Here is a 72,089-nt window from a genome sequence, read left to right as displayed (position 1 = left end):
CATTCCTTTTCTCCAGCTATAATGCATGGCCATTTCCACAGAATCTCATTCTCATTTATTGAACTGAACTCATGATAATCACCACAGCTATAACTAAGAAAGGAAACTGGCATAGCCTTCCTGCCTCCCTTCAATTCTCCCTCAGCCTGTCCCATTGCACACTTCTACTTCTGCACATGCTGCCTCTGATATCAAGGCTATTCCAGAGTTCTGACTGGAAAATACATTGTTAGAATTCTTTCAGCTACATGGAGTTTCAGGGTTCTAGGAAATGAGAGGCCAGAATGCTAAGGAATCCCTGTGCTTTTTACCTCAAAAATTGTTTCAACATTCAAGTCATAATGAAATCCTTAGTAGCTCTATATCAGCTGTATGAATGTATACATAATTTTCTATGCCTTTTGTAATTGTAATGAGTCTGGGGTTGAATATAAAAGTTGCCAGTCATAATGACCTGGTAATTTGTGGTTATAAAACAAAGTATTTTGGTTCAGACTAGACATAAAATTTTTATTTCCACCTAGTTTATAGTATTTTCTCTCCCTCTCCTCAACTCTTAGGGGGAAAAACATATGAATCAAAGGTGGTAATGTTCTTCTTAAGCAAATAATATGTCAAATAACTCAATAAATTTTGGTGCTTAAGTCATAAATGCTCACACATATATTATGCTATTGTTGCCAATATCCTTCTTCCAGACTAGCTTACTGGGGAGAGCTGCCCTTTTCTTCCCTAGGAAACTTCCAGTAGGTTCTCTAGTTTATGTGAGATATGAAAAGGGATAGTTGAAACCTATATTTTCTTTTCTTTGGAAACCATTTCACTATTAAGTCACTGGTTACTCATTGATTATTCGCTCCTGAATTATAGATTTTTACTGGCATTAAGAAACCATGATCTTTGGGAAACTCATCATTTTACCTTCTGTGAGAGAACAGTAGGCCAAAATGCTAAAATTCACACAGACACCTCTTGATAAATCTTAAACTAGTACTGAGAATATGATCCTAACAAATCCTTTTCCTTTTCACTCCTACATGTGATTGGATAAAATACCTTGTTCTTCTCCTCTCAAAACATAAGTTCTTTCTCAACTAAGATAGCAAACTTGCCAATTGTTCTAACACATCTCAATCCTGATTGCAGAAGCTCTGAAAATCATCAAACCACAGAAATCTGGGGAAATAGCCAGAATAAGACCAGGAAGAAATAAAATAAATGAAAAAGAGCAAACCCATGAGGAAAGTATGAAAGAAAGTTAAGGCTATTTAGAATAGGGTGAAGTCCTGTGAAAGTTTGCTAACTCTTATAAATATTTGAAATATTATCTATCACAAGGTCCTTAACCCCCTGTATTCCATCTTCATTGAAAACTAAATGGAAAAACATGTGTTTAAATTAGCCAGAGAAGAATTCTGTTAGGCAAAGGGCTTCATCCTGCTCTATAAGTAATTAACAAGTGAATGGCACTCAGAGTTGTCCAAGGTCTGTAGACGATACTACAAGAGTTTGCAGAAAATTTTTGTCAGAGCTCCTTAGACAAATGGCATCCCAGGTGCCTATAATGGTTGTCTTAGAAATAGTCACTGAACTGCCTCTCAAAAATCTTTTCTACGGTGTAATTTTATTATGACTTACAGAGGATAACATGTTTAAAAGAAAATTCACTAACACCTGCTGAGGCTCAAACTGTAAAGCTGAGAGGAAATGGGCACGAGGTAAGGATAAAAGTAGAGAAAGTAAGAAAAGGGGAAAAAACATTAAGGAAAAAGTGACAAGAGAAGGAGAGAATCACATCTAAATCATCAGAATCTCTAAATATTCTATTTCAAGCACTGATAGATACGAAGCAAAGATAGATATGGCAATAAAGTGGATAGTTATTGCCCTGTGCAATGGACATATAAACCTCACAGGAATTTTTCTTTTTTGATCAAAACACTCTTTGATGTTTTTGCAGGCAAAAACTTCTTGTGATAAATTAAGGAAAAGTATGGCAAGTCACTGGCATTTCCTTAACTAAAAAGCATGACAAGTTAAATTTCCACCACCAGTCATAGATTGATGAAATCAACTTATTGTAATCAATGATGGCAATAGACAGAACCTTTTTGCAATGACTCTCTTAGGCTCTTCATCAGAACACATTGTTGTTCTGTTTAAAAAGAGAGAGAGCATTTAAGAATATGTGCTTTAACTCTAATGAAGATAAGGAAGATCATTAAAAAGATGAAACATTCCTAGCCCAGGGTAATATGTCTAAACTAAAAAGCATGGGCAAGAGATCAAACCACGGAAGTGCTGTGCCTGCCTCAAAAGTGAGAAATGATGGATGATGGTAAGAGAAATCAGAAGAAAAATAAAGAGTTTATACCACTCTGGAAAGCACCACAGGGCAAAGCAGCTAGATCATGTTCTCTGATCAATACAATAAAATGCCATCAATAAACTAAATGAGCACCAGCCCTCACAAGGCATACTACATCTGTAAGTTTCTTCAGCTTCCATAAAGAGTGATTTCCTCAAAAAGCTCCCTGTGCATGGGCATTCATTGCAGGCATAAGCCTATTTTTGCAGAAAAATTTTGTCAAATTTTTGACAAAATTTTCCCCCGTTTGGCCAAATATATTTTTGTCACTTATTTTAAATATAGAAAAAAAATTTAATAAGTACCAAAAAATTTAAGGAATTCAACGAAGCACTCTTGACAGAAACTTAGGGTAACCTGCAGGATAAATTAAATGCAGAATAATTAAAAAAAAAAAAAACTCTGATATAATCTTAAAGGGAGGTGGCCTATGCATAGTATTTCTGTTCACTTAGGTAAAAAGATATTTTTATTGGATTAAGGGCCAAGGCTCATTTGAGGAAAGGTAGTTTGAAAGGAAAATGTATAGACTCTATTGTGACAGGTTTCTATGAACCCTAAGTAAAATGTATGCAGACTGAATAAAAAGACTTTAATAAAGCCCATATTCAGTGAGAAAGGTGACTTGATTGAGAGTTAGCAAACTGGGAATCTAGTGCTACTTTGCAGCTACTTATAAGTGTGACCTAAATTAAATCATGTCACCATTCTGAGCTTTAGTCTTCATATAGAAATTGAGAGGGTTGTGTTGAATTTCTTCCAGTTAAAGTTTAAAATCACATTTAAATCCATGACTTTAATAAAACAGCAGATTATGCATGTTTAATTCACCATTACACATCTTGTGCTGTTAAAATCTTAGGAGAGAGTCAAGGAGGCAGCACAGCAACTACAAAAGACTTGAGAATTTCAAATGCAGGATCATCCTATCATTCCATAAGTTTTTGCTATCACTCTTCTATATCGATAGTTAAAATATTCTATTATAGATAATATATATTATATGTTTCTTATTATATATAATATTCTTCTATATATAATTATATTAACTCCAATTTTTTTTTTCTTTCTTACCACCACGTCATGGTTAATTTTATGGATCAACTTGACTGGGCTAACAGATGCACACATAGCTGATAAAACATTATTTCTGGGTGCAACCATGAGGTTGTTTTCAGAAGGGATTAATATTTCAATTAGCAGACTGAATTAAGAAGATCTATTCTCACCAATGTGGGTGAGCATCATCCAATTTGCTAAGGGCCCAATAGAACAAAAGGTCAGAAGAAGGCTGAATTTTCTCTCTTCATGAACTGGGACACCATCTTCTTTTGCATAGGACATTGGAGCTTTTGGTGCTCAAGCCTCTAGACTGCAGGATTTACATGAGTGATCCCTTTGTTCTCAGGTCTTTGGTTTTGATCTGGAAGTTCCATCATCATCCCATATATTTCTCAGACCTTCTGACTCAGACTGAATTACCTCACTGGCTTTCTTGATTTTCTAGTTTACAGATATCATATCATGGGATATCTTGGCTTCCATAATTGTGTGAACCAATTCCCCAAATAAATATCCTCTTATATACAGCTTTATCTATTTATAGCTATATCTGTCTAACTATTCAACTGTATTCAATACATTCTACTTTTTTAGAGAACTCTTAACATGCATCATCAATACTATTTAAATGATTTATTTTCATTCTGTGTTTATTTTATGATTGCAACTGTGTAGTAAGAGTGCATCAGGACATATCCTCTAAGGCTATACTTATTTTTGCTTCTCTAAGACATATAGCTGAACTACAGGAAACTCACTGGATTCTTACAGAAAATTTTTACTGTAAAATTTACTGTACCCTACCTACTTCAGGATTTAAAAATCTACCTGAAATCTCTTAGAGTCAGATAACTGAATCAATCTGATTCACCCACATATTGGCTATGTGACAATGGGTTTAAAACTCTTTGAGTACTAGCTTTTTTATTTGTAAAACTGAAATAATATATCTACTTTATAAAATTTCTAAATTTAAATGAGGTATATTTAAGTTTAAATAAATTTTTTAAATATACTTGAAATTTATTAGTCCTAAATCAATAACAAATGTCTACATTTCATCTAAAGAATAACATTAAATAACCTAAGTTTATAATAGTTGAAGTTATAGCCCATTCCTAAGATGGCCTAATAGCTTCACAGTTTTCAGGGAATCATTCCATGAATGGTTAAATGGGACTTCAACTAAGGCACGAGGGGAGAGTCAGCAAAATCCATTCCTCATCCCGGAAATCAAGATAGAGGTAGGTCATGAGAGGTGTCCTTTAACTAAAGCACAGTCTGTTACATCGTACTTCTGTTACATTTTACAGAAACTATATACAAATCTAAGCCAAACTGAGAAGTATTACCCATTACCAATAAAAATTTTGGACTTGTAATGCAATCAATCCAATATACCACAAAACCCCTATTCCTCCACTTGATTTAACATCAGTTTGATGACTGGAATAACATATTGTCTTTCAATTTACAAATTAACTTTATTCAAAAGTATTTAAATTCAAAAAAGGATTTGAATTCTCCATTTGAAAAGCTATGAAAATCACATCAAAAGCCAATGTACCAACAGTTCGCTTCTATTAATGAAAAACTTTGTGCCACGAATTAGTACCTTCTTTTCTCAACCAGGGAATGCATTTATAACGCATGTTCCAACAAGTTGAAGCTAATAAAAGTATCCAAAGCTATCTGAAATTCCATCATGCAGATATGTATTTTGATGACTTGCAAAAAAAGTAATCTCCAAAATTTACTACTCTAATTGAAAGCCTATTACAGTGAATGTTTATGCATGCACCAGGGAAACATTTAAGTCACACAGGAGACCAAGGGAGAAAATGTTTAGCCGCAAATAGTCGTATCTCAGGTATTCTGATAGGATCACATCTTGTGCTTGTCTTGTTTAAATACACTATATATTAGGATGTGTTATCATCTTTTCTACATATTAATAAGTACGCCTTTTCTCTTGCCATCAAATGCCACTGAAGCAGCTCTTCTACTAGGAAGTGCCAATGTTAATTGCATTATTACTTACTTTTCATTGCTAAGAGTTATTTGAATTCATTATATAGCTTTAACATATTCATGTTTTACATCACACTTTATTCATTTCCATGTAGAAGAAAGAGAATTCACATCTATTATTGTTCAGTATTGCTGCATACTGCAAAGCTCAAATATGAGTTCATCAAATGTCACATAATTAGGTAATTGGTGTTTTGCATGCTTTATATTCTGGAGAAATCCTCAGTAGATGTTATACGTGTGTCTAAGCATATCTTAGTGATATTTAGAGAACTGTTCAAGATTATGTGGTGGACTAGGAATAAATTACTTTCACATTTAAAATATAAAAGATTCAGTGCATTTTCAGGAGCAGATTATATTCACATCTAATATTGGCCTTTATGATTAGCATTAGTCAAAAGATGTACATAAATATAATCAACAAATTGGTATCTTAACAATGCTGATTTATTTGAGGACTTCCAGTTTCTATTTATATAAGACTGATATAAACTCAGATGTTTAAAACTCATATTTAGGTTCAAATCTTGCCTCTAGCACTCACTAGCTGTTTGAACTTAGGCAATGCAAATAATGTGTCTGTTTCTGATTTCCCTCATTGATAAGTTAAGGATACTAGTATTATTTCATAGGCTTGTTATAACAATTAAATTAGTTAATATTTGAAAAGTGTTTAAATAGTGTCTGGAAAATAGTAATTGCTAAATTATAGTTATGAAGGAAACAAAGAGAGACCATTTTAATAATATGAAACATTTTTTTAAATAAAGAGTTGCTTAAATTATTCAAAAGAGATTTACCATTTCCTTTTCTAAGTGGAAGATAGAAGATACATAATGTCGGTTCAACAAACAAGAAAGGATCTGAGTTTATGAAAAACTTGGCTTGAGAACCTTATGGGGAAGCTACAAAATGCAGATATCCAAAATAATACAAGGAGGAATAAAAAAGATGTTGGCAGTGAGCTAATAGTTTGGTTACCAAGGTAACAGAGGTAAATTTAATTGAGCAGAAAATAATCATGGTACAAGTAGCCTAAAAGGATGCCATACACTTCTCCTTTGAGTTTAGTTTGAGTGAAGTTGAAGGTTGAATGGTATGACACAAAAATGTTCCATTGCATCAACTCAGCACAGGTGAAGAACAGACTTTCTTAAATGCAATAGCTAGTTATTAGAAATAAAAATATTGTATTTATTTAGCTAAATACAATGCAAACCTTGACACTGGTATTAGTAGAGTCAGAAAGAGTGGCACTAGTCAGCACTTCTTGCATAGAAACTAAACAGCACTTGAAGCCATGCATTCATTCAGCTAAAATGACGAGCATTCCTGGATGAGTTTAGGTTTGCCTTGATTTTTGTTTCAAATACAACACTACACTTAATGTATTTTAAGAATAGATCATGCAAACCATGTGATTATAATATTTTCATTCAAATAACCTCAAAATAACTATATTGAGTATATATGTTTTCAAATGTCTGCAGATTGCCTGGAAATCCTTGATCGGCAATACTTAGCTACTGAGTCTTGTGCTGAAACCACTTAACAGTCCACAAAACAAACTAGATGTCTAGAGATACACATTTCAGAGCATGTGTCCAATATAATGCACAGCCTAACAATAGGATTTTTGTGACAAAGTAATATATTCTATTTATTTTGGCTACCTATGAGAGACACTTACGATAGCCTTTTAATGCAATGGCTACCTCTAACAAAGAAGCTAAATATGTTGTAAACATATATGCCACAGGATTTGCTAATCTATAATGAAATACAGATTAGCAAATCAATCATATCATGAACAGCTAAGACTTACAAGTAATAACTTGGATAATAACTTCTAATTCTCTTGGATCAAGTAGGATTACTTTAGAAGAACATGGTACAAATAATTTCAAGTAATAAGAAAATGTATTGTCTTTGAATCTGCGGAAACATTTCCCAGAAGACTCACTTCATTGGCTACAACTGGTCACAGAGCTACCACTAAAATAGTGATTCTCAGATCATGGTCCCTACGAGCATTGTTACCTTCACTAGGAACTTGTGAATGCAAAATCTCCAACCTCATATGACACCTCCTGAATCAGAGGTAAGTGTGGGGTCCAGCAATCTGTATTTTAACAAGCTCTCCAAGTAATTTTGACACACACTGAAGTTTGGAAACCACTACCTACTCTAATCCAAGTACTAACAAAGGAAAAATTACTATGATGATTTAAACTATTATAATATACAGCCAGAGATGAGGATAGGGGCCTTTCCTGAGGAATTAATAGTTCAAACAGCAGTATTAAGTTGGCAAAGAATTTATCAGACAATGAGGATAAGGAGAAGTGAGTGGATAAATGTTGAGAAGGCAACAAAATGTTTCCAAATTCCTTTTTCATCAAATGGTATGATTCAGGAGAAAGGCCACAAGCTTTTGAATCCAAACAGATTGATTTTGGAGACCTAATTCCACCCCTCAGTAGAATAAATGGCAAATTATTTCATTTCCAGGCAGCTCTGCTTCCGCATCTCTGAAATTAGAATAATAATGCTTTTCTCAAAGAGATTTTGTGACTGGGACATAGAAGGCACTGAATAAGGTGTAATTTCCCATCAAAATTGCAATAGAGCTACCAATGGCCAAGACTAACACTTTTGTGCTTTCTTTTTTATGTCATATTTGATTACCCAGTTTGTATGTGTTATCAAATATATATCAAATTGTATCTTTTTATTCCTTTATATAGCAATGGTGCTATCTCAAAATTGACAGGTTATTTTTTCTGCGAATGAACTTAAAAAAAGAAGCTGATTCATCTAGTGGATGGAATATTGGATTTCAACAGACTTTTGTCTGAACTTTTGAAACAGAAACATTTTATTGTTTTGATTTAATATAGGCTATTTTCCAACATTCCACCAAGACAGCTTCTTCTATGGTCACCAGATTAAGCAGATAAAAGTTCAGGACACCCAGTTAATTTTGAATTAGATAAGCAAAGAATAGTTTTTTAGTATATATCAAATATTGTATAGAAAGTATGCATGCTAAAAAAAAATCATTGTTTATCCAAAATTCAAATTAACTGGTGTCCTGTATGTTGTCTTGCAACTCTACTAGCACTTCTGTTTTTATATTATATGGTCTTGTTTTTGAGATAAGCTACAGAAATCAGCAGAATTTATCAGTAAATTTAATCTTTCAACAATGATAAGGACAAATAGTGTCAATGTTTTGAGACTCGATTTCCTCGGGTGTGAAATTAAGCTACTGGATTAAAAAATATCTGAGGCTTCTTCTTATCCTAAAACTTTGATTTTGTGAGTGTGGAAAACACAGCATTTCTGGGATCATATGAAAAACTGAATGATGCACTATTTCAAAGCTATAAAGTACTACACAAATATTGGTAATGGTGATGCCAGAACACCACAATATTGTATGTCTGACTACAGAACTATTCAAAGCCTCTTTATATATTTACCCTTTGTTAAAGCATCTTCCTTAAAAATATTGCGACAGAGGTCATCCTACCTTTTCAGCCTGTAGACATTTATAAGTTCTTGAAAACACTTTCTACTTTAGATTACCTTTTAGTTCAATAGAGTAAGCTACATTTATCTGTTACCAACAAACCTATTAATAATCCGTAAGTAAAATACGTGTTGGCAAATTTGCTTCTAGTAAAACTGTTTCTAATGAATAACTAAAAACATAATATGTAGATAAATAAGCATAATGGACAATATATATAAATACTTTACCCAGAGGTATATTCTGATCATAAAATTTTGCTAACTATGTATTTTAGCTATTTTTAAAATAAAAATATTTAAATAAAATTATTTGTTTTCAATTTATTTATATTAAAACTTATTTTGGTTATATGAGTAAATTATAAATTGCATGTTTTCCACCTTTTTACTGCATTAATAATATATATGAATGTAATGAGGCAAAAATATTATAACAATAACTCTTAGATAGGCAAAACAAAATATTTATGTGTGTGTGTTTTCATATGGTACGATGATAATTAAGAATAGCTGCCTTAGTCAAAATAGGACATTTAAATTAAACAGAGTTAGGAGACACATTAGCATTTCTTATCTATTCTGGTCATAAAATTTTTTTTAAAGTTGATCCTATATCTTAATGTTCAAAAAATAGCCTCATTTTATCAATATTTTCAGTGTCGATTTTATTCCATATAATAAATTGGTTATGTTTCAAAGGTCACTCACATTTGCCAACCCGTGGCAAAACACTGTAGATGATATTATGTTTATGTATAGTAAAACTTGCTTAAAAAAAAATCTAAGGTTAAATACAAGTCAAACAAAATAGAAAAACAAACAAATTAGTTGACTTTATAATATTCATGCTTAAGAAAACAGACTTAATTAAAGACAGATAATCGTGAGATAAAATTAAGGCACAAGAAAATTCTAAAATACAGTCACAAATCCCCTAAGGATTGGGATATGTTCTGAGAAATGAGTCATTGGTGATTTCATTGTTATCTGAACAATGAGTGTACTTACACAACCTAGATGGTGTAGCCCACTGCACACCTAGGCAATATCATATAGTCCTTTGTTCATAGGCTACAAATCTGTACAAGATGTCTCTGTACTGAATATGGTAGTCAACTGCAGCACAATGGTAAATATTTGCATAACTAAATATATGTAAACACAGAAAAAGTACAGTAAAAATATTATATGAAAGATATAAAAAATGGTACAACTGTATAGAGAACTTGTCATGAATGGAGCTTGCAGGACTGGAAGTTGCTCTGGGTGAGTCAATGAATGAGTGGTGGGTAAATGTGAAGACCTACTATACTACTTTATACTCCTATAGATTTCATAAACACTACACATAGGCTACCCTGAATTTACAAAAAAGAAATTCTTTCTTCAATAATAAATTAACTTTGGCTCATGGTAATATTTTTACTTTATAAACTCTTTAATTTTTTTTTCAATTTTTGACTCTTTTATAATAATACTTAAAACTCAACATAAGAGAAAATGGTACAATCAAGAGACCAGGTAAACATTGAGATGAATGAGGCTGTTGATGGGGTAACACAGCATACTGTTATACAGTAAATTGTTTTTAATAAATAGAATACACACTTAAATAACAATAAAACTATAATAAATATATAAACCAGTAACAGAGCAGTTTATTATAATTGTCAAGTGTTATGTAGTGCACATTATTGTGCTATACTTTTATATGACTGGCAGTGCAGGAAATTTCTTTACACCAGTATCACCACAACACGTGAGTAATGCATTGCACATTATGATGGCTACAGGTTACTAGGTGACAGTGTTACAGAACCACAGGTTTGCATGCCCACTGCAGAGTAATATCCCAATACATTGAGGCAGCAGGATTTGCAGCAGAGACAGTTTAATAGTCACAGGACAGCTGAGCAAGGAGATGGGAGGAACCCATAAATCTGTCTTCTCAAGGAGTTCAAGGCTGGGGTCTTTAAGGTGATCATGGAGAATAAGGGGCTGGAAAATTTGGTGTCATTGATTAACTGGGATAATGGGGATGAAATCAATAGGATGTTTTCTTTAACATCAGTAGTTTTACCAGTAGGCAGTACCTGAAAAAAATAGCTTGAATGGAAAACTTAATGCTTCACAATACTTGTTATCTATAGAGCAGTTAAGGGGGACAATAATCTTGTGACAGGGTCCATGAGACTCTCGGGCAATAGGAAGCAAACAACTGTGAGAAGTGGGTGAGAGAGCAGTCTGTCCTGATGGTTAATGCTGAATATGATGCAGCTTGGTTTATTTTCATTTCTACCCTTCCTTTCTTCCCTGATTAATTTCATAAAATTTATAGTCATGGTTTCAACATGAATTTTTCACTCCATTATAATCTTATTAAACCACTGTTGTACATGTGATCCATTGTCAACTGAAATGTCATTATGTGGCATAAGAATGCACATTTATTTTGCTTGAGATACATGAAATTGCTGGTTTTGAAGGTCAATTGTCAAATATGAGTAATTCCATATAGTTCAACCTAGTAGATGAACTTTCAAATGCCTTGAAAGTTGAAACTGATTATTTAATTTTACTTCAGATCTATGATTTGTAGCTTCATGCATAAAGATGTTTATGCAAGGCTGAGCATAGTGACTTATGCCTATATTCCTGGCACTTTGGGAGGCCAAGGCAGGCAGATCGCTTGAGCTCAGGAGTTCCAGACCAGCCTGGGCAACATGGCAAAATCCTGTTTCTACTAAAAATACAAACATTAGCCAAGTGTGACAGAGCACACCTGTAGTCCCAGCTACTTGTGGGGCTGAGGTGAGAGGATAGCATGAGTCCAGGAGGTTGAAGCTGTGGTGAGCTGAGATCACATCACCACGCTCCAGCCCAGGTGACAGAGTAAGACCCTGCCTCAAAAAAAAAAAAAAAAAAAAATCTTTATTCAGCAAGATATAATTTAAAAATTAGAAGCAATTGCTTGTCCCCATGGACAAATAATTAGGAAAAGTATAGCTCATATTTACTATGGCCAAAAGGAAAAAAGGAAAACTACATGTGTAATATAATCCCATCTACTATACAAATGCACAAAAAATTTCCCAGAAAATACATCTAAGTATCATCAGTGGATTATTTATGTGATTTTTTTTCTGGCATGTGCCCAATTTTCTAATTGTTATGTGATTGGATATTTTGGAAAGCTTTTGGTTCTATTTTTGTCCAGTGGAACATGGAAGGAAGTAACCACATGTCAGATCCACAGGGAAGATTTGCGAGTTTCATCTATCTTGCTTGCACTCACCCTTCATCAGAAGGACAGCATGCCCAAGTTAGCAGCTGTCCCTTCAGCCTATATTAGGCCATTCTCACATTGCTATAAATAAATACCTGAGACTGGGTGGGTAATTTATAAAGAAAAGAGGTTTAATTGGCTCACAGTTCCGTAGGCTGTATAGAATCTTAGCACCAACATTGCTCACTTTCTGAGGGCCTCAGGGAGATTTTGCTCATGGTGGAAGCAGGAGCTTGCATCACAAAAGTAGGGGCAAGAGACAGAACATGGGGGACTTGGGGCAGGAGGTACCACACACTTTTAAATGACCAGATCTTGTGAGAACTCACTACCATGAAGACAGCTTCAAGCCATGAGGGTTCCACCCCCATGATCCAAACACCTCCCACCAGGCCCCACCTCCAACACTGAAAATTATATTTCAACATGAGATTTGGGCAGGGACAAATATCCAAACTATGTCAATAGTCCTTGCATGGAGAAAACATATCAAGCAAACCTGAACTTGACTAATAGCCTAGAAAAGACCCACCACAGCTGACCTGAAGATCCAATACTTTATTCAAATAAATAAGTATTTGAACACATAAATTCAAATCAATATTTATTCAAATTTCTTAGCTCTTCACTGCCTACTGACCTTTTATCCTTGCTTCTCTGCCAGCTGCTATATCCATGCTACACAAGGGTGGCAGGGGCACGCTTTTCTAGTGCCATTTTAGGTGAGACTTTGCTTAGAGATAGGTTCCTTGTGCTATGCCCCAAATACTGAGGCAGAAGCCCCTTGATCTCAATGGATGATTCTATCACAACAAATCCCCTGGGGTTGAACAAGTACAGTGCCTTTCATTCCTAAAATTCTTCATTCCATCTGCCAATTGGAATTTTGATTGGGGTAGAAAAAAGGTTTTTATAGTATCTAGTGCTTTTCTGTAGTCTAGAGGCCAAGGTATAAATTTTAATTTCTAAGTTGCCAGGTTCTGGATACTTACAATCAAATAGCATAGGACATGCATATCAAGCTTGTTTTGGATTCAAAACTATTGTGTGCTTTAAATTTCAAGAACTTATTTTGTAATTTAAATTACATAATTTGGCGTTCTCTTTCTTTCTCCACCCACCCCCTCTCTGAGTTGCATCTTCTTTCTGAGTGTTATGGTTACCTACAGAGACAGATATACCACCATCCAAAATGTGGTTCCAACATCAAGACTGATGATACCATATACACCAAGAGGGTATGAAAAGTTGCATTACCTACATGTTTGAGGTCTCTAGGGGAGATTAGAGCAAATCTCTTAAACATGTCCATAATGGCTTGAGAGGGAGAGGAAAGAGAATGAACTGTGGTGTGTGTATGTGTGTGTGTGTGTGTGTGTGTGCGCGTGCACCTAGGGAGTGAGGCTCGGGTGAGAGTTCCTGTGGGTGAGCAGAGGCTTACATGGTTTGGATCTCTCACAGATGCCAGAGGAGGAAACACCCAGGTTTTTTTATCAGCTCACCTAGATGTGGGAAAGGGAAAAGGGAAAAGTGGCAAAGGGAAGAGGAAAAAGTGAAAATTAAATCTGACAACAGTTAAACATCAAAAACAAGGCTTCAGACTCCTCATTCCACTGGGTTTTGCATGTAGCAAGGTCTCGAAATCTGATAGGAAAGAGTCAATGAAGACAAATAAAAGCCATCTTTTAACATTACCTTAATATGTTAATGTGCTATTTAACCTGGTCAGTATTAACACTAGCTAAACTAAGATTAGCCCCCATTTTTTGTCAGCTAAGATTAGCCTCCCCCTTTTTTGCCTTCAAGCTAATCAATGTAACAGTTTTGGGGAAAAGGGGGAAAAAAAGAATTGGAAGAAAGAAAATAACATTTCCTGAGCTTGTAATATATTCCAATTGCTATGACATATGTGTTGGGAAGTTTATGGAGATGTTTGTGTTTTGTTCTAAATTTTTCTGTTCTTTCTCCACTAAGCAATAGTCAAGGCTTTGTCAAGGGAGGGATTTGTGTAGAAAGTTCCAAAACAGAGTTGTCTGGAAACTTCTGTATCCATGGGGGATTGGTTCTGGACCTATTACAGATACCAAAATCCCAGGATGCTCAAGTCCTTGATGTAAAATCATATTTGCATATAACCTATGTACATTTTTTATATTTAAAAATCATCTCTAGATTACTTATAATTCCTATGATGATGCAAATACTACATAAATAGTTGTACTATATTGTGTAGGGAATAATGATAAGAAAACAGTCTGTACATGTTCAGTACAGATACAATTATTTTCCCAAATATTTTTGAGTCTCACTTGGTTGAATCCATGGATACAGACCCCAAAGATACGGAAAGCCAACTGCATTCTTTTTCTAGATTTTGCTTTTCAAGGTCTACATTATGGGGATCCCACTAAATCATATCCAAAGGAGTAGAGAAAGAGTTGGGTACCCTGAAGAGGTCCTTGAGATCAGGGAAAAAGAGACAGTCCTCTTGGGAACTAAAAGAGAATAAAGATGACTCTGAACCTCATACTCTTTGAACCCCCTAAGAGGATGTCAGGACTTACAGGGAGCAAGTTACAAGGCTGGTCTGTGCTCCCAGGACTCATCAAAGATTCCATTCACTGCATTTGATGTCAAAGCAGAATCATCAACTTGAAGGATCCTGCAGGTTCAGATAATTAAAATATTAGTAGTGACTAGTGCATATGGAAATTGGAAGGCCTTACCATAGTGTTATATTCTGTTTAAGATCCTGGGAACTGTTCCAGGGCAGAAAGAGGAAGAAGCAATAATTCCAATGACTAAAGTACTTAAACACCTGGTGTGATGGAAGCCCAGAATCATATTTCATCTGATTTTAGGTAAAAATAGGTCATGCAATATTTTTCTTCAACTAAATTTGAATTAAAAAATTTGTCTTCTCTAAGACATGTGACTAGGCTAGTCCACAAAGCACTGGTTTCTGTTCAGAAAATGGAAAGAATGATGTTTGGGACTTGGCTTAAAAGTGTTTCTACTATCAAACCAACAATGAGTGCAAAAACACACTCAAGAAAAAGGGAGTGGGCCGGGTGCGGTGGCTTAAGCCTGTAATCCCAGCACTTTGGGAGGCTGAGGTGGGTGGATCATGAGGTCAAGAGATCGAGACCATCCTGGTCAACATGGTGAAACCCCGTCTCTACTAAAAATACAAAAAAATTAGCTGGGCATAGTAGCGCGTGCCTGTAATCCCAGCTACTCAGGAGACTGAGGCAGGAGAATTGCCTGAACCCAGGAGGTGGAGGTTGCGGTGAGCCGAGATCGCGCCATTGCACTCCAACCTGGGTAACAAGAGTGAAACTCTGTCTCAAAAAAAAAAAAAAAAAAAAAGAAAGAAAAGAAAAGAAAAAGGGAGTGGACACTGTCCTCAGTGACTCCCCCTTCTCCTGGGGTACAGTTAAAATTTAGTAGCTGCTGCAACTAGTGCATAGTGAGAAGTTTACCAGCTCAGAGACTTGGCTGCATTGCCTTTTACATACCATAAGCTGGTGGAAAGGCTAAATCGCCTTGGGCTTCTATAACAACCTATCATAGACCAGGTGGCTTAAACAACAGAACTCTTGTTTTCTTCCAGTTCTGGAGGCTGAGGACCCCAAGATCAAGGTTCAGTTCAATTCCTCATGAGGGTCCTCTCCTTGGCTTGCTAATGGCTGCCTTCTCACTTGGTGCTCACATGATGGAGAGAGCACCCTGGTGTTTCTTCCTTTTCTTATAAGAACACCAGTCCTATCAAATTAAAGCCTCACCTTTATGACCTCATTCAGCATTCATCACCTTCTCATAGAACCTGTCTCTAAACACAGTCACATTGTGGTCTAGGGCTTCAACATACTCATTTTGAGAAGACATAGATATTCAGTTTATAACAGAGGCCATAGATGGTTGAGGATATACATATCTCTGTCAAGAAAATGTTGGTGGTGCCACAGCTAAATATTTGCATGTTTTTCACAAAGTCATAGCCTGCCATACATTTAGCAACCCAATAATAATAACCACTCCAATTTATAGATGAGAAAATTGAGTCACAGAGATATTACAAAAAATGCCCAAATTACCTGGATTAGCAATTAAAATTTAAGTCTGTCTGGCATCATAGAATTGCCTTTTGTCCTAAACTATGTTATCACACAGGTTTAAAAAAAATTAGGAAGAGGGGCCAAGACAGTCAACTGGAAGCAGCGGCATTTGAAGGATCCCATGGGAAAAAAACGTAAGTGTGTGAATCTTTCACCAGCAATCAAGGTATCCAGGTTCTCTCATTGAAATTGACTAAAAGGCTGGTATGAACCACAGAGAGAAGGAAGAGCAGTGTGGTATGGCAGCCCACCTGAGAACCACAGAGGCAGAGGAACCCCCTACCCCAGCCAAGGGAGGTGGTGAGTGAGCACACTACCCAGCCTGGGAAACTGCTTTTTTCATGGAACTGTGCAACCCATGGATCGGAAGATGTCACTCTTGAACCCACACCATCAGGGCCTAGCCTCCCAACCCCCAAACCCACAGATTCTTACAGCCACTCAGCTGGAATCTGCTTAAGCCCACCAAACTCCTGGAGGGAAGGGCAACTAGCATCACAGCTGTGGCTGTCTGCCGCCTAAGCCCTTTGGGCTCCTTGGGAAAGGAGCAGCAACCAACTATGAAACTTGCAACTGCCTAACACACTAAGCTCCCAGGGCAGGGGAAGGGTGGTACCCTTCTTTATAGTTTCAGGCTGCGCTTTTACCCTGCTGGAGCCAAAGAGGCTAGAGGGCTCTGTCCTAAGACTTGTCTCCACAGCCCAATACACCCACTGTGGCAGTCTGAGGCCAGAGCGCCTCTTCAGGTCTGACCCTGGCCCATCCTTCCTCATCAGGTGGGCTTCCCTGCAGGAACTCCAGTAACTCCAGCCAGAGGCTCAGGGACAGAATTCGGATCTCCCTGGGCCTAATCTCCTAAAGGGAGGGGTGGCCACGCTCTCTGTGGATCAGCAGACTTAGCCTCTCCTCCTCCAGATGTAGTTCTGAAGAATCCAGACAGCCAAGATGAGAAGGTTTTCCTCCACTTTAAGCACCAAGGCATAAAGTACTTCCTTAAAAGGGTCCTGCTCCCAGTGCCATCAACTGGGTGAGACACTCCAACAGGGGGTGTCAGACACCTTATACAGAAGCAATCCTATTGGCATCAGGTTGTGCTCCTCGAGGTCAGAGGTCCCAGGAGAAGGAGCAGGCACCCATCTTTGCTGCTCTCTAGCCTCCTTGAGTGACATCTCCACACATGGGAGCAAATCAGATGAACAGAGCCTGAAGTGAACCCCTAGCAAACTGCAGCAGCACTACAAAAGAGGGACCTGACTATTAAAAGAAAAACAAACAATCAGAAAGTAACAACAGCAGCATCAACAACAACAAAAAGGCCCCCACAAAAACCACATCCAAGGGTCAGAAACCTCAAAGACCAAAACTAAACAAACTCATGAAGAGGAGAATGGATCAATGAAAAAAATGCTGAAAACCCAAAAAGCCAGAGTGCCTCTTCTACTCCAAATGATCACAATGTCTCTCTATCAGAATTGGACCAGGGATTAGATGAACTAATTAACAGAAGAAGGCTTCAGAAGATGGGTAATAAAAAACTATGATAAGCTAAAGGGAGCATGTTCTAACCCAATGCAAAGAAGCTAAGAACCTTGATAAAATGTTAGAGGAATTACTAACTAGAATAAACAGTTTAGAGAGGAACATAAACAACGTGATGGAGCTGAAAAATGCAGCATGAGAACTTCATCATGGTGCTGAAAAACACAGCATGAGAACTTCATTATGAAGCTGAAAAACACAGCATACACAAATATCAATAGCTGAATCGACCAAGCAGAAGAAAGAATATCAGAGTTTGAAGACCACCTTATTGAAATAAGACATGCAGAGAAGAATGGAGACAAAAAGAATGAAAAGGAATGAACAAAGCCTCCAAGAAATATGGGACTTCATAAAAAGACTGAAACTATGACAGACTAGAGTAGCAGAAGGAGACAGGGAGAATGGAAACAAGGCTGGAAAACAAACTTCAGAATATTATCCAGAACTTTTCCAACCTAGCAGACAGGACAACATGCAAATTTAGGAAATACAGAGAACACTGTTAAGATACTCCATGAGAAGATCAACCCCAAGATACATAATCATCAGGTTCTCCAAGGTCAAAATAAGGGAAAAATTGTTATGGGCAGCTAGACAGAAAAGCCAGATCACCTACAAAGTGAAGCCCATCAGACTAATAGCAGACCTCTCAGCAGAAAATCTATAAGCCAGAAGAAATTGGGGGCTAATATTCAACATTCTTAAAGAAAAGAATTTTCAACCCACAATTTCATATCCAGCCAAACTAAGCTGCATAAGTAGAGAAATAAAATCCTTTCCAGACAAGCAAATGCTGGGAGATTTTGTTACCACCAGGCATGCCCTGCACAAGCTCCTGAAAGAAGCACTAAATATGGAAAGGAAAAACCAGCCACAGCAAAAACACACCAAAATATAAAGGCGAATGACACCACAAAGAAACTGCATCAACTAGTGTGCCAAAATACCAAAGAGCATCATGATTTTTGAGCTCCTGAAAGAATGACTAAATATGGAATGGAAAGTACCAGCCACTGCAAAAGTGCACCAAAATATAAAGGCAAATGACACTGAAGAAACTGCATCAACTAGTGTGCCAAAATACAAAATAGCATCATGATTACAGAATTAAATTCACACATAACAATACTAACCTTAAATGTAAAAGGACTAAATGACCCAATTAAAAGATACAGACTGGAAAATTGGATAAGGAGTCAAAACTCATTGGTGTGCTGTGTTTAGGAGACGCATTTTATGTGTAAAGACACACATAGACTCAAAATAAAGGGATGTAGGAAAATTTACCAAGCAAATGGAAAGGAAAAAAAAAAAAAAGCAGGGATTGCAATCCTAGTCTCTGACAAAACATACTTTAAACCAACAAAGATTTAAAAAGACAAAGAAATGCATTACATAATGGTTAAGGGAACAATTCAACAAGAAGAGTTAGCTATTCTAAATATATATACCCCCAATACAGGAGCACCCAGATTCATAAAACAAGTTCTTAGAGACCTACAGAGAGGCTTAGACTCCAACATAATAAACATAGGAGATTTTTGCCCCCCACTGTCAGTATTAAGCAGATGAACAAGACAAAATTAACAAAGATATTCAGGACTTGAACTCAGCTCTGGATCAACTGGATCTAGTAGACATCTACAGAACTCCCTACCCCAAATTAACAGAATACACATTCTTCTCAGTGCCACATGACACTTATTCTAAAATAGACCACGTAATCAGAAGTGAAACAGTCCACAGGAAATGCAAAATAACTGAAATCATAACAGTCTCTCAGACCACAGTGAAATCAAATTAGAACTCAAGATTAAGAAACTCACTCAAAACCACATAATTTCGTGAAAATTGAACAATCTGCTCCTGAATTACTCCCCAGGTAAATATTGAAGTTAAGGTAGAAATCAAGAAGTTCTTTGAAACCAGTGAGAACAGAGACAATGTACCAGAATCGCTGGGACACAGCTAAAGGAGTGTTAAGAGGAAAAGTTACAGCACTAAATACCCACATCAGAAAGCTAGAAAGATCTCAAGTTGACACCCTAACATCATAATTAAAAGAGCTAGAGAGGCAAGAGCAAACTTATCCAAAAGCTAGCAGAAGACAAGAAATAACTAAGAGGAGAGAAGAACTTAAAGGAGATACATGAAAAGCCCTCCAAAAATCAATGAATCCAGGAGCTGTTTTCTGAAAAAATTAACAAAATAGATAGATAACTACCTAGACTAATAAAGAAGAAAAAGAGAGAGGAATCAAATAGATATAATAAAAAATGATAAACGATATATCACCACTGTGACCCCATGAAAATACAAACCTCCATTAGAGAATACTATAAACACCTCTACACAAATAAACTAGAAAATTTAGAAAAACTGGATAAATTCCTGAACACAGACACTCACCAAGACTAAACCAGGAAAAAGGTAAATCCCTGAATAGATCAATAACAAGCTCTGAAATTCAGGCAGTAATTAATAGCCTACCAACCAAAGGAAAAAAAAAAAAAAAAAAAGCCTGAGACCAGACTAATTCACAGCTTTATTCTACCAAAAATACAGAGGAGCTGGCACCATTCTGTCTGTAACTATTTGAAACAATTGAAAATGAGTGACTCCTCCCTAACCCATTTTATGAAGCCAGCATCATCCTCATACCAAAACTGGGAAGAGACACAACAAAAATTGAACACTTTAGCCCAATATCCCTGATGAACAACGATGAGAAAATCCTGAATAAAATACTGGCAAACTGAATCCAACAACACATCAAAAAACTTATCCACCACAATCAAGTCAGCTTCATCCCTGGGATGCAAGGCTGGTTTAACATATACAAATTAATAAATGTAATCCATCATACAAACAGAACTAAAGACAAAAACCATATGATTATCTCAATAGATGCAGGAAAGGTCTTTGATAAAACTCAATATCCCTTCATGTTAAAAACTCTCAATAAACTAGGTATTGATGAAACATATCTCAAAATAATAAGAACTATTTATGACAAACCCACAGCCAATATCATATTTAATGAGCAAAAGCCAGAAGCATTACCTTTGAAAACCAGTAAAAGACAAGGTTGCCCTCTCATCATTCTTATTCAACATAGTATTGGAAGTTCTGGCCAGGGCAATCAGGCAAGAGAAAGAAATAAAGCGTATTCAAATAGAAAGAGAAGAAGTCAAGTTGTCTCTGTTTGCAGATGACATGATTTTATATTTAAAAAAACTCCATCATCTCAGCCCCAAAACTTCTTGAAATGATAAGCAATTTCAGAAAAGTCTCAGGATACAAAATCAATGTGCAAAGATCACAAGCATTCAGTTACACCAATAATAGGGAAGCAGAGAGCCAAATCATGAATAAACTCCTATTCACAATCACTACAAAGAGAACAAAATACCTAGGAATACAACGAACAAGGAATATAAATGACCTCTTCAAGGAGAACTACAAACCACTGCTCAAGGAAAAAAGAGAGGACAAATGGAAAAACATTTCATCCTCCTGGATGAGAAGAATCAGTATTTTGCAAATAGTCATACTGTCCAAAGCAATTTATATATTCAGTGCTATTCCCATCAAACTACCATTGAGATTCTTCACAGAATTTGAAAAAACTATTTAAAATGTCATATGGAATCAAAGAAGACCCCATATAGCCAAGATGCTCCTAAGCAAAAAGAACAAAGATGGAGGTATTATGCTACCTGACTTCAAACTATACTACAAGGCTACAGTAACCGAAACAGCATGGTACTGGTACCAAAACATACATATAGACCAATGGAGGAGAACAGAGACCTCAGAAATAAGACCATACATCTACAACCATCTGATCTTCAATAAACCTGACAAAAAAACAAACAATGGAGAAAGTATTTCATATTCAGTAAATGGTTCTGGGAAAACTAGCTAGCCATATGCAGAAATCTGAAACTGGATCCCTTCCTTACGCCTTACACAAAGATTAACTCAACATGGATTAAAGACTTTAATGTAAAACGCAAAACCATAATAACCCTATAAGAAAACCTAGGCAATAACATTCAGGACATAGGCATGGGTAAACATTTTATGAGAAATACAACAAAAACAATTGCAACAAAAGCCAAAATTGGGCCTGGTGCAGTCATGCCTTATAATCCCAGCACTTTGGGAGGCTGAGATGGGTGGATTATTTTAGGTCAGGAGTTTGAGACCAGCCTGATCAATAAGGTGAAACCCTGGCTCTACTAAAAATACAAAAATTACCTGGCTGTGTTGGTGTGTACCTATAGTCCTAGCTACTGGGGAGGCTGAGACAAGAGAATTGCCTGAACCCAGGAGGCAAAGGTTGCAGTGAGCCAAGATCACACCACTGCACTCCAGCCTGGGCAACAGAGTGAGATTCTGTAAAAAAAAAAAAAAAAAATCCAAAATTGACAAATGAGATCTAATTAAAACAAAGAGCTTCTGCACAGCAAAAGAAACTATCATCAGAGTGAATAAGCAATTTATGGAATGGGAGAAAATTTTTTCAATCTACCCATCTGACAAAGGTCTAATATCCATAATTTACAAGGTACTTTAGCGGATTTACAAGAAAAAAAAACAAACAACCTGATCAAAAAGTGGGTGAAGGATATAAACAGACACTTTCAAAGAAAGACATTTACATGGCCAGGAAACATGAAAAAAAGCTCAGCATAACTGATCATCAGAGAAATGCAAATCAAAACTACAATGAGATATCATCTCATGCCAGTCAGAATGGTGATTATTAAAAAGTCAAAAAACAATAGATGCTGGCAAGGCGGTAAAGAAATAGGAACACTTTTACACTGTTGGTGGTAATGTAAATCATTTTAACCATAATGGAAGATCACCGTATGGCAATTCCTCAAGGAACTAAAACCAGAAATACCATTTGACCCAGTAATTCCATTACTGGGTATATACCCAAAGAATATAAATCGTTCTACTATGAAGACGCATGCACATATATGTTTACTGAGGCACTATTTACAATAGCAAAGACATGGAACCAACCAAAATGTCCATCAATGATAGACTGGATAAGGAAAATGTGGTATATATATATACCATGAAATACTATACAGTCACAAAAAGGAATGAGATCATGTCCTTTGAAGAGACATGGATGACACCAGAAGCCATCATTCTCAGGAAACTAACACAGGAGCAGAAATTTAAACATCTCATGTTCTCACTCCTAAGTGAGAGTCAAACACTGAGAACACATGAACACAGAGAGGGGAACAACATACCAGGGTCTGTTGGGGGTTGGGAGGTGAGGGGAGGGAACTTACAGGACAGGTCAATAGCTGTAGCAAACAACCATGGCACACGTATGACTATGTAACAAAGCTGCACATTCTGCACATGTATCCCACTTTTTTGTTCTATTTTTAGAAAAAATATAAATAAATAAAAATAGGAAGTTCGTAAAACAGGAATGATTGAATGTAGTCCATAAATAAACTCACATATACAGGGTTAATTGACTTTTAATAAAATATGTTATGTTTTATAAAAATTTAATATTACTGGATAAGATTTAGATGAGTTTACAAAGGAAATTGAAATGAGAGTATAATATAATATTAACAGAGAAATTGCCTTGAAAGGAAATAGCTGAGCTTAGGTGGCTGATGACAAAGAAATTCAGGAAAGTCATGAAGATTGTTGCTCTTTTCTACTCCATCCCCACCCCCATCTAAGATCTGGGATCCCCAGTCAGGATGCAGGATGGACAGTGGATGCACATGGCTTAGTAACAAATACATGAGAATTCTGTGACTGAGTCTGATAATCTGGAGGAGGAATAGCCAAGAAATAATTAAAAGGTGAATCACCATGTTGTACAATAGGTTTGTTGAATGTATTCCTTCTATTTAACTAAAATTTTGTATTCTTTGACCAACATCTCCTCAACCTTCTATCTCCACCACCAGCCTCTGGTAACCACTATACTACTCTCTACCATGAGTTCAACGTTTTTAGATTTCATCTATAAGTAAGATGGATATTTGTCTTTTCATGCCTGGCTTATTTTACTTAGCATATTGATCCCCAGGTTCATCCATGTTGTCTCAAATGATAGGATTTTCTTCTTCTTTAATGGCTGGATAATATTCCATCATGGATATATATCAAATACTGTTATCTATTCATTTACTGATAAACACTTAGATTGATTTTATATCTTGGCTAATGTGAATAATGCTGGAATGAACAAGTGAGTGCAGATGTCTCTTTGGCATGTTAATTTTTTATCTATTGCATATATATTCAATAGTGAGATTGCTGGATCATATGGTAGTTCTAATTTTTTGAAGAGTCTCTATACTCTTTTTCATCATGGCTGTACTAATTAACCTTTCCACCTGATGTATACAAAGATTTCCTTTCCTCACATCCTTGTCAAAACTTATCCTTTATCTTTTTGATGCTAGCCATTCTAAGAGGTGTGAGGTGATATCTCATTGTGGTTTTAGTTTGAATTTCTGTCATTACTAGTAATGAGCATTTTAAAAATATATCTGCTGGCCAGTTGTAAATCTTCTCTTGGGAAATGTCTATTGAGGTCCTTTGCTAATTTTTAAATTTGGTTGTTTCTTTGCTGTTAAGTTTTATGAATTCCTTACATGTTTTGGATATTAATTTACTCCTGATCAGAAATGGTTTGCAAATATATTCTTCCATTCTATAGGTTTTGTGTTCACTGTGTTATCTTCGCTGTATAGAAGTGTTTTAGTTTGATGTAATTCCATTTGTCTATTTTTGCTTTTGTTGCTTTTGGGCAACAACCATGTCTATTTTGTGCTTCTGTGATCATATTAAAAAAACTGTTGCCTAAGTCAATGTCATGGAGCTTTTCTACTATTTTCTTCTAGTAATTTTATAGTTTTAGGTCTTACATTTAAGTTCTGAATCCATTTTAAATAGTATGAGATAAGGTTCTAATTTTATTCTTCTCCATATGAATAGCCAGTTTTTCCAACATCTTTTATTGATGAGACTGTTCTTTCCGCATTGCATTTAAGGCACCTTTGTAAAAAATTAATTGAGTAGCTTTGTCATATATTTTAAAGTCAGATAGTGTGATAACTCCAGCTTTGTTCTTTTTGCTCAAGATTGCTTTGGCTATTTAGGGTCTTTTTTTTTTTTTTTTTTTGTTTCATATTAATGTTGGGATTGTTTTTCTATTTCTGTAATAAATGTCTTTAAAATTCTGACAAGGACTGCATTAAATCTGTAGAGTGATTTGGGTACTATGGATATTTTGACAATATTAATTTTTCCAATAAATGAACACAGGATATTGTTCCATTTATTTATGTCTTTTTCATTTTCCCTCATCATAGTTTACAGGTTTCACTGTCTAAGTCTTTCACCTCTTTGGTTAGATTTATTCCTAAGTATAGTTTTGTAGCTATTGTGAATGGAATTGTTTTCTTAATATCCTTTTTAGACAGTTCATTGTTAGTTTGTAGAAAGCTGATTTTTGTATGTTGATTTTGTATTCTGTATTTTTACTGAATTTTAAAATCAGTTCTAATAGTATTTTAGTGGATTCTTTAGGATTTTCTACATATAAGATCATGCTACCTGCAAACAGGGAAAATTTAACTTCTTACTTTCCAATCTGGATGCCTTTGATTTATTTCTCTTACCTAAATGCTATGTCTTCCACTTGCAGTACTATGTTGAATAACAGTGGCAAAAGTGGGAATCCTTTACTTATTCCTGATCTAAGGGAAAACTTTCAACTTTCCACTGTTGAGAATGAATTAGAAAGATATTTTAAAACCATAATTTAGCATTGTGTTCCTGAATAATTTTCATTTCATAAGTGGTTAAATTTTGGATTGCGAATTTTTCTTGGACTTAGATTCAAATTAGATTGTTCCTGGCCAGGCCTCCCTAGAATTATGCCCCAAAAGAGATCACTGTTAGTGTTTATAGAATCACAGAATTTTTAGCAACCATTTAGTGCCTTAGTTTTAAACATTGGAAAAAATAAAACTTCGAGAGGTTAAGTGAGAAGTCAAAGTTACAGTTGGGGGTAGAACCAAATTTTCCTGATTTCCATCCACTATATTAAGCTGCATGGTCAAGTACGGCAGCTGTGCTACGAGATGATAGCCAATCTTTTTCTCACATTGGGCAATATTTATTTTCATTAAACCATAAATAGCCCTTAGATTGCTAGAATCTGAATTAGATAAATAGATAATAAGTGGCATAAATTTTGCCATTTCCTGCTAAAAATATAAATATGGTTGTACACAAACATGCTTAATTCAGGCAAAGAGGCTCTCAGTTTCTGTACGGCATATTGTTTTTTGTTCAACCAGAATGACAAACTGACAAATAGTAAACAGGATCAGTGCTAGTGAGCTTTTAGCACTGCTGTTTCTCCCCCTCCCGCTCTCTTGCTGTCTCTCCTACAGCCTTCTCTAGGCATCATACTGTTTCAAGAACAAAAAAAAAAAAAAATGCCAAGTAGCAATTAACAAGCGAAACCTGATTCACGTGTAAACAAGCTTGGGCCCGTTTTTTCACGAAAAGTACGGACAAAATTAGTTTTGAAAATATTTAACTCCTATTGATTTAATTTTTACAAGTCTCATTACTAAGGCCTTCTTATCCCTCATATAAATCTGGTATCTAGACTCACCTTTCTCAGAAGAGGTATGGTTTTTTTCTTTGAGAGAAAAACAAAAACAACTATTATAAAATAACAGGCTAGATAGTGATGCTTAACTAAAGCCACTTACGTCTTTCTCTTTGAGAAAGCCATAGTTGTGGTAATTAGCTCAGACTAATCTGCTTTTCTTCATGAGTCACATTTAACCATTTTTGTATTTTATTTGTTCATCAAATAAATTTCCACAAAATACAGTTTGATTTGGATTTATTTGGCACCAATCTGAGAAATCACAAAGCCATTTTTCGATGCTGTGAAATATTATGTGAATAAATCATTTTTGGCTTTAAAATGCATCAGTGAGTCATGGAGGCTCATAAGAACCCTTTGACATAGTTTTCCAGAGAATTTTGACAAATTTCACAACTATTCTGAAGTGGCAACCTAAATCACTATTTCTTTTCCAGAAATGCTTTTCAAATTTTAGTGCATATAATAATCATCTGAGAGCTTGCTGAAATGCAGATTTCTGGGTCCTGGTTCTTAAGGTTCTGGTTCAGGAGATGAGGTGTGGTGCCCAAGAATTTTACATTACCTAGGTCAAGCTGAGGGATCTACCACCCCGGTGCAGCTTCCACCTCAGCCTCCTGGAAACACCATTCAGATGTCCTTTTAAACATACACAATAAATGGATATGAAAATCCATCCTTGCACATAGTAAAAAGGGATATTTTGCCATTTTGCTGTCATCATTAACTATGTTACATAAAATAGATATTCAGGAAATTATAGTGCTGTGATTTCTATCACATCCATCACAAGTTGATCCCTTCCCTCTGTAATTATGCCCCCTGACAGCTGTGCATTTGTACAAGGGAGAGCAATGACTTGTTCAGGAAACTACTATATAGTTCCATGGGTATTAAAATGTACATGTGTTTGTGAATTCTCATTATTAACTATAACCATCCACAAAGCTCCAGTGATTCAGCTCTTCATCTCTAACATTTTAGAAACTGAATCGATGGTGTGTGGACAGCCCTTTGGAGAATATAAGAGAGCACGAATAAATAATTAATATAATATAAAATATAGATAAATTATCTGTAGGCCAATTGAGGTCATGAACATTTTAGGAAGGCTTTAGGAGCCATGGCTTAAAGAACACCTCATATATCCTAGGAATTGGTGATAGACAGCAATCAATTCTGTTAGCTCATAATCTAGCAAGGGATTAAGAAGTTTGAGCTTTCTGAAACAGCTGAATGATAAGAGGGGTTTGACTAATGTTGGGAAAATAAGCATATCTTTTGCTTTGGAAAAAGAACCAAATTATTATGATCATTCTTCATTTGTCAGCAAAATGTTTTTAGCACACACATGCTAATATATGCATATTTATTTATTTCAAAGTATTTGTACTCATTATAATCTATACATAATTTATACACAGATATTTCAAATGACACACTACAATATATATTTGTGAAATTGAGATAAACATTAAGTTTAAAATTTTGTCTTACTGAAATCTACGTATTATCATTGATTCAAAGCAAAAGGCATAGAGTTAGAGAAAAGGGTATCAATAACAATTTTAAATATGAATCAATAATTTAAGTGGATTTATTGATAATTTTAACTTTTTAAAGAAAATATGTATATATAAACGATAACTTTTCCTTTAGTCTCCTAATGTGGCTTTAATGCCAATAGTAGGGTAAATATTAGCTATGCCCATTTTTTGTTCTCTGCCTCTTTTTGTATCATTATATTACATTCAAGTGGTTTCTTTGCTGGAATCTTTTTCAGCTTTCCATCTAAACTGTAGTTGGATGTTATTTCTTTTTCCTTCAACTTTTTTAGCACTTTTGGGGTGTGTTTCATTCTTCAGTCAATGATCAGTTACTATCTGTAGATTCTTGGTTATCTATTATTCCTTGCGATTTCACTACTGAATGCCCAATCTTATACATAGTAAATGCTTAATAAATATATATTAAATAATAAGTAATAGAGAGAGGAAGAACAATTTTCATATAGAAGTACACTAAGAGACAAAAGAAGCTTTCCATTTTTACTTAGGAATTAAATCTATCGTGTTTTTTTTCTATATAAAAAGGCTTTCATTTTAATTAATTTTCAGCAATAATATAATAAAAGATTGTTTTTCTATGAAACTTCATGCCATGCCAACAGGATGATGAGTCATATACCACTAGAAATTTGACACATCACATTACTTTCACTTATTTTTATAGCATGTAAATTGTCTCACATCCGATAAGTCGGCAACAGAAGAACTCCCTGGAGATGGACTAAAATTATTCAGGAGGAGCAAGTGTCTTTAAATCTAAAAAATATTCAGAAAATATTTGCTTTGAATGTAACAGAAAGAGGGTAATAAACATACATTAGTGAGTCTCTTTTACCAGTGTTTCAATATATAAGCACATCTGTAATTCTGGTATTTCATAAAGGCATTGATTTTTAAAATAAATGTATTGATGCTATAAGTTTTAGCAATAGAAAATGACAACTATTTCACAGTAACATCCACAACTTCACAAGCTGGGAAACTTCCCTAAAATATATATTTTTTTAAATTGGAAAAAATCTAAAATCATATATACTGACTCATCTGAAAAATAGCAATAGAATCAATGAATTCACAGAACAACATAGCTAAATTTAGCAAAAATATTTGTTAAGAAATCAGAAGGGAGATTTTATACACCCCATAACCCTTTCTCCTCTGAAGAGTCTTATACCATAAATGACTGCCTTTGCAGATTTATTATATAATCTTCTGTTAAAATAAACAAAAATTTGCTTTTCATTCAAAAGTTAATGTAGACATGACAAACCTAAAATCCTCCAAAAATGTTTTGTAATAGTTTTGTTGACAACAGCCTGGGACTTTCCTTACTTTTTGAACTTTACTCCCCTATATTGGAGGAAGTAAAATCGCCACAGTATTTCTTAGAAGTTTTAATGAATTCCACTTAATTTTATTTCCCTTCCATACTTAGATATTTTTCATAGTTAACAGGTCTGCGAACAAAAGCATTTAGTGAGACATGAGCTTCTAAATCCAATTTCTCTTTCATTTGGAAAAAATAAAAAGACTTGTACTTTTTATTTTTATGCCATGCATAAAGAACCACACACCAAACTTATGAAAACCCAAATTACTGATAGAAGTTGAGAGTAAAATGTGGCTAATTTTTTTTTCCCAGATAGCAACCACTACCAGTGTTGAACACAGGGGTGCAAATGAGATCACAATGTCCCAGACATCTGCTGCCGTTTTGGTATGGGAGCATGACTCAGAGGAAGAAATGAATAAAGTGTTTATACCCAAAGAAATTCTAAATATTCTGGAATATAAAGACTGATAAAAGGTCACCAAAGGGTTCACGTAACAAAGTGTGGAACTTTAACTCCACAACTGCATGTAATAACTGATCATAAAACATTAATAAATTATGGCACATATTAAGATTCTAGAACCCTTTTTAACCTATAGCATCCCTAATCCTCCCAGACAAAATGTGGCAAACTTCCTGAAATTTTTAACAACACTGCGTGTGAGTCAAATGATAAAGAATTCCTAATAGAGATTAAAACCACAATAGCCTCTGAGAATGCTAGGAGGGAAAATAGGTAAACATTAAATTTAAAGACATATTTCCTGCCCCTTCAGATAGGGGATTTGTTGTGATATGGACATAGACACACATATGCCACAGTCTAAACTTGTGTTATTACATAAGGTGACATATCAGAAAAGATAATACATTTATTTTTAAACCTTCAGTCTTAATCTTCTTAACTGATTAACAACAATTATGCTTCTCTTAGAGAGAATCATTAATAGAAAAGTAATGATTTTTTTGCAGTTAAGGCATATTTAAATGCCAGAATAAATACCCATATTCACATGTATACACTAGAAGAAAAATAATCAAAGTCTTTTAGAAAAATAAAAGATAAAAATATGAGGAAGGTGTTTATAGTAGATAATTCTAGCCTATTATCATTCCTACTTTAAGCGGTGTGATCTTTGAAACTCTCTCATTTAATCCTGGAAACACTTTAGAGAGTTTCAAAACCTATTTTGGAATTTGCCTAACTCAGAAGAAAGCAAAATATCATATAATCAAAGAAAAGATTTTTGGTGTGGTAAAACATAGATAAAATTAAAAACCATAAAAAGTGGTCTGATAGATTAGCATTTCAAACAGCACAACATTTCCTATATTCAGGTGAAACTCCTTGTGGGGTATGCATGAGTACAAAGCCAAGGGGTTTCCAGTCCACACAAAGAGAATCACTTCTGTAGAATCTTTAGATGATAAGGCTAAGGGGAAGGCATCCTGAGGCAAACAGAATCCAAGGAAGAAGGAGCTTGGTTCTTACAATGATCTATAATCAGTTACATGCACTGTGTGGTCTCTGGGTCAGTAGCATTAACGGTGCCTGGTGTGGCAGGCAGAATAATGGCCCCACAAAAATATCCACAACTGATTCCTGGAAACTTGTGAATATGTTACCTTACATGGAAACAGGACTTCACAGATGTGAGTAAATTAAGGGTCTTAAGAGGGAAAGAGCATTCTGAATTATCCAGATGGGTCCAGTGTAAGCACAAGAGTCTTTATAAGTGAAAGACAGAGGCAAGAGAGTCAGGCGTCAGAGCCAGAAAGTTATTAATATTTGAAGATGCTACTTTGATGAAGAAACTTTGAAGATGGAGGAAGGAAGCATGAGCCAAAGAATGCAGACAGTGTCTAGAAGCTGCAAGAGGCATGGAGACTGATATGGTTTGGCTGTGTCCCCACCCAAATATCTTCTTGAATTCCCATATGCTGTGGGAGGAACCTGGTGGGAGGTAATTGAATCACACAAGCAAGTCTTTCTCATGCTGTTCTTGTAATGGTGCATAGGTCTCATGAGATCTGATGGTTTTAAAAAGAGAAATTCCCTTGCACAAGCTCTCTCTTTGCCTGCTGCCATGTAAGCCTTAACTTGTTCTTCCTTGACTTCTGCCATGATTATAAGGCTTCCCCAGTCATGTGGAACTGTAAGTCCAATTAAACCTCTTTCTTTTATAAATTTCTCAGTCCTGGGTATGTCTTTATTAGCAGCATGAAAATGGACTAATACAGAGACAAAGTCTCCCCTAGAGCACTGAGGAGAACACCTTGATTTTAGTTCACGCAGATGTATTTCTGACTTCTGATCTCCAGAAATATAGGATAATAAACTTGTGTTGTTTTAATCAACTAATCTTGTGGTAATCTGTCAGGGCAGCAATAGGAAACTTATATACCTGTGAACTTTTTAGAACTGTGAATTCCCAGGAACTACTCAAGACTTGATGAATGAAAACCTAGAGGAAAGGAGCAGCAAAGCTTTTTAACAAGCCTTTCAAGTGATTCTGAGTCACATGAAATTTTGAGAACTACTGCTCTATCTCAATTCCTCTTCTTCTAAATTGAATTTTGCTCAAATATACAGCACACAATATGCATTTTTTGAACCATGCCTTACTGAAGAAATTAATTATAAGATGAATGATAAAATTAAAAGAACTGTTATCTATTTCTGTGTAATAAATTAGTGCAAACTTAGCAGCTTAAAACATTTATTCCAGAGTTTCTGTGGATCAGGAATTTGTGCAAAAATCAGCTGGTCAGGAATTTGAGACCAGCCTGACCAGCATGGTGATACCTCATCACTAGCAAAAATACAAAATTAGCCGGGTATGGTGATACATGCCTGTAATCCTAGCTACTTGGGAGGCTGAGGCAGGAGAATCACTTGAACCCAGCTGGTGGAGGTTGCAGTGAGCCAGGATCACAACACTGCACACTCCAATCTGGGCAATGAGAGTGAAACTCTGTCTCAAAAAAAAAAAAAAAAAAATCACTTGGGTCCTTTTTTTCAGGGTCTCTCACAAGGCTACAATCAAGAGTGTCAGCCAGGATAGGAGCTCATCTGAAGGTTCAACTGGGTAAATATCCACTTTGTGCTCATTTATATGAGGTCTGCAAAACTTCAGTTCCTCAAAGGCTCTAAGACCAAGGGCCTCAGTTCCTAGCAGGCTATTGGCCAGAAGCCTCATTTTCTTTTATCAAGATGAAAGTTAGTTTCCTGTAAACTAATCACAGAAGAGAAATCCCACCCTGTTACATCCCATCTCACTCTGTTCTGTTGTCTAGAAACAAGTCATTGAGCTAGCCCACACTTGAAGGGAGGGAATTACACAAGAATAAGAACACCAGGAGTTGGAAATTATTAGAGGCCATCAGAGAGTCTGCTTGCTATAGGCCCCAAAATAGTTAAAAACATGTTCCAATCAAATGGAATATTTTAATATTTTACTTTTTTCTATATTATTTTTCCTGAATTTATACATTGTTTTAGAAAATTCATGTCACAAAAACAGATTCTTACAGCTCTTTCAACAACTACATTCCTCTTACTCAGATTGTCCCTGAGGACTTAGACTCAAAAGTCATCCCCCAAGATACTATATTATTTCATTCAACTCTGTTCATGTGTCTTTGGCATAAAATCTACCTGACATTAAATATCTTACTAATAAATTTAAGAATTAACACTGTAAATCATATAAAATTGTTACACAAATTGAAAACATTATTAACATAAAATCTACAAAAAGTAATCCAGGAATACTACATTCAGCATCACATTAAGCATAACAAATATGATTCATAATTGAATTCCCCATTTCTTAAAACATAATTATAGCAGTCATTGAGATTAAAAATATTTTAAATCAATGTGTATCTTTATGTTAGAAACTCTTTTCTGTTTTCAGATGTATATCCTAAAAATATTTCTTAAATGTGCAAAGTGGAATAACTCATGTTATATATTAACCACCAAATATCTTATTTTTCCTCTATATTTTTGGTATTAACTAAAACACATATACACTTTAGACTGAAATTGAAGTTGTGGGCATAAATCATTTATTAAAACAACAACAACAACAAAAGCACACCTATAGGCCATCTAACTCCCTATCACCTTTAGAGAGCCCCCAAAGCTTCTCTAGAATGTTACTGAATTCTTTATTAGTGACTTTGGAAGGCAAACGACGGGACACAGGATTATCCTTGAAGCCTCCTAGGTCCTCCAATTCAGTTTCACGTGTGGCCATTAGAATACCTTTTAGACCTTGTAAAGCATAGCACAAACCACATGATTACTTAGTCCATTTTGTGTTACTATAACTGAATATCTGAGACTGGATAATTCATAAAAAAAGAGAGATTTGTTTAGCTTGCAGTTCTTCAGGCTGGGAAATTCAAGGGATATTGCACCAGTAACTGTTCAGCTTCTGGTGCTGCTTCACGACATGGTGGAAGGTCAAATGAAAAGCAGACATGTGTGAAGGTGCAAAACCTGAGAGGCTGGCTTTATAAACAAGCCACTCACAAAGGAATGGTCCTGCAAGAACTAATCCAGTCTCCCAAAGTAAGAACTCACTCGGCACCAAGCCATTTACAAGGGATCCACCCCATGACCCAGACACCTCCCAAAGGCCTCACCTCTTAAAAGCCCCACCTCCCAAAATTGCCACCACACTGGGGTTAGGGTTCTAATGTGTATTTTGATAGAGACATGTCATATTCAAACCAGAGCACATGGTGTTCTCAGTCAGCCCTCCTACTGAAGCTACACTTGGAAATCAGGAGAAAAGAATTAGTCTTTAAACAGTTGCCACAGAAGGGCTTAGCACTTGTATACAGTATGGGAGAGAGAAGGGCAGCCCTCTCACCAGGTCGTGCAGTGGAGTAGGGACTTAATTGCTGATTGATTGTAATAAAGGATATTTTCTCTAGATAGCTTGGATTTTTTTTTTTTTAAGTATTGGAGCAGAGTTGCCTCCTTCTCAGTCAACAGTTCTTCTAAAGTACTGCTTTGTGTACAGTATAATTAGGGACAAGGACAATCCCCCAAATACTCTTCATCCCAGAAGTTTTTAATAGTGCTATAATAGATAGTATAACTACAGAAATAAACAAACCAACAGCAATCAGTGTATCCCTTTCAAGCTACAATATTGGTGCCTAAATGGACCTATGGAATAGAGACATGAAATAGGTTATTCATTTATTTTGATAAGATATAAACAACTAATTTAACTCCATTAGGAGAAAATAAAATTGTTCTTATAAATGAATAAAAGTATAATAAACTTAGAAATTTTTTATATTAGTTGAAAATTATGTTTAGTGGAAAAATTAACTTATAGCATGATTCTTTTGGTATTGGCTTATAAGTCAATCATTAAAGCAGGACATTCTTTAGAATTTACATTACACTACAAAATTGGAAGTTCTTATTTGTGTAAAGTATTTTGTGTGAAATGAAATAATAGAATATCTAGGGGAAAACTTTGATAATTTTACCTTATGATTTAATTTGTATAATAAAAGAGAGAAAGTTAAAGTGATTGCAACATTTTGCAATTAGGTGAGAAACTTAGATAAATGAACTATTGGAAAGTAAATACAACTACAAATATTTATACTGCTGTAATATTGCCACTTTTTTTCAATAACAGAATGTGAAGAATAAGTGAATCTTCCGCAATTAGAAAGAGAGATCAAATTGAAATTGTGTAGCAAGTCTTCCACTACTGGCCTGCCAACATTAAAGCAATAGGACAATATATATTTTTCTTCTTTCAGAAGAACAAAATAGAGATTCTCAGCTATTGAAGATCCAAGAGCAAAATTTTGTAACACAAAAATAATAAAAAGCACAAAATGCTGAAATGTCTCAGAGTCTCCATTCCAGATCATGTCCAAAAGGTATATTTTCTCTACTTCTACATGCATATGATTTTGCTTAGATCTTGTATTAGCTTTCAGTGGTTTATGTTATGGTAGCAAATGGCTCAGCATCAGTGGCTTTCTACAAGAAAAGTTAATCTCTAATTTCTCACCCACGTTACGTTTCTACAGCTGCACTTACATTCTTGTCTCTACAAGATTATGCCAAAGAAGCAGCTTCTGTCTCTATATTGCTCTTCCCATGGCAAACAGAAAAGAGCAGGAGTAGAGCCTGAGAGTGACTCTTAAAACCTCTGTTTGAAAACAGTACACATCACTTCCAAAGCCATCATTTAGCCAAGACTGCTGTGACTGGCTTGGCTAAATGATGGCTTTGGAAATTATGTTTCCTGCTTTCAAACAGAGACTTTAAGTATTTCCTACATTGATGTAGCACCCTCCAAGAGGAGAAAATACTGGATGGTAATAGAACCTATCATGATCATCAGACCCAAATAGACAATCTGGACTAAAGAATGACAAATTCAATCTTTCCTTTATTAGGAAAAAGGGAAGTTTTGGAGTTGAGTGTTTATGTCTTAGGTATTCTCTCTCCATAAGAAAAAATTCTCCCTTGTCAGGATGTAGAGGCACAAATACACTCTAGCAGGAGTGAAACAGCTCCCATTGGCTCACTGTCATCATATTGTTGGATACATGAGCTCTGAATTTCTCTTTAAAGATCCGTAGGTCAGTAGGTTCAGTTCTTTAACCTATGTTTTAAAGTTTAACTTCCTTGTAGTCTCAGTAAATGACTTTTTCCACCAGTTCTAATCAGCAGTTCACATCTGATCCTCGGTCCTCTGCTCCATCCTGACTTGTTCTAGTCACCTGCTCCGGTCACCTGCCATAGTCACCTGCTTTGACCTGAGTTACCCCTGGTTACCTACTCTGACCTGTCCCATAACCATCCTTCCTACCAAACTACCCACCCTGCCATTCCGGCTCCTACCCCTGCTCACTAAAATAGCCAGTCGGAATTAGCCTAGACTGTGTGGTCTAACCCTGGCCAACAGGGCATCATCACCACCATCTCACACACATACGCTTTGATTATTATTCAATAATATGACTTTGGAATAGTTTCATTTTAATCGAGATATATCTCACTTTTGAAAGGATGCAAGATATCCCATTTGAAAGGATCTAATATAACGTTTCTATAACTTGAGTATTTCCTTACTTTTTGCTATTACAGATAACACAGAATACTATGCTTGTGACATAAATAAATATAATTTGACCCAGTGATTTCATTTCATTTAGAAATCACTACGTCAAGAACTATACATATTTAATTTCTGAGTGATATTTTCCAAACTGTCTTTGAGACAGTCATTAGGTCTTTTAGCAAGACTATGGTTCTGATTGGATTGCACGTTCCTTCCTCACTGAAATTAGGCATGGCCATGTAACTTACTTTAACCAATAAAATGTTAGAAATAGCATGCTACATTTTCTATTACAACTTGCCTTCCCCCCACTTCAGTGAAAGACAATGTTCCAATAGTGGCTCTTCTGTGATCTTGGTCGTTTAATGAGAACAACCTGAAGCAGTCTCCCTTCCCTGCTGCTCTTGTAGTGTAATCAAGAAATACACCTTTCTAGTTTTAAGTACCTAAGAGTGTGAGATTATTTGTTTTCACAGCATAACCAAGCTCATCTTTATTAAGATACTCTTCTATTAGCAATTTAGCAGTGTATATCAAAGCACAGTCTACAAAAATAATCAGGGTATATGCAACTGTTTATTCCAACTCCAGAAAGTAGTGAATAAACATATATTATTTTATCAAGCAAATAGATATATTCATTAATTATCTAGAATACTCAGTGTTACTGCTGTAGTCTCTTTTTGCTGGGGTTACCTCATCCCTGACCAGCTTCCTCCCACATGGCATGGTAGGCAGAATTCTGAAATAGCCCAAGATTTCTTTCCCAAATCTCTGGGACTGTGAATATCATCAAATATCATACCTATGAGTATATTATATTACATGAAACAGGGGATTTTATAGAGGTAATTAAGATTACTAATCACTTGGCTTTGAGTTATTTAAAAGAGAGATTTTCCAGGTAGACCCATTCTAATTACACGAGCCATTTAGAAACAGGGTTTGCTGGCTGATAAGAGAGGCAATAGTCAGAAATTTGAAGCAAGAGCATTCTATGTGAAAGTTCTCTATTGCTGAAGATGGGGGTGCCTACAAGGCAAGGACCTGAGAGTAACCCATAAAAGCTGAAAATGTTCTCTGGGATAACCAGCAAGAAAATAGAGACCTCAGTCCTATAAAAGCAAGAAACTGAATTCTGCCAATAACCTAGATGACCCTGGGAGTAGGATCTTTCCCAGAAACTGCAGATCAGAATCCTTGTCCATACTTTGATTTCAGCTGTGTAAGATCCAGAGCAGAGAAACCAACAAAACCCAGATGGGCTTCTGACCTACAGAATTTAGAACTACTAAATGATGTTGTTTTAAGCCTCTATGTTTGTGGAAATTTGATATGCAGCATAAAAAACTAACACGTATGGCCTACCTGAATTCACAGAAGTATCTCTTTGTCCTGCCATCAAGGAAAGGTGGTTGCTTGCTTTGTGGCATCCTCACATCCTCTTCACCCAGTCACAGAACCTCAGTCAGCCTTGACGTTTCTAGGTCAGATCCAAACACTGGTCCATTATGTAGCCTCCTAATTAAAGAATGTATGTCAAACCCTTAGTGGTCCCCTTAAGACCCCTTTTACTTGGCTTGAGATCAGAGTAAAAACCCCCAACAAATATCCCAAGGAGGTAAAAGGAAAATGCATAGTCATGAATATTATCTTCAAATAATTCACGCCTTTAGTGTTTAATCCCTCTGGTTGAATCCTTAGCCTTCGATTCTATAGCCTAAAAGTGGGTGATGCTTGAGAACTGCTAAACTTATACAAAGTCTCCTCTTTGGATTGTCCTCCCAAAGTCATCTGGTACTTCACTTTGCAATGATGGGTACTTACCTATTATATAAGAAATTATTATATTTCAGCCAAAAGAAAGTAAACAAAGTTTCATTTTAATACACTTTTAGTAGCATAGGTTTGAGGTTTATTATTAGAGGTAAATTTTTCTAAAGTGATTGATCCATAGCAAGTACATATTAAGCATTACTAATATAATAACCCACATTAAATAAATTTCAATATGAAATCAAGGCAATAATCAAGATGGACAACAAGCCCTGCTTCCTTCTGGTTCACAGGAAGCATATGTATATCCTTTCTCTGCATATATATATATATATATATATATATATATATCCTTTCTAGTAAAAAATTAGGATTTCTTTCCTATAAAATTTAAGAATTTTTTTGAATTTATATGTTCTTGATGGAAGCCATTTACATGCAAAAGTTACATGTATTATGAGATTTATTCACTCTATATTTTCTTAATGTTGGGGTAGAAAAATCTAACCTTTTTTATTTCAACAGGATTTTCTTTATTATTTCAATAGCATCAAATTACTATAAATACAAAGTGGCATATTATTTTTAAAAACAAAATTTAACAGATCTAAATAGAATATACTATTTTATGAAAATTTAATTATCTATAGAACAAACATTCATAAATAATGTTATAAATATATGCTCTAAGTTTATTAAAATAGTAACTAGATATATCTATACTCATTATTTTTTTTAAAAACCACATTTTGTTAGAGCTACTTGTTTCATTATATAAATATACTAGAAAGAAATTGCCAATAAAAAGTGATGTTTTTCATGTTATGCTACTCAATGAATTATGAAATCCAATGAAAGAACTGAAAATATTTTTTCCTCATATGTAGTAATCATGTTTAGCTACACAAAAAATAAACTGTTGCTTATGTGTAACTTGTCAACCACTAACACACTAGTAAAGATATATTCTAAAATGCCAAACAATGAATTTTCAAGTGTTATTAATCTATTTATAAAACATTCCTAGTTTAAGACTAAAAATGATTATAGAAATATGACTAAGTAGTTCATAATTCTTCTCATTTTTGGGTTTTGGGATTTTTTTTTTTTTGAGACAAGATCTGGCTCTGTCACCCAGGCTGCAGTTAAGTGGCCCAATCTTTGCTCACTGCAACCTCCGCCTCCCAGACTCAAACCATCTTCTCATCTCAGTCTTGCAAATAGCTGGGATTATAGGCATATACCACCACACCCAGCTAATTTTTATATTTTTTTATTGTAGAGACAGAATCTCGTCATGTTGCCCAAGCTGGCCTCAAACTCATGAACTTGAGCAATCCACCTTCCTTGGCCTCCCGAAGTGCTGTGATTACAGGTATGAGCTACCATGCCCAGCCCATAATTATTCTTCATACAAGAAATTTACCAAAATATCAGTAACTATTATAATAAACTTGTGCTTTATAAATAAGTTGCTAATATTTCTTTTTTATATTTAGATTATTATTCAGGTTGAATCTATTTGTAACCTGCTGCTTTTCTAGGGAGTAGAGAGTCGGGGGAGGTGGCTAGCTGTAATATTAGACAGTATATCTGACAAACAAAAGCATGCTCCAAAAACAGGACAGATTACTGTTACAATTAGTCACACTAGAATAGTCTCCTTCTCAGTGATTATGTAAATTTGGGAGAAAATAGATCTCTTAGTAAGCTATGAAGAGCAGTTTTAAGGTAGACTTTTTTTTTTTTCCTCACATGACATCCACTCTAACCCATAGAATTGGGGCAAATACTTGTTACATAAATCTACATAGGTATACCAATTAACTATAAAATTTTACTGTACTGCCATAATTGTCAATAAAATTAGAATCTGGATTCCATTTACTTAATAACAAAATGTACCAATTAATCCAGTTATTTTTATGGCATGCTGCATTCTACATCACTTTCCTGAACAAAATCTTAAAAACATCAAAATTGTATACCATGAATAGCCGGCCAAAATGAGAGAACTCTCAAACTGCTTCACTGTTCCCATCAGAACTGAATCACCCCAATTCAAACAGTTTTTTTCTCATCTGAGTAGAGAAGACTTGAGTGCAAACATATTAGGTCCAGACCAAATCTCCATAGCAGGGGATTCTTCTTGAGCAGAAGTGTGTTGCTTCATTGCTTGGGGAATTTCAAAATCGTTGATTTTTGTTTCCTGAGTTGGTTTATGACCTCCATGAATACAACATAGCTTTCATCATACATCCAAAAATGGAAGCTTGATTCTTTCCTGAAAACTTGTGTTCCATGTCCCTACTGAAGGACAAGAGCCATACTGACTTTCACATATCAACCTTTGGCACTATCTCTAAACTAACATTGTTATACACTTCAAGGAATTTTAGTTTAACTCTGTATAATCATAATTCTTCTGAAAGCTCATTTACTTTACAGTGAAGAGATTAGAGGGTATGTTTATTTCTTGGATGATACAATTTCTTGAACAAGTAAAGATTTTGACTAGATACCATCCTGAGGTCTGATATAAAAGAATGTCAACCTGCAGGTTGGTCTGTGGTGGGAAGGCAGGCCTACCTTGTGAGTCTCTGTTCATGTTGCCATCTTATTCAGCTCCTAAGTTTCTATGCTGAGAAAGAAATGTATAAATTCTGTTTAATGTTACAATGGGGACTCAATGGGGAAAGCCTATACACTAGCATGCATGAAGCAAAACAAATGTTTCATGGGGATAAAGGAGTTTATTTTGAGGTACTTCCATTTTAAAGTTGAACTGTTCTTAAATTTTTAGTTTCAAATTGTTACATGTTTTACTTAATGTCAATAAAGGCCAGAAACACAGATGAATGAGATCTACTTTTAATCAATACAACTTTATTTTAGGACTATATCTAACTTTTTCTAGGAAATAAAGCTATCCTTTTTCAGTTTTGTTTACAAAAAATAACCAGGTAATATCTTATACATTTAAAAAGATTGTTGTAGTCATTGTTTCCCTTTTGCATTTTCTAAGGATTTATTTTTCCAGTAGAGCTCAGATTGAAGTGGGTGTACTAGTATGACCGGCTGTTCCCATAACTTACATCACTAAGCATATCCATTTATCCCAGTGGGTTGTCAATTGTGTTACCATTATTTCAAAAATAAATACTGGTTTGCTAAATATTACATCAAGGGCACTAAGAAGAGTATAATATATTGATTTTGCATTATCAACTCTCAAAAACACTGCTCAATTATTTCTTAATTTTGTGACAGTATATTTTATTGAATCAAATCAGAATTAGGGCTAGTTTATACTTAAAGAAAGCAAGAATGTATGCACATGTGCATATGTGTGTGTATGGTGCTTATTTTGGGGTAAAAGTCATAGCCAAGCTGGTGGAGCTCTGTGATATAATGAGGGAGGATATCCTTTTCATCATGATACTGTTGGCCAATAAATGTGCATTAGAAAGAGGAATAAGTGTGTGTTAGTATGTGTGTATGTGTGTGTGTGCTTATGTGAACTATAAAGGATTCTTGTGGTCTTATTTGCACACTGTGTTTAACTTAAAAATTCAGAATCATCTCAAAATTATTTTATGCTTTAAGAAAAAAATCAGAGAAAAAGCAAGTATTCATACGTAAATATAGAATGGAATTTTAAATACAGCTTGAGACACACTATGATTTTATTCTCCATTCTAATGAACATGTGACCTTTTGGTATAATTCTGTATCTTCACCATTTTCTTTGAATGTTCTCAAGTAGATTTCATATTTCCTTTGTAGAACTATCCATAAAAACACAAATGAAAGGATAAAAATCAAACTTAATAAAGAATGGAGACTTGAAAGTCAAATAAGTCACCAAAGCCTCACATCTAGTTTATAACAATTGCTGGGCTTGAAAAGAAATCTTTGGGTGTAACTCATGTAGTTAACACCATTGCATTGGTAGGAGCTGTATTTCTCTTCTCTGCATAGCTAGTTTTTGAAGAACATATTTTCAACAAATTTTCCCTACTTTTAGCAGCTTTTTCATATTACACAATAGAGCATATATGAGGTGTTAAAATGGATACCATCCTAGCCACAGAGGATTAGGCCAGAGGCTATGATAAAAGTCATATGTAAGCATATATGAATATAGGTCCCCTCTGAGATAGTACTCATGACCTCTGCCCAATAGAGGCTGTGACTTTGGGGGTGCCAAGACAATCCAATCAGTGCTTAAACATAGGGTGCCTCACTCAGCTCAGGGTGCTTCTCTAAAGAACTGTAAGGAACTCTCCTAATATTTTTATGTTTAGATGTTTGTAACCCTACAATCACAGTATGATTGATGAAGCAGATTTTCATTCTGACAAAAACTTCTACCACTGTACAAAATCAACATGATTCTCTATTCTGTAGAACACTAAGAAAATTGACCAAAAAGTAGTTAATTATTAACAAATTAATAATTAACCATGTGGTAAATTATTAATTTATGTTAGGTAATAAAGGCATATCTGCTTTTTTGAAGCTCTATCACCTCATATTTATTCAGTCCTACCCAAATACTTTCTAAGCAAAAATATAAAAAGATACTTTTTATGATAAAATACAAGAAACTTAACAAAATTAGACTTCTTGCCCTCTATACATTATAATAATATGATTAAGAAAATAAAATTATGTATTTGACACATCATATTTTTTTAGATAACGTGTAACTCATGAGAAAAGCCCAGTAGCAGAGATGATTAGAACAAAGTCCATAATGGAAGAGGGGACTGTGGAGTATGATCACCACAGAGCTAGGATGTGCAGAGTTATAGGTGGGCCTTCCTTCCAACAACAGGCTGATGGGTGCCGCTGTTGCTTATAAAGTGGGTGAAGATCAGAAGTCACCAAAAGGCAAGCAAGTTCACAGGTCTGGATGCAACCAGTTAGAGTTGTACAAAGATGAAGGCAGGTAGGTAGGTAAAACTCAGATTGCGAACTGCCTATGCAAACAAGTAGACCAGTGAAAAGGATTGGGTGTAAGATACTAACACATATATGGCAGGTTGTGTCATAAGAAAGTTAGTGTCTATGCTTAAGCAAACAGAAAAGTTTTGGTGAAGCCACAGTCATGCTTGTTCAAAGAATAAGAAGAATTTAATCGTATTTTTGAGAAAACAGTAATGGTAACAAAATTTACTAATAATGAGAGTATGGTGTATTGCAAGAAGATCCCTAATCCTTCTGTACTCTGTATATCTATGTCCTTTACGATGTAAGACCTAGAGTCCATTTTCCATTCACCCATATTTTGGCCGGCCCTGTAACTTGTTCTGGTCAATAAAATACAGCCTAAGTGATGGTGTGCTAATTCCAAGTCTAGGCCTCAAAAACCTTAGCTTGCCTCTCTTCATTCTCACGAAACCCTGACCAGTCACCATGAGAACAAGCCCAGGCTATCCGGCAGGATGATGAGAAAACACAGAACCAAGGTGAGCAGCCCCAGCTGAGGCTGTTCTAGACCTGTGGTTCCCATCAGACCTGGCAGCTGACTGCAAACACAAGTGCCGCTGAGCCCAGTCCGTATTAATGACCAGCAGGATTATGAGCTAAAAAATAAAAGAAATGGTTGTTTTAAGCTGCTAAGTTGTGTGATTTTTTTAACATGGCAAAAGCTAACTGATGCAGAAATAATTGGTTCCTAGAATTGAGGTGCTGCCATAACAAAAATCTAAAATAAGTGCCATTGGCAGTAAGCACTGAGCAGAGGATGGAAAAATGGCAAACAAACTCTTAGCAAATGCGAGAGAAAAAAAAATCAAATTGTTATTGGAGGTTAGGAAAAAAATGGTAATCTGTATTTTTGAGACTGAAATAATTGTCAAAAGTGTTGCCTATAGAAACTTGAAAGATGGCCAGTGTATATAATGAACTTTTGATTTTGGCTAAAGAGACCTCCACAGAATGTTGAAATGTCAGATGGTTGGTCCTAGCTACATATAGGTACAAGAAGAAAGAAATGGTCTAAATAAAGACATGGCCAGCTTGCAAGGAGAATTTTGAGGGAACACAGAGGGGACAGAATTTTCTGGGTGGGAAAATATAATTGTTTCATATCTTCTGTCTTTCCATCCAGTAAAAATTCTCAAAGTAAAATGAGGCATCAAGAAGAAAAAAAAAATCAATTCAAGGGTGTAGCTCCACAATCCTTTGTTAAGAAATCTGAAAGAATGTATATGTTGTCTCGTTCTCTCTCAAACTAAAAAATACAGCTCCTCAGCTTTGTTAGAGTATTGTCTCACAGAAGCCCAGTCGCAGAGTAAATAAGTCTATACAGAAAGGCATGTCTTGAAAACAATCAGGGTATGGCTTTCTAACAAATGAGGCGGGCATAAATTATAGTAAGTCCACAATGATTTGGAAGAAATCGAATGTATAAAAGTGCCATAAACCTGAATTTTAAAAGAATGATTTTACTTAAATTGCAAGAAAGTCTCTGGGGATCCAACTTTCTATGATCCGGAAGCTGACTAAGAACGTTTTTCAAAAGGCTAAGGAAGGAAATTAAAAAGAAAGAATGTCCTTGAGAGCAGAGTCAAGATCAAATAACCATGAAGAACAAAGAATTGGGAAACCACTCCCAAAAAGCATAACCTTGCCTTGAAGAATGGTTACTACTCCCAGGTAGGGGAGCCTAACGACATTTTTCTACCTAGATTTTAAGTTTTCTATCGACCAGTAACTGGTATGTACCTCTCATTTTTTCTTTAAGAAAGGCAGCATTTATCAGTTACCCTATCCCTGTATCAATTGTGTATGCTGAATATTTATGGGACAGGTTTTTAAATTTCATGACTCTCTGGATCAAAAAAATTTACATTTGATGGGCTTACTCTGAATTTTAAATGGATAATTGAATTCTAGAATTCAAGCCTGATGCCATAGTTCCATGAGAGTTTTAGGGATCCTATCAGAAGGAATAGCATGATGTACATGGGCAAAAAGGCAAACATTATGGTCAAAGGCAGACTATGGTAAATTACAAAATTGTTTCATAATCCTTAATTCATTCTCCATGCTCTTTGTAATGTGACATTGCCACTTCTCTCATTAAGAGATGGATTCTGTTCTTCATTGCCTTCTGTCTGGGCTGGTCTTGTAACTTGTTATGGTTAACAAAAAGAGGTGAAAGTGATGACACATCAGAAGTCCAGGCTTCAAACAAGCCTTCCCACCAGTTCTCTTGGAACCCTTCCCAGCCACGAGGTAAATAAGCCCAGGCTATTGTGCTGGAGGATGAGAGGTCACTGGAACACTAACAAGCCGTAATAGCTGAGGCCATTCTAGAATAGATAGCTTTAGCCAACCAGGCAGCTGACTTTCACATACATGCCTGCATCGAGATGAGTACAGAAAAGCCCCCTAGGCCAACCCAGCCCTAATTGCTGGCCCATAAAATTATAAACAAAATAAATAATTATTTTAAGCTACTTGGTTTTGAGATAGTTTGAGATACAACGAAAGCTAACTTTAGGCATGTTTCTTAAATTTTCTCACTTTCTTTTGTTTACACACGAACACAAAATCATATGAAAGAGTTCCTACCTATTATGTTCTTAGGATAATAGCGATTATATAATAGATAATAAATATCAGCTGTTATTATCCTCATTAGTGCTTCTGATGAAAAAGCTCTAAGACATCTTCAATATAATGATAAATGTTATCATTAATTGTGTACCTATTATCAGGACTCTGGGCTAGGCACTACATACATAACACCTGTAATCAACACAAGAAAATTCTCAATAATAATTTTATTTCCTTTTTACAGATGAGAAAACCAAGTAATGAAAATATTGAGTAACTGCATCCATGTGTATAGACAAATAGCCAACCAGGTTTTGAAAGACTTTCTAAATTTTTCCATTACACTATGTCCTCTGAGGTACATAAAATAATGTTCTCAATTCTTCACTTACCTATAGAATTATTATTCATCCATTCCTTTGCCATGGCCTTACACAGTTGCTGGCATGTACTTCTCTATGCCTAGTCTTTTGCATTGGCAATATGACTCGCTTTAGCCAAAGGGATATTAACAGGTGTGACATGAGTAGAGGCTTGAAATATGATTAGGCACTTATGCTTGTTCATCTTATGCTTCTGTTAAAGCTATGAGAAAAACAAACCCAGGTAGCTGCTACCCTCCAGTTGGGAACTCTAAATGAGACAAATGGAACAGATCTGTTTCTCACAGATGCAAAATAATTATAGCCACTTCACAGGTGCCAGGGTGAGACATAAATACTTAGTATTGTTTGCCACGGAGATATTTGTGGTTGTGTGCTGCATGGTAATATCTGACTGATTAAGCTCTTTAGAGCCTTCAAATGTTGAATGATATAGCAATAGCAAAACATTTCATAGAATAAAATGTGCTATAATCTGGTGAAGGTAGACAGGAAATGATGTGAATTTCAACCAGAAGAGGGAAAGATAGCTCTTTCATATGTGGAAAAAAATTATGGCATCAAATTGGAGCTATTCTGCTAAGGAAATTTATGGAAAGAGATTTTGTATAAAGGTTACATCTCCTAAATTGGAGTGATAAAATATGCCCCTGCAGGAGCAGGTTGACTCAGCAGGTCTGAGGTGTCTAAACCTTGCCCATTCCAAAGAAAGTGCATTGGACCTTGATTGGCTCCTAGGAGCCTTTAAGCCTTTAGAATATGGTTCCGCATAAGAGTGTCTTTGTTTACATGGAACCTTGGGCCATATGAGGCAGTTTATGCTAACAACATAAGTTCTGGTTGGGGTCTTGGGCCACACAATATCAGTTTGACCTCTAGAGGGGCTGAAGACTAAGAAACTAAGGTCAGCCTCATGGACATGCCATGCCTGTATGACCAACCTCCAATAAAATCTTGGACACCAATTCTCAGATGAGCTTCCCTGTTAGACAACACCCCATTTGCGTTGTTACAGATTGTTGCTGGAAGAATTAGGTGCTGTCTGTGAGACTCTACTAGAAGAAAGTAACTATCATTAGAAGCTTTTACTTACTCTTTTCTGGATTCTGCTCTAACAGCCTTTCACTTTTGCTGATTTTAGTCAGTGCTGTTTCACTATAATCAGCCTTAACCATAGTAAAACAGATTTTCTGAATTCTTTGAGTTCTAGTAAATCACTGAATCTGAGGGTTAACTTAGGGAACTCTTTCAACAAGGGTATTGGCCTCACACATTCTTGAAATTCAGTAATAATTCTGCTGTGCAGAAGCTTTTTAGTTTAGTTAAGTCCCATCTATTTATCTTTGTTTTTATTGCATTTGCTTTTGGTTTCCTGGTCACAAAGTCTTTGCCTAAGCCAATGTCTAGAAGGATTTTTTCCAATGTTATCTTCTAGAATTTTTATGGTTTCAGGTCTTAGATTTAAGTCTTGGATCCATCTTTGCGGGGAACATTCCCGTGTGAGACCACCAAAAGGCGTGAGTCTCACTATACGGTGAGTTTGATCCCAAACACAGTTTCCTACTGGAGGCAGTCAAGCTATCCGGAAAGAGGATCTGAAAGATGAATGATCAGTTTCTAATATCAACCACAATATCCTTTGGGCCTAAAACTATGCGGTGCTGCTAGACCGAGTGACCCCCTGCCAGCAACCGGTTCCTGCTTTTAACTTTTTTATGACTCTTTAAGAATAAGTTTAAACCTTTTTCTTTACTTACCTGACTGCCTTGTACCCTAGATAATGGTTTAACTGTCGATATTTGCAAAGCAAATGCCACCATAAAGGATGGCTTTGATTTCTGACTCAGAGACTCCTGAATGGGGAAGTTGAGATAAGTTGAGTCAGGAGTAGACAAAGGAGAATCCGGTTAAAAGATATTCTGATGAACAAAACCAAAAAACCTTTTCACATCTCAGTTCTAAAACAAGATCAAACCAGAGATACCTGCAGCCAAGAGGAATAATGTCTGGATGTAAACAAGCTTTGTGATCACAGGAAATTCTGTTACTTTTTACAACCACTGATTGCATATCTGACTTCTCTATTGTATAAGGCCATGTAAGGTACACATTTGCATTTCCTCTTGCAACCATTGTGTATCTGATTTCTCTCTTGTATAGGCCATGTAATGTATACATTTGCATTTCCTCTTGCTATGACATAAACCAGAGCAGAAGAAAGTGTATTTATTCCTGGCCTTTGAAAAATAAAATTTGCTGTTTAGGCACAGCCTATCAGCCCTCCAGATGCCTCGCTTTCTCTCTGTCTTTATTTTTTTTCCAGGCGCACTCCCTCTTCCAGGCATTGGGACCCTCTTGCAGGTCGAGAGATCCCCGGCAGACATGCCTACCCGTCCCAGACGGTCCCCAACACATCTTGAGTCAATTTCTGTATAGAATAAGAGATGATAATCCAGTTTCATTCTTCCACATGTGGCTTGCCAATTATTCCAGCATCATTTATTGACTAGGGTGTCCCTTCCTAACTTTACGTTTTTGTTTCCTTTGTTGAAGATCCATTGACTGTAAGTATTTGGCTTTATTCTGGATTCTCTATCTTGTTCCGTTGGTCTGTATGCTAATTTTTATACCAGTACCATGCTGTTTTAGTGACTGTGGCTTTATAGTATCGTTTGAAGTCAGGTAATGTAATGCCTCCAGATCTGTTATTTTTGCTTAGTCTTGCTTTGGATATGCAGGCTATCTTTTGGCTCCATATGAATTTTAGGATTTATTTTTCTAGTTCTGTGAAGAATGATGGTAGTATTTTGGTGGAAATTGCAGCAAGTATATTATCCAGGTATAGTTATTATATCCCTGGTGAAGTTGTAATGAGTATCCTAAAGGACCTCTCTAAGTATCTAAAAACTGTCTTGGTAGTCAAGTATTCCTTTTCTCAGATAATATAATATTTTAAAATTTTGATTCTGAGGAACATATACTTCCAGATTAGATCAAGACTATCTAGGAGTTGGACAAGCTTCTGGCATGTCTAACATCTGGTTCTCCAAGTGACAGCTGCAGACTGAGAAATCTTAACTGAGTGAAGTGATTGCTTTATACTCTAAAATAAGAGCAGTATTTGAATAGCATTTGGATTGTGAAGACTTTATCATAATATGTTTTGATTAATTCATCAGTAGCTAGGATAATTCAGTGAAGACAAAACTGAGTCACAGAGTCACAAATGTCTTAGAAGGAGAATGGGGCAGATAACTTCTTTTTGGAAAAAAAATCTCAAAAGCTGCCTCATATTAGGGCTTACAAGTTGGAAATGAAAGATTGTGGGCTCAAAATTGCCTATTCTTCTGGAAGGTAGAAGAGTGAAGAGCAAGGTTCTCAAATTTCTGATGATATAAATAGTCTCTTTCTAACATATAATCATATACATAGAAAAACTATCAAAATAACTGAAAAGAATACTGTGACAGGCCAGGTGCAGTGACTCTTACCTGTAATACCAGCACATTGGGAGACAAGGCAGGCAGATCACAAGGCCAGGAGTTTGAGACTAGCCTGGCCAACATGGTGAAACCCCATAATTAGCTGGGCATGGTGGCAGGCACCTGTAATCGCAGCTACTTGGGAGGCTGAGGCAGGAGAATCCTTTGAAGCCAGGATTTAGGAGGTTGCAGTGAGCTGAGATCAGGCCATTGCACTCCAGCCTGGGTGTCAGGGTGAGACAGTCTCATAAAAAAAAAAAAAAAAAAAAAAAAAAAAAAAAAAGAATACTGTGACAGAAGCCACATGTAGTTCATGAAGCCTAAAATTTACTATCTGATCCTTTACTAAAGAACTTGTAGTAATAAGTAAAAATAATGTAATGACTAGAATTTAGCATGCAGGAGTTTCTATGGCTACAACATTTTGCTTCTTAATATGAGAGCTAATTATACTAGTAGAAAAAATTTATCCAACTGTATGTATATGATGTGTGCTTTATATACATGTACTACGTTTCAACACAAAATTTCTATATTTGTATGCATGTAAATGTGTGTGTGTATGAATTAACCACTTGCACCATTACTTTATTCTGAGCCACATGTATCTTTCACTTGAATCATTACAATTGCTTTCTGCAGATTCTTGCCTCCCTATAGTTGATTCTTCATACAGTAGCCAGATACTTAACAAATCTGGTCAAAAGCCTCTAGGGGCTTCTGAGCTCTTTTGAGGTAAATTCTAATGAGTTTGCTATGACCCACAAGACTCTATATGATCTAGCTTGCCTCTCTTCCTCTGACCTCGTCTGTTATACTTCTGGCTCATTTTATTGCAGCCTTAAGGTCACTCTTATTTATCTTAAGTACCAAACACACTGTGCTTTTATATCAAGGTCTTTATACCGATCACTCTTTCTGATAGTCTCTTCCCCTAGATATTTTCACCGCTCATCCCCTCCCAGTTTGTTGTTCTATTCAAATGGCACTGTATCAGAGGATAAATGGGGAGAATATCAATTGCTGGCACAATTCAACTCTTTCTCTTTATCCTGCTTAATTTTTATTAATGTAACTGATTTTTGTCAGGTATAACACATATATTATATTTGCAGTTAACATCTATCCTGTCCATTAGAATGGAAGCCACATGATATTCATGACTTTATCAATTTTGTTCATGACTCACCTCAATACCTTCAATAGTACTTAAGAGATATTTATTAAAGAAATAATAAAATATTCATTTAATAAAGTATGAATTTGAATGTGGTCTTTGACTGAGAATCCCAATAGGTAATAAGAAAGTCTGAAGGCCTTATTTATTATTTTTTCAACTAGTAAGATAGCCTGCCTCTCTGTAGGACATGGGTCCTTCCCACAGAGGTATGTGGTTTCTAGAGACCAGTAACCCTTCTTCAAGCATTCCCTCTGCCAAGTCCTAGCTAGGTGGTTCACGTTAAGTTTCAGTTTCCTAGAGTATAAATTGGAGATAAATGTAGCAGTTATTTTATGATATGGTTGGAAGAATCATATGAGCAAATCCATATAAGTCACTTAGTCCAGACTTGGCATAGTAAGTACTCAATATATATTAGCTGTTTTATTATTACTATTATTAGGATTCTAGTGCCCACAGGTGTTAGTTAATCCCTATACTTGCAGCATCTGGGAAGGACAGTGAAAGTTCTTTATACTCAAAGCTGGATAACTGGAATATGTATTGACTGATAAATATATTTCAGATGGAAGAAAATGAGGCAGAAAATACTGGCTTACACACTTGTATTTCAGGCTGGGACAGTAACCAAATTAAAGGAAACTGAGGTCAATTGTGAAGAAGAGGGGGATAGAAGAGAAATGAAGAAAAGCAATTAGCAGAGATCAAAGGATATTTGAGGAGAGAAATGAAATAGAAAATAATTAGGTTAGCCAAAAAAAAAAAAAAAAAAAAACCACAAACTTTAGCTAACAAAAGTAAGAAGATATTAGTAGCAGCAGCATCAGAAAGTTGTCATCAACTAACCAGCAAGACCAGATTGAGGTGAAAGAAAATAAAAAGAAGAGGCCTATTCATGCTTATGGCCAAATTTTATAGGTAGTAGATTCTATTATAATCTTAGTGCAATTCATTCTTCATGCATATTTATTGACAACTTATGTCCAGAAATTGGACTGAATAAAAATTCCATATGGATATGCATATAACATATGTAGAATTCATAAATTTATTAGCAATTTAACTTAATTGTTTAGGGTGGTACAAAATTAATACATCAATGAACACCCAGTTTTCTAAAGTAATATCATATTTGTCTAAACATTTCAAAACTTCTATCTTTCTGAAACTTGTTAACATTTCAGAATAAAATTAGCGCTGGAGAAAATTAAAGGGAAGAAATTTTACCTTGGAAGAAAACTAATGATGATAGAAGTTAAAATGTGAATTCAGTGTATGAGGTGCCTAACAAAGTTTACTTTAAGAAATTCTGAGATGAGTTTGTTTTTGCTTCCATGTAATATATTCCACTTACATAGTTAAAAAAAAAAAAACTCCTTAAATTAAAAATTTCTGTTTAAAGAGATATTATTTCAGCATCATAAATGCTGAATTTCCCAATTGTCATTCACTTATTGAATAATTTTCAATAAAAAGGGCCAATTATCTAATACGGAACTCACTTTCTTCTCAAAGTAATTTTCCATCCTATTAGTTTTATATCACAGCTGATGCAGAACATGCTTCAAACGCTATATATCATTTCCCAGTGTAGTTTATAAAAATACAAACTAATAGAGATTCTTCAAATCTTGATTAATTTATAACTTATTTGCAAAACTGGAATGTATTTTCCAGTTCAACGACAGACTGTGTTCTACAAAAATTCGTTTCAAATACAGGTTGATTTGACAAAAAGAAGGAAGGAAAGAAAGAAAAAAATAAAGAAAAACAAAGAAAGAGAGAAAAAGAAAGAAAGAAAGAGAAAAAGAAAGACAAAAACTCGGCAATGCTCTCTTCTGAAATAAAATGTAAATCTGAAGCTGTGAATGCATCCATAAAAATTTGAGGATCTGTCAAAACATAACATCAGGTACACAAACTATTGTTTCAATTTTCCGACTTCATTAGTGACTAAGAGTTACTAAAATGTAGCACGTGACCCTGTGTAAGCAGTAATCTGATCTCTCCCTTTTTTTTTTTTCATATTCTGAAATCTCAAATTTACTCCATAACTCATTCTTGAGAGTATAACGCTCTTCATGTCTTATGCACACACACACTCACATCCACACACAGCTATACATATACTCAGCTAATTTTATTAAGGAATATCTCTGGTAAAAAGTCCATTTTACACAAAGCTAAAGATAAATAAAACTCAGTAGCATAAAAGCTTAGCAGCTTTCAGTTTATCTGGATATCATCACTGCTTTCTATCACAACACCCTTTGCCCAGATAACCATTTTCAAAATACAAACAGCAGATTCATCACACAAAACATTATTCATCCCAAAGTACATCTGAAAGAAAATCTCCAACACAGTCAATGCTTGTGACTCCAGAATAACTGGACAACTGATAGTCAGGGTTAGAGAGCAAAAAGGTTATGATTCCTGCGTTTTTATCTGAAGTTCTCATAGCCATCACACTAATACATTGTGAAGAAAATCATAGAAATGTGCCACATGAGTTTGCCTTGATGTTTTCAAATGCTACACGAAAATATTTTTTAGTAAAGAGTTGAACACTGTCTGATCCATTTTGTGAATTTGTACGTTCTCTACTAGAGCTAAATCTAACATTAATTCACTAGACCTGTTTTATATGAAGGTTCAAAACTTGTTTCAACTGTACAAAATGCAATAGTTATTTAAAGAGACCCTCAAGGTGCATTCCCTTTATGGGACATTATGGTGTTTATATGGCATTATTTAAACACATCCCTGGTTTTCTAATTGTTTTCATGAGTGTTTGGCCTTATTTATACATACAATACAGAAGAAAATTTATATCTTAGCCTATCTGAAATAGATCAGGCTACAGAAAAATTCAAGAGGCATTAATTAGCTGCTAGCAACTACTAGAAATGTTATTAGACCTGTTTATATTTTACTCATTGTTATTAAAATTTAGATGTTATTCTACTTCCTAACACAGCCCCATTTCAACTGTTAGTCAAATGAGCTTCATTATACTTGATTTAACAAAGGAAGGATGTGCTCATTTGTTTTGCTGTTATCGTAGGTGAACCTTACATGATATCTGAAAAGATTTAGCCAGTTATGAAGATGATTAAAAATCTCAAATGAAAATGTAATGCCTCATCTACATTAGTCATTACATACTCTTACATACTCACCGGGGAACATGGGATATTCTGTTTACCCCAGCTGGGGATTAATGAATGGAAAGAGAACTTCATCTCTACTGCTCATCACTAACCAAATCAGGTGTTCTCATGTATCCAGCCCCATTTGTGGATATATTATGGCCTGTTCTGGAACAGTAGGAACACCTATGAGCAGAAATGGTGTGCCTTCACAGTGCCCTTTCTACCTGACCAGTTTTATCATATCAAATTCAAAACCAAAAGTCACTCTTGCCATCCATCTTTAACAAGTTATGTGCTTCATGAATCATGAATTGAATCTAGAGAATTTTACCTTACAAAAAGTGTCAGATGGCCCAGAAACCCAAATCTTCACTCCAAATTTGAAGATACATGGGCACCGTGTTGGACATCATTCATAAAAAAAGAAATGCCTAAGTGTGAGGAACGAGTCCAGATTCTAAGATATAACCACAAGTGGGAAAGATGGGGAAATGAAATATTTTGCTAATTCATAATAACCCTGAAGTTATTGATTAGATATTATTTTCTCTTCAGAGTCGGCAAAATTCTAAATCAAATTTATGTCTAACATTTGATGAGTTCTCCTTCCTTCTCTGTAGGCATAGCCTATTTGGGCAAAAACCACAACCGATACTTTATCTCCTTGGGAAGTCTTCACTCTGATCTGGCTAAAATTCAAATGAGGAAAGATAACAAGATTGCTGGAGACTAAATTATTATTCTCAATTTATTTTCTATCCACTCACTCCACTGGCAAAGCCATTGAACAGAATTACACTGCTAAACCAATAGCAGCTTTTGTCTTCTTCTCCGATTGTGTATGTTCAGGAAAAAAAGTGTTTCTACCACATGGACTTCTATCTTCCTGCATAAAGATGTACTAGGCGGCATTTATACTTTTACATGGAAGCATATTTCAACACAAACGGAGCACAGGTGAGTGTTCTTATGATCAATTGAGAGTAAAAGTTAGCTATACTTAGAAAAAAATACATATAGGTTTTTAAAAATATCAAAATAATTAGAAAAAGAGTTTCAACTAATAACATACTTACTATTTGTATTCCATTTTGACAGTACACTGTTAGATCAATTACTTCATTTATCACAATATATTCCACACTACAGTTACCTCTCAGGAAAATGACATTGATAGAGTCAACTTCCTTTGGAATTAACCTTCTGTAACTTTCATTTAAAGGTGTCTCAAGCTTTTGCTTCTTAGTATTTTATGATATGTCTTTAGTTTTTGTAATTTCACTTTGTCAAAAACATTATATTTGTCATTATTCGTACAGAAAGACAGGATATTTTGAAGATTAAAAATCTACCAAGGATCATCTACCATTTACTTTTGATATAAAAGATTTATAAGACCATTTAGACCTCAAAAACAAACCTTCCTAAGAACATATCTATACATCAACAAATATAAAAAAAACTCCTAGGAAATTGAAAACAATTTAGAAGGGTGCTTAGTTGGACAGAAATTAATTACAACCAAAATGATGATGAATATTATAACTATAAACATAGAAAATAACAGTTGATTGCCACTTTCAAAAATAAAAGCAAATTCTGTGACTATAGAACTAAAATACTAAAAATTAATAAACAAGCTTAGGAGAGATTAGTCATGCAAAATGCAACCCTAGATATTTGATGGCAATTGTCTGAATTTTTTACCTTACAATTGAGACAGTATTTCACTGACAGAGCTTAAACCAAGTAATATTCACAAAAATAGAAGAAATTCGTAAATAGTTATTAGGCAAAACAAAACTTTCAGTGTCAAATTTTAAAGTTAATTTTTTTTTGGTAAAAAATGATGTAGAAAGACAAAGCATATTGATAGTATGAGTTAACTAATACTAATGAACATTATTCTTTTAAATCCCCATCAGTTACACTCTTATTTTGAAGAAACACCAAGACAATTTAAGATAAGGCTATTATCAAATATTTCATATGTGATTTTCAGAAGCAAAGCCTTTCATTGTAGTATATTATGTCAATATTCTAACAGTCAGAGAAGACACAAAATTTATACAAGTCTTCCGTAGCACCCAAATCACAACAAACGGAATTGCTAAATGTATCAGGTTTACCGCATGTCATGACCTCAGCATTCATTCTCACTTTCTGTCTTGGCATAGGAAGCTACCTGGCTTATAACCCATGCTTTCCACAAACACAAGTTCTTTATCCCTATATAACCAAATCCTCAAGAGAACAGCAGACAGAGGGAGAAGACTATTTATTTAGAGAACTATTATGTGAGGAAAAAAACAAGTTGCCATTTCCAATTTGAAACATAATTAGGAAGACAATAGCCTCCTGACTGATGCTCTTTGTTCTCTTTGGATATTTATGTAGGCCAGTAATTGGAGTATATTTTCCTGTTTAATTTCATATTGTCTAGAAAAGGGTTTCTCACGATTCATGACTTTCTGGTTAGATTCAGAAGAAAACATCTTGCAGCTACTGTCCTATTGCCATGACCACACATTACTGCCTACAGGACATTGTCAATTACTGAAACTCTTATTTTTAATTCTAAGTTAATAGGATTTTAAGAAGGAAAAGATTGTTCCATGGGACTTGGGTGATTGAAGGCTTTCTATCAATTATAGAAAAACACTGGGAAAGTTAACCACCCTTTTTTGCTGAAAAATTAACATATATAATTGATATAAATATATGTCTTAGATATATTAAAGAATTCAGTCAATAGCACCATCAAATGAAAATTAGGATTGAGTCCCATTACATTTCTGAAAAGACGTTTTTAGGAGTGGAGGGGAGACAGCTTCCTCCTTTCCTTTTATAAGCTGAGAAAAGTCTTTTTTTTTAATTTTTTTATTTTTTTTCTCATTTATTGCCTATGCATTTTCTGGCTACTGAGTTGGGGAAAAAATTCCATTGATTCTCATTACATTGCCCTGAGGACAAGCAGTGGGGCAAGGAGGCTTACACACTTGTTATTTACTATTCAGTAATTACTAAGCCATCCATTTCTGATCTCAAACACTTCGTATGAATATTCAGAATAAAATTAACAAAGATGAATATCAAAAACGCAATGTATTTATTGAGCAACTATTGTGTCTGACATATTGATTAAGCTTCAGAAGAAACTTATAAAGTAGTTATTACACCGCCACTCAGCGTAAGCCGAAATTGGAATTCGAAACTTAAATAACACCATATTAAAAACTCAGACAGTCCCTTTCATTTGTCTCCTTTTTTATTTTACAGTGATATACCTCTTCTAGGCAAATTAACAACTTAATCCTAGTTATACCCTGATTTTGTAAAATCAAGAATACTGAATTCTCTGCAGTAGTGTCAATGTTTAAGATACTGTTTTTTAAGAAGTGAAGACAATTTTCTCAAATCTCAAGATACCCAGTGGGAAAAATTTTACGAGAAGAATAAGACTTCCACTTGTCTATGTCCACAAGCGCTGGGGACAGTGCTAGGCCCATGCCTACAAATTGACTGGTTCAGGTTACTGTCATGAGTCTCAGGACAGAAAAGTGCCTGTAAACAGTACTTCCAAATACTTTGTAGTTAGATAACTACCACGGTAATTTTTAACACTTCATGATCCTAATCTGGACTGTGATAAAACCTCATGGAAAATATCTATGCTGTCTAATACACCTTGATACAATCAGAAATATATTAAACGAATTCTATGCCCTTCTCTTTTTTGACTTGCATTAAATGTCAAGATCATTTTCTAAGTTTTACTCTTCAAGTATTTACAAGTTTTGGACTTTAAACTTGATAAATATATTTATTTTCATACTTAATATTGAATATATTATTCAGAATGGGATATATTAAGCTGCAACAATAAGCAACACCCAAATCTCAGTTACCTGATACAATAAAATACGTTTTTTTCCTGTATATTATATGCCCATGAGAGCCTAACTCAGGATCTGTTACTCATTATCCCTATTCTAAAACCCAGTTTCATAGAGCAGCTTTTATGTATAGCATTGCCAGAATCCACGGGACAGAAAGAGAAAGAATGGTAAACCTTGCACTGGTCTTTGAAGCTCACAGACAGATGTGGCACTCATCATCTCCACTCACATTCCATTGCTTAAAACAAGTCATGTGGCCATACCTACTTATAAGTATGGGAGAAATGCAATTGCACCATTTGTTCAAGTGGACCAAAAATATTCAATAACAAACTCTAATGACAAAATACGTGCTTTTTGGTTACCAGATACTGGGTTCACTATTCTTACTGCAGGCAAATACACTCATCCTCCCCAAAGGAAACAACGCATATGGTCAAAGTTTCAAGTTCAATGTCCAGGACCTCTAGATAATGACTGATGTTACTTTATCAGTTCCAAATATAGCTCCATGTGATCACTGTGAAGTAAACACGCAAGTCTTCTACCTTATTTTCTAAATATATTGTATTCCTAACATTGAACTTTTAGTCTGGACTTATGTCACAGGATATGAGAGAGAGAGAGAGAGAGAGAGAGAGAGAGAGAGAGATAGAGAGAGAGAGACAGAGAGATTTGACTGGGCTGACAGAGAGAGAGAGAGAGAGAGAGAGAGAGAGAGAGAGAGAGAGATTTGACTGGGCTAAGAAAGAAATGAACATGATTTAGAGATAAAAATGGTAACATACAGCCTTTGAACCCTCCATGTTCCAGAGAAGGTGAGCATATCTCTGGTCATATGATGTATATGTGTATATATGTGTCACCTTAAAATCCTGATTTGTTGGTGGTAGAAGTAGGCAGAAGTTTAAATGTGGGCAAAGAATGTCATAGGATGCTGAAATGAAATATGAGTGGACTGTGCTGGATTAACTGTTGTCAGGTTAACATCATTGCCACCTGCTCTGATGGTCTTCTCTGCATTGCAGAAGAGAAGACTAGAACCACATTTCCCAGAATCCTTTTCTCTGTATGGTTTCCTATATAGTTACATTCCATCACTGACAGTAACTTCTGTGAACTTCAGAAAGTTAAAGGGAAGAAAATGACCATATTCACTGGAGGCAGATTCACCCAAACACATGAGATGTGAAGTTTGAAGGAACTTCAGAGTGAACTCCTGCAAAATATTTCCTTAGGTGCCACAGGCATGTTTGATAGCTGACATGGCTTCTTGGAAACCACTCATCTCAGTGCAGCTGGCTACAATAGTCATTAGGAACTTCCTAGAAGCACGTGAGTTCTGTGGCAGCTCCCAAGCAGGCTCTTGAGACCCACCACTTCCATTCTGCAGGCTGAGAGTTAGTGACAGCTTTCTGCCTTTCACTCCGCTGGTTTCCCACAATTGTGAATGCCTCTCATTTCACATATTATCATAGACACATAGAGCAGCTTCTATTTTTTTTTTAAACCAAGCACTGACTGAACCTTGAGTAATAATGAATATTATAAGGAAGTTACTCAACATTAACCACAGAATATATTTTATTGGTTTTCAAAAAAAAAAGATTTTTAAAAATTTTATTTGAATATCTATAAGAAGACATAATAGTATCATCATGATAATGAAAAGGCAAATATCTATTTCTGTTCCTATGGTTATTAAATTTCCAAATTGCAATCACTAATACTATTGCATTGTAAGAAAAAAAAATTATAAAAATCATCCCAAAAGTTTTCGACTCTTCAAGTAACAGTTTGAACTCACAAGAAAGAAATGTGTGATACAAATTTTGTACTGCTTTTAATTCTAGTTCCTTTGAAAATCTGGCAGAAATGATATATGCTTTAAAAAAATGACTTAAATGTTAATATTTTCTATTTCAAATGAAAATAAATAAAATGCACAAGAAATGACACAAAATTCTACTTATAAGCATAAGGAATCATAGATGAGAGACAAGAGTTTCAAATTATCCAGTATTTTTTTTTAACAAATGATATGACTAAAAATCTAACAAGTAGCTCCCACCCCTAACAGACTATCACATCCCTATTTAGCTTCTTATTTGTCTCTGTCAGGCTGATCCATGGGTTAAGTCCCCAAGTCATCAAAATGAGACTTGGCATTGATCACTGAAATTTATGATACTTTGAAAGATCTCACCTGATTAATGGCACAGTCACAATTTATGTAATCTCTTAGCCATGTTCATTCACAGTCAGTGCTGGCAGGATGTTGAAATTGTGGGAAGAATTTTAAATAAATTGGAGATTGGCATGAATCCTGGGGTCTCTATCCCTCTATGATTAAAAACCTGCCTTATTTCTTCAGGTAGTACCAAAGGTTTTTTGAAGCATCTTTTGCCCAAAAGGTGGTTTCTTTGTGGCAGCATCTTAGCTTACTCCTGCAACCTCAGAGTTAACTGTAAAAATTTTTTAAAGTCATTCAACTCCTAAAAATGTTAAAACCTTGGCACTGTTTCATAGGGTAAATCTTACCTGCCAATCCTACCCTTTGCCTCTTCTTATCCTCACTGAGCCCTCTCTAACTATATTAATAGATTCAAGATCCTGAGGCTCAGTTTCCTCATGTGCAGCATGAGTAATTACAGTGCATCTTCAGGAGAGTTACTGTGAGATTAAATGAGATAGTCATGTGAACTACTTCACCCAGTGCTGGGGATCAAGCAGCTATCAAATGCTATGTATTAATTTCCTCAAATAGTATTCTATAATAAAAAACAGCAAATGAAGATGAAATAGAATAATTCAAGTACAGTCATCAAAGGTCATACAACTGTTTTCTAACTTTATCTCAGTGCCAGATTTGTTTTTTTAGGTTCTAACTTTAGAACCCACATTATATTCATGGTTTTCTTATTGCATCAGCAATTTAGGCATTAAGTGATACCATGCACAGCTCTCCTAGGTGGTCTTTTTTCCCCTCCCAACCTAACTTCTGACTAAGCTTTGCTCAGTCTATAAACATAAGGAGACCATCCAGGGTGGTATGGCTCTAGGAAAATGAATGCAAAAACAAAACATGTAATGGAGAAACAAAGTAAAAATCAATGAAGTGAACATGAACAAAATTCTTGGAAATAATGTGCAGATTCCTTGAGATTCCTTTTTATTTTATCAATATTGGTTGCCTCATTTATGTGTGTCTAGTTAGTTTCCCTCCCTTAAATCATCATCCTCCCAGCACTCTGTAGACCTCCCAGGTATTTCACATGTGGGAATTTTGAGGTCTGTGCCCACCTGTCTTCTCTGTTACATTCCACAAAATATGAGCTAATTCTCCACAGCTGTCAAGGGCTTTTGAAGTTCTCTTCATGTATCCTGTCATGCTTTTAAACCATTTTTCCCCGTAATATTCCTTACATAAACTATATTGTTTGGCCTGTAAAACTGCCAAAAATACAAAGGAGCGTCTTTAACAAATTTTAAACATCCTTAATTTTATCACATAGACACTTCTCCACGTTCCTTCTAAAGTTTGCCAGCTAAAAAGTTCAGATGAAAATTTGCACCCGTTACTGTGTATAACTTCCACACCTGGCATATTGACTTAAGGCATTCCTTTTTTCAAATCAGAGATTTGTATTTCCCATAAACAATTTGTGAACCTATTATCTGACTTATTTTTGATGATAGAAAATGAGTTACTGGACATTCCACATAAAGCGTCTTACAGTAAAAAGGGAAACAGGTGGTAATTTAAGGTGATGTTTACATGGACAATATGGGCAATTAAAAGCAAAGCATTTCTGATTCATGACTTACCTAAAAAATCTTGGCAAAGAGCTAAAAAATGTAAATAACTAGAGATTTCATATGACCTAAGAGGTTTTCTAGACCAGAATGCTAGGGAATAGTTAAAACCCCATAAACCTATGTAAAGCTACTCTCCTTCTAGTAAAAAGTATGTGTGTGTGTTCTAAGTAAATTGTATTTTTTAACTCATGTAAACAAAGAGGAAAGGTCACTTAAAAATTTTTGTTCTGCATTTTGTCAATGACTACAAATCCCATACCTAAAAATGAAGCCTGCCTAGTTCAACATCATTTGCTTCTCAAAAAGCAGCCATCAAGGTGGAAAGGAAAACCCAAAATATATAAATTTAGACTCTGAACAGATTTGGGCTCTAATTCTGTAGAATAAATTCTGCTTCAAATCTATAAGCCTCATTTTTCTCATCTTAAAAATGAAAATAAAGATTATTACCTAAATTAGGGTAATAATCTTTAGGACAAAGAAAACCCTGAGTAAATGCTATTTTCTTTCTATCAACCTTTTCTAGCTGCTCTCCCACCATGACAACCTTCCCCCACAGCTGATTTGTCTGTTATTCCATCCCCTGACTTCATCCTTTAGGTATTTCACTATTGTAATCCTTCAAACAGCCCTCTGCAGTAGGTATCTTTGTCTTCATTTTCAAGTTGTGGGGGAATGGAGATGCAAAGAAGTGTATCAGTCAGAAAAATAAATACCACTCTAGGTATCCAAACAGATAGAATTTAAACTCAGGAAATATCTACACAGGTGATGGAAAAGCAGAAATAGCTAAAGGGTATCTGAGGGAAACCGAGTATTAGCAAAAGCAAAAAACTACCCCTCACTTTCCCAGACTTGGAAGCAAACTGAAAGGAAACCCAAACTGGGGTCATCCTGTGAAGGTGATCTGAGATATCCATTCTGGGAGAGCTGAGGCTACCAGAACATGTAGCCACTGCTGAACGTGCTGCCGAAATTGGAAAAGGAGCAATTCAGTTACCTTACTAGGAAGCAGAAGGCTCAGAATTGTAATCCATATGCTTATTATAACTATTTCCTTATGAAATGCATATAATTTTACATGTGAAAAGGTTTACAAATCAGAAATCACAATAGAAATTTAAAGCCTTATAATACAGCATTGGGATATAAAGAACTTTGGAAGGATCATAAAGAATCCTTGGCCCCAGAACTTGCTTGACCATTTCTTTGAGTGATTTCATACATTCTAATGGCTTTGGGTAGAAGCAGACCTTCAAAAAAGGTTTGTTGAATGAAAGGACATCCAGTGGGATTTTACTATAGTTTTAATTATGACATCATTTGGCCCACTGCACTTGACCATGAACTTTCATTTCCAAACAGAAGGCTAGAAGAAACATAGATCACAGTTTGGAAAGATTGTTTTTGCTTTTTCGTCTTATTTCTATGGTTGAATTAAACTTTTGGGAAAAAAAATACATAAAGCAGAGATATTTGAAGCAATGAATAATAAGATTGGACTTCTGAAGTGTGGTTCACACCCACCTCATTTCCTAAGCCATAATCCTGGTATAATGTGTAAAGGGATTTGCAATGAAAGATAGTAAATCCAGTGTGTATCAATTATTCATACATTCCAATTGGCAGTGAACCCAGCAAATGTATTCAATGAGTGGTCTCTATTCCCACAAATGTAGAAAGTGCATAATGGATGGAAAAATAAAGAATTTACTTTTCAATACTCTCTTATAACAGCTCAGTAAAAGAATGCTTATATATAGATAAAGTTTTCAAAGTGTTTGTTGAAACTGCTGACCAAACTACCCAAAACTACAGTTGAACTTCTGCCAGCTATGAAAGGGCTGTGCTTGAACTCCATTTCACAGTTTCTGGTTTTCACAGCCTTTAGGCGAACACAATTCAAACCCGTTACTATGCTTCAAAAGATCCGTTTCAGAAGCTGTTACACAAACAGAGAAGCGAACACACATTATCCTAAAATGCTGCTGTGTTTAACAAAAAAAGAAAAAAAAAAAGAAAGAAAGAAAAAAATGCTGTCTGATTACTTAAAGTTCTGTGTGGTGCAACATTGAAATTTGCATAGGAAAATTTCAAAGCTTTAGCATTTAGAGGCTTTAAAACCTTTTAAGTTTAACTATTTTCAGGGACCTGAAGTTTGACCAACTTCTCTCATTTTCCAAACTAATTTGTGAATAGGAAAGGATATTTTGCACTCTACGCTTTGTAAACGATAAAAGCAACTTCATTTTGTATTGAAAGTAAGTATTTGATTAACTGAAATGTGAAAAATCATAGACGAAACTAGAAAAAGTAAACGGCCTCTTTTACTTACAAACACAAGTCACTAAGAGCTACCTTATCTATAATTATTTGCATTATGACAGTAAAATCTCAATAAATAAGTTCTTTCCATTGGAAGTATGTATACAACTTTCTTTACAATAATTAGAAGGGAGCATTATTTTTGACATTCAAAAATTCTAGACCTAAATATATAATTAATTCAACCTTGAAGCAAACATTTAAGATTCAATGAACTGTCAAAATTAATAGAAAAATCCTTGTATTCAGATCAGTACAAAGAAAAAAAAATAAAAAAAAATAGATGATTGAGTTAGGCATAATATACACTAGTGGCCTAGAAAAATTGAATGCAACAAAATTAGCTTCTTCCTTGTCGAAGAAGACAATACCAAAAAGCAAAGAAAACACGAAGAATATGATCACTGTAACACTAATTAACAATTGTCACCCAGTTTGGGCTTTTAATTAGTAGAAAATGTAGATTCTTCCCAAGTCAGACTGCAGTTCTAAAAGAGAGTTTGGTGGGATGGTTTTATTTAGATGAGATTGTTTCTAGGAGTACTCACTCATTTGGTACTATGATTGTTTTAGGATTGCAATCCCCTCCCTTTTGCATGCTTAACTTAAGCAAGAGATAAGATAAGCTCCACTGTTACCTCTGGTAGATGGTATTACCTGATGCCTTTTTCAGGTAGAGATGTGTCACTCTTCTTTCTAATTGTAATGTTTTTGGCATGTTACTATTCTCTTTAATCATGTCTCTTCTCTCCCACCACACAGTAAATTCATAAGAGGCAGAAACCACTTTTATAACCTCAATACCTAACAGAAACTGGCAAATGAGTGGATACTGAATAATTGTTAGTTAATCACATGAAAGTTTTCTTTATAGAATTTGAGATTGGTAGAGAATGGACCTTCTCATTTTGCCAAACTGTTCTACAACAAACATTTCTTCATAAATTTTATTTTATTTCAGCCCAAATTTTAAAACAGTAGTTGTTTATGTTAGGAAAAATAGCCTCTCAGTTTTTTAAATGATGAGACCAAACTTTGTCAGCTGATAAATTTTAAATAACTGAGCAGACTATACCAAATTTTAATGGAAAATTATATTTTAAGTATTACAAAAAACCCCAAATCTATCATAAAGCTGGCCTATCCTCCCTAAAAATGAAAAGTAAAGGGGAAAGAGACTTCTTTCATTTTTTGAAAACAATACTGCTCTCATATTTTAGATTTTATATTGATTAGTCAGTTCTAGAGTTTGAAAATCTCTCCTTGAAGTTACAACGTTCTTAGTCTTCAAGGGGACATGATGAGTTGACTCTTTTGAGGAATGTTGGCTACTACTCAGGATCATAATGCTTTGTTTGTTCAATACCTTGCAACTCCATCATCAGTAATGGATCATCAAAATGTCACCTTGCCTCTCAGAAGGAGGGATGCACATGGGCATTTTACTTTCTCCCTTGATGAAATTGGCAGCTATTTTTAAGAGTTAGTAGCACAATGGGGTAGGAGAGATGTCTTAGCTTTGGCATATATGCTGTACATGAACAAAGAACTTTGATCTTCAAACCTGCCAAGCTGACATCTTGCACAGGCATAATGTTCCCTCAAAATTTAAATACAAAACCAAAAAACTCTTCCATCTGGGATTACAGTCATATAATTTCTATATATTGCTGGCTTCAAAGGACTGAATTCTTTACAATACTATTTCAGTCATTTTAAAAATAAAAAAGATGAAGTCTTGGAATGGTTGACCCACATAGCAGCTCAGCTGGACAATGATAATGCTTCTGAATTTTAACTAGAAAGTATCCATGCTGTGCAAAGCCACAAACTTTCCATTCAGGATATAAGAAAAAGGGACACTCCTAGTGAGATATTTAGCTGCTTATAGACAGCTGAATACTAGATAGTAGTTTTTACACATACTGTGTTTGTTTAAGGTTTTATTTGAAACACAGAATTTGTAATCCTAATTTTTCAGACTGTACGCCAAATGTTCACAGTTGCTCACTGGGTTAAAAAGGATGGATAGCTTAGAGAAAAAGAAGAAAAAAAGAAAACTCATCCTCACATCCAAAAAACTTAGTGTCTGTATCCTAGTAATAATGGAAGTAGTTATTTCTTCACATGTGCATAACATGTGTCTATAGAGATATGTAAATATCATTAGTCAATATAAAACTTAATAATTTCATGACTGAGCTCTTCAGACAACCTTGCAAATTAAATGGTTCACATATGAAGGAGGACAGCTATAGAAGGAAATTAAGGAGGAGAAAATAACTTTGGAAAATTCCCAAAACTAATAGTCTAAAGGTCATGGTTCCAGTCCCAGCTTGGCTAGTAATTAACTGGATTTTGGTCTTAGATAAAATACAGCCTTCTAGATCTGTTTCTTCACATACAAAATGAGAATGATCACTACAGCTCTGATCTAATATACTGTGATTTAGTGCCAGAAAGAAGTGTAAGGGAGGTATTTCTCTCTATTTTAGGAGCCAGTGAATGTTAAAGTGGGTAGAAGTACTCTAGAGTAAACATACTTAAGTATAAACTCTGACTCTTTGCTACTTTCTTACTAGACAGACAAGTAATTTAGAATTCTATAGATCAGAAAATTAGCTATCACATTTCCTATTTCATACTTGTTTTCTAAGTTTAAATGACAGAATGAGTATCAAAAAGTGTAGCTTGTGCCTCATAGGAAGAGTTTGGTAAATCTTAGCAGTTACTTACAGGAATAATCATGGTGGAAAAAGGCAGCAGCAGTACTTCAAAGTCAGTTGCCTTCAGGGGAGAAAATGACTGCAAGGTCAGTAAAATTTAGCTGGAACCTGATTGATAATAGGGATATAATTCAAAATGGCAAACGGCAACTATAAGCAAGATTATTTAGCAATAGAAACATAGATACAGAAGAGCCATTGAGAACACATAAGCAATGGTTGTCTGAGCTCTGTCAATGAAGATCGAGTGTCAGATGAATGTGAGCATAGGTCCATTGAATGAATACATTCCCATAAAAGGAATTTAAATATCAAGTTTTGAGCCCTGATGATATTATTCAAAAAGTTGTTAACCCTTTCTTGTTCTGATTCCAAAATAACCTAACAACTATATAATCATTTTCATTTTTATATATTTGTCTATATGGAGAAAATGTAATGATCAGGCTAATATGAGAATGCATTCATTCTTCCTGACACATCTCTCACTGGGAGATGACAATCTAATGTTCTGAATTTCTATTCTATCCCCCGTGAGCTGTGACAGCAAGAGTCAGCACCTAAGTTAGATCAGCACTCAAGATCAATAAAAGTAGAAGCCATAAAGTCAGACTCTGAGCTGTGATACCTTCATTCAAACACAGATTTTAAAATGTTCTAAGAATCTGACCTCTTTTTTGACACCAAAACCTTTTTAAATGTGATTCTCTTGATTTTCCAATACAATTCAAACATTACACAATTCATTAGCTTATTAACAAATTGTCGCTATAATATATAGATGTAGTTATAGTAAATCTGGGTTCTGCATTACCTCTCAATTTAGAAAAAATAAATCAATACATTACCCAATACTAAATGCTAGTGATAAAACAACAACTCTATACTATTTAGACAATGAGGCAGGAACTCTAAGAGAATACTAATATCTGAGCAAGAGATTTATTTCATATTTGGCAAGAACCTTACTAATAAAAAATAGATGGCAAAACTCACAGTCTATATAATATAATTATGCAAAAAATTTAAATAAGAAAGCATATCTTTAAGAATGACTGAATTCAAGTTTCAAAACATGGTGGATTGAAGTGATGCAGACTTCTACCTCATTCCAAACATGAATGCTAAGATATGGCAATTAAAAGTAAAGAAAATATGTAGCTGACTTTGAAAGACAGAGAAAAATGACCAAGTAGCAAGAACGTGAAGTCAGAAGAGCAAAACACATGAGGCAACACTTCAGAATAAGATCTAAAATGCGAGACAAGGGGAATTTCCCTCGTCTCACATTTTAGATCTAAGATGAGCTCAACATGCCAAGATCAGAATAGTATTTCACAGACAGGGGCAGAGGACATGGTCATGGTTAGAACTGAAATCCCTGAATAAGATTTGACCCTAGGAAATCTTCTCAATTCGTGAAAACTGACTTAGAGAAGTTGTACCCTCAGGCCCAGAAAAGTCCCAAGAAACAAGCATGTTTCTGTGTCTAACTAGGATTCCGTATTTCTTCTAAAGTCTCTTTGCAAAAACTGAAATCCCAGGACTTTGTTCTGCAAGCATAAATTTCAAATTTATACAAATGGTGCAGAGATCCCAAAAAATTTACATGAAGACTGATACCAGACCAATTAAGCCTCTGAAGGCACTGGCAGTTGTAAACTAAAATTACTCTGAAATCCTGTATTCATAATCTCGCGCTCATAGAACACAGGCAGAGAAGAGAGAACAAAAATTAAAGAAAAAGAAACTCCTAAAAAAAGTAAATATTTCCATAATGATAGAAAGAGAGAGACACAACAAACAGAACTTGTACAAAAAAACAAAAAAAAAAAAAAAAAAAAAAAAAGAAAGAAAAAAAGAAAAGAAAAAACGTGTGAAATAAAGCAATCTAAAATGTGTTGGAAATAGGTCCTTAAAAAATTATTTAAGGTGCAAAAGAAGAAATAGAATCCTATAAGCTAAGAGACACCAAGAAAAAGAATAGGAAGGGTTTAAAGGGAAAGCAAATAAACGTAAAGACATTAGAGATATGATTATTAATACCACTAAGAGCTCGTTGTAACAATTTAACATCAAAAGATTATATAAGCTAGATATGACTACATTATTGAGGAATCAAAAGAGAGACATGAATGTACACAACACAAAGGAAGAACTGTCTAGGCTAAAATAAGAGGATCTGACTTAAGTTCAACAAAAGTTGATAAAAGAGAAAAGAGTTAATTGGGGACAGAAAAAAAGTCAAAGAAATAAAAGTTGTAATATTTCCAGAATTAGTGAAAGGCATAAATTATGGGATACGTTTCCCTCAAAAACGATGCCATCGTTATCTCATTATATCACATCAGGTCGTATGCAACATTGGTTGATATTATTCTATTATTAGAATAATGTCCTACTGCTGGTAATGTTAAATTCTATTACTTGAGTAATATAGCTTCTACTATGCTTCTTCATTGTAAAGTTAATTAATAAAAAATTGTGCTCATTAATTAATAAATAATTAAGTATCTTGTGGGAAGATGCTCTGAGATTTTCACTGAACAGTTCCTTCCTTCTTTCCTTCCTTCCTCCCTCCCTCCTTTTTCTTCCTTCTCCCCTTTCTTCTTTTCTTCCTACTTTCCTTCTTTCCTCCCTTCCATACTTCCTTCCTTCTCTCCCTCCCTTCATCCTTCCTTTATTCTTCTGTCCTTTGTCCTTCCTTTTGTTCTTTCTTCATGCATTTGTGTCAATCAGGTTTTGTGCAGAGAAGCAAGACGCTAGGAGCTATGTATATATAATAAAGGATATAAGCATATCACCAAATGCAATACTGAAAACTGGTTACAGTCTTGTGAGCCTACTGTTTCTATGTCTAGAGCTAGATTCTGAATCCTACAGGACAGATGACCAGGAAAGGCCAATGGATATGAAGTGAAAGAAGCAAGGATAAGCTAGGCTCTACAGGGATAGAATGGAATCCCTTGGTCTCTCATTACCTCCACCCTCCAACGTAGATTTTGGGATGTCCTGTGAGACAGGCCAGTGTCCTTGACCATGGGTCTAATCATGTACCTCTCCAGGTGCCAGACAGATGGAGGCCAAAGATCTCACAGGATTTGGTGACCTGCAGACCTGATTGCACCCTTCAAACAACAAATTGAGCCAATAATGTGAGTGAGCTGTAACAGCATCTTGTTCCTTACACTAACCTTCTAAGCATAAAGGAAGACTGCTTATATACCTTTGTGTTCCGATTCTTGTGCAAATGATTACTTCTGGCTCATGCTAATACAGAATGATGGGAAACATAATTACAGATTGGCCAACTTGACACAATACAAACCCACAATGGTATTTATAACAGTACAAATTGATGAATTTCGATTTTACTCAAAGAATTACATCATGGTATTTATAAAAGTATGAATTTTGATAAATTTCTATTTTACTTAAAGAATAACTATCTTTTGACATTTTTATCATTATTCTTTTAGTATTTCCTTACTTTCTAGCACAGAAAGATGTTCCAGGATTGTATTTTTTTTTCCCCATCATAATCTCAGAATCAACTCTCTTTCCAAAGACTTTTGATTCCTGTAGTGCAGAGTGACTTTGAAAAACAAGATCTGAAAGCTGCTTGCTCCCTTTGCTTCTTGGGGTCACTGCTTCCAGTACCTCTTAGCAGCCAAAACTAAGAAACACAGGAGAAAGGAGAAAAGCTTATTTGTCTATTTTTCTGTTAGAGTGTTAGGCTTAATGTGTATTGAATTTTGGGAGCTCTTTATATATTAAGAAAATAAGTACTTTGTAATAAAAAATGTGAATATCTTTCTTAGAATATTATTTGTATATAGTGTTCTATGGTGAGTGGTCTGTTTTGATTTTCTCTCCATCCTGGTATCAGTTTTGGTAATATACATGCAATGTGAACATGTGTATCATAGGTTTTTCATTTTATTGATTATGTAGAATATATATGACATCTAAAAGTGGTTAAAGGAGGAAATATTCTTGAAAATGCATGTGGGAAAGTCTTTGTGAGCTCTCTTTTCTTGTGAAGGCAATATTATTAAGGCAGAGTTCATAGTCTATAGAAAGAAAAGTTTTTAAGACTGGATTTTTATGGAGGATAAACTGAAGGTGTTTAGAGTTGTTTTCAGTGGTATTCTGCCACCTGTTCAGAAAGGTGCTGTCCTGGGTCTCTTTCTCTTGATTTGGACCTTGATATTTTTTCCCATCCATTTATTAGTTCTGTAGTTACTTCATTCATTTAAAATTTATTCATTCTATCATTAGGTGATTCCCTACAATGAATGTAGGTCTCAGCTAGCTTTTAGAAATGCTGGAAAAGTGACTGAAAATATGGTTCTTATATTCAAGGGATATTGTTGTGTTTAAAGAGATAAAATAATACCACAGAAATAACTAGGAAGTAATAACCCCAGATCATAAATAAACACAAATGATCTAAGAGAGACTGGAGTTCAAGTTGACATAAAATATTAAATTTGTTTATTCAAAAAGGCTTCAGATTTTTGGTGCATCTAAGTTCTATTTTTAAAAATATATACAATACATATATATTTATACATATATTTATATGCATATATAAATATAAGTGCGATATAATATGTTATATAAATATATAATATATATTAATAACAATATATTAATTATAATATATTATGCTTTATATATTATAATTTATATATTATACATAATCATATTTTACATTATTTCCTATTTATATATGACATGTAATATGTAATATATTATATAAATATATATTAGATATTATATAGTAATATATATTATGTAAATATATAATATATAGTAATATATAAGTTTATTATGTTATATATGTTTACAACTTATATAAACATGTAAGTTATATATGTTTATTTATATGTTGTGAATATATATATTTATTTTTATATTTTAAATACTATGTTTTATATAAATTTTAAAATACTTATATACTATTTTTAAAATATATATTTTATTTGGAAAAATATAGATCATCAGAATATATTTTTTCATTCTAGTGATGATATAGAAAGCACATGACATCTAAAAGTGATTAAAGGAGAAAATCTAATCTAATATATCAAATATATCAAATATAT

The sequence above is a fragment of the Saimiri boliviensis genome, chromosome 5 (assembly GCF_048565385.1).
Source record: "Saimiri boliviensis isolate mSaiBol1 chromosome 5, mSaiBol1.pri, whole genome shotgun sequence".
In the NCBI taxonomy this organism is placed as follows: domain Eukaryota; kingdom Metazoa; phylum Chordata; class Mammalia; order Primates; family Cebidae; genus Saimiri; species Saimiri boliviensis.
This window is presented reverse-complemented; position numbering follows the sequence as displayed.